Source organism: Barbatula barbatula, assembly GCF_947034865.1.
Source record: "Barbatula barbatula genome assembly, chromosome: 23".
NCBI classification, from domain to species: Eukaryota; Metazoa; Chordata; class Actinopteri; order Cypriniformes; family Nemacheilidae; genus Barbatula; species Barbatula barbatula.
In genome coordinates this window covers 5230878-5302966 of record NC_136786.1, presented here as the reverse complement: position 1 = coordinate 5302966, position 72089 = coordinate 5230878, and the positions used below count along the sequence as shown (strand labels likewise).

The window sequence follows — 72089 nt, the reverse complement described above, 5'->3', positions numbered from 1 at the left end:
TCAATACTATTGAAGATAATGTGAACCTAAAAATTTCTTACCCAAATCCAGATTATTTTACCCTTACAATCTAATTTCTCATTCATTTATGTTTTTATTTCTCCTATGCATTTTAGTAGAAAGTTGAAAGAGACAGTTCACCCCAAAATAATATAATTATTTCAACATTTGCACTCTGTCTAGTTACTAACATCTTCCAAATATATTGTGTTGTGTTCAACAGGTTTATACAGGTCTGAGGGTGCCTGAGGGTGAGATAATGATGACAGAATTTTCATTTTTGGGTGAGCTGTCCCTTTATACGAGGCACAACTGAAGAGCTCCATCAAATCTCCTGTTACCTCTGAGCCATATCATTGTCTTCTGGCAATGTACAAATCCTTGAATAAGAGTTAATGACAGGATTTTAATAACAAGGCCGATTTGCTTTTCACTCCTCAGCTTGACAGCATCTGCCCCCATTTATTTCTCACAGAGTGAAAATGAGCAAAACAAACATTCTGTCTTGTGTGTCCCGCTGAAGAAGACTGTGAATTTCCAAGTAAATGAGATTTTCATTTACGCGCTCTTGCAAAATGAAACATTTTCATAGTTGGCTAACCCTTTAAACCTCGCTCCAGTCCTTGATTTAGCCGTTTCTGTGAAATCGCACCTGCGTTATCTTCTTATGTTATTTCTCTCTAAAACTGCGATCTTACCATGTTTACATCTCACATTCTCACACCTGCAGAGATCTCTACCTACACCTACAGGCAATACCATTATCGCTAAACCACTGTTCCTCTGCCTGCGAATGCTCTTGATAAGGACCAGAAATCTACTTTGCGGCTTAATGAAAATGTCAAAGAACAAAAGGTCTTTAGTGAAAAGTGTGTGTGTACGTGTGACCTAGTTTCACCTTGGTATCATTGTATATTTCCCAAGCACTGAACAAAATGACCTTAGTTTTCGAGTTACTTCAAGGACAACAAACGGCACGCTCTTTCACGCTAAAGGGAATATCCATGGCAACCAGAAGGTTTGCTGTGAGGTGTATTGTGTGTGTGTGTGTATGTAGTGATAATTCATTTAATGAAAATCAATGAAGGTATTACAGGGAACAGTGTAGGCTCGGCTCATGTTCTCAGATTAGAAGCGTCAGTCTCTAAACAGACTATTAGTTTTTAATGAAATCTCATCAGTAAATCAGAAGTAAAGGTTTCGCTTTACGCCGTCTCAAATGAGCTCAATTAAATCAGGGCTTTTAGGTCTATTACAAACAGTGTCAGCAGACGCTACCTAAATAGCTTTTGGCTACAGTAAAGAATTACACTCAGTGTAACACATTTTATGGAAATGCTGAGGAGACTGCTGTCTACAAATTGCCCGTAATCTGTCTTTAGGCTTTCTGGGAAGCAAAAATAGCCTCTAAGATCAGGGAATCGCAGCAAAAAGTGTATTGATGTTGACACATCAACCACAACTGCGAAGAAACTGCATGAAAAAGCAGATATTTAGCTCGTATGAGTAATGCGTTTCCTTCGGATGAGCAATGATTTTTACAGTCTGTCTTCTGGTTGGAAAAGATTTGTTCGTGTGAGAGGGGCAGCACTTCCAGATGAATACTCTTAAAAATAAAGTCGCTTCATGATGCCATTGTAGAACCATTTGCTTCCATAAAGAACCTTTCATATTGAAGTATTTTGTTTAGGGCTGTCAAACGATTCATCGTGATATGTATTTTGCATTTATAAACACATACATGTATACTGTATATATTTAAGAAATACTATATGTATTTATATCTAACCATCATTAAAATGATTTTTGTGTTAATTGATTTGATATACTATATTTTTTTAATATACAGTATGCATGTACGTGTGTAATGTTTTTATAGCCACAATAGTAATATGCACAGTACACATATACTGTATTATGTAAACACAAACTTTTATTCTGGATGCGATTAACATCCATTAATCATTTGAAAGCCTTCATTCTGTTTCTTTGTAGTGAAGACATTTTCTCCAACCTATGTGTAAGATAAAATCATCCAGATGGATACTTGTTGGATATAATAAGTTTATTAGTAGCTGAAAACAGCTTCAAACTTTAAACTTTTAAACTTTTTCTAAACAGAAATCGTCTGCCAAAACCTCACTCAATGTTTCTAGGCAGCGCTCTGCTGCAATGTAAACCAGGACACGTTGAGTGTACTTAAACATTTTGAGGAAACCGATTACCTTAAAACTGTGTATTTGATATTTGAGTAAAGTAAACTTAGAATTTAGTGCAATGCCCTTTTATATGTTGGATGAGTTGAACATTTTAAGTCGACTTAACTTACAACAGTTAGTAACATCAACCGTTCTGTCAAACTGTGAAATGTAATAAGTTGACTTTACTTTACGATTCATATTTTTATGTAAAGTAGCGTTTTAATATTAAGTTGATAGAACTCAATTATACTTGTTCAGACAACAATTATTATTAAGTACTGCTGAATCAAAATCACTACTTAAGTTTCATTTGACTAAAAACATATTAGGAAGTGATTAAGCCACCATTATGTTGATCGGCGTTTGCTTTAGTTGGGCTATTGACTCTTGGCTTCTGTTAAGTTCATTTCTCTGTCAGTGCTTGTGTGTGATTCGGAAATAACACTTGTGCATTGATTAAAAAAGAGATTAAAGTTGGAAAGGTCAAGTTGGAGTAAATTTCACAATAGATGTCAAGTTTTAATAAAGGAAAGAAGCCGTTTTAAATAGTAATGTGTTTACACTTTTTCTTGATGATGAAAATGTTTAAATTCTTAAATGCACGGAAGATTTCCTGATTCCTTTAGACATCAACACGCATCATACTAAAAAAAAATATCAGATACACATTTCAACCACAATGCGTGCTGTGAATCTGTTTTATTGATTTAATAGTTTTAGCATAATTCTGTTCCCTAACACTAATCTGTAATATCAAAGCACTTTACAAAGTAATAACACAACACACTCTTTATCAGCGACTCAGAAGATTGACTCACCAATTGAAAACAGCTACCAGATCTCTATGCTTTTCACCAAAGAAAAGGGTTTAAACACACTATTTCAATGGTTAAAGAGAATCTAAGAGTCTAGAGGCCAACTAAAGCAAACACTGGTAAAGTTTGAACCTTTTTAAAACTGAATTCAATGTTTGCTTGCTACAGTATCTGGGACACCTAAAAGTTTTAAGTTAACGGAACTGTTTCAGCTTTGAGGACAAACAAATTATAATATAGTCAGTAGACATCAAATGTTTTTAATGGAAACAAAAGTATGAAATAATTTTTGGTTAACATTTTCAGTTATTGAAATCGGATCAAAATGAATCTGACTCTATGCGCTTTTTTAAAGCTATGTGTCTATGCACTTTATGTGCACATCAAATTCACAGGGATCCAATTAAGTTCTCTTTTACATATTTTTGCACTTGAATATATTTACATAGGCAAAGCTTAAAAACACGCAAATGATAAACTTTCATGACGTTGCAGCACTCAGCCGACCAGTATAGTTCCGAGCCTCATTACTGTTCAGCTTCAACAGTAGCGGTTTTAGGCACGGGCGAATCGGCAGTCGCCCGGGGTGGCATTTTTCATGTCACATGGGGGGCGGCACCGGCACGAGCAGTAAAAAAAAAACCTCTGGGCCGCCGCGAAGCGGTTTCCTATTATCTGTCATTCATTCATTATGTGGGGAATCGGCAAATTGGCGCCCCTGCATGCCGAGAAGGTGCCGTGTGTGTGAAGGGGAAAGGGGCGAAAAAAAGGTACTTCTATGGCATGGCATCGCTGTGAAGAAACTTTTTTAGAGTCCGTTTAAGAGTTTCAATTCTATAAAGACATCATCCCAAATGCATTGCTTGTAACTTGTCTGTGGAAGACAAATACTTTTACTTTTTTTATGAGAATCTCCATAGTTCACGGTTAATAGTAGCCAGAAGCTTCCATGCCATAGCATATGTCATAGCTTGATAGATGTGGTCCCTATGAACTATGTTAAAGAATTACTCATGTGTATGAGAACGATATTTTAGCATATACATTTGGAACAAATATTTAGTTTTTGATGAACTACACTCAAAATGCACAACAAACTACACTTGTTTTTTCATCCCAATGATGGGTCAAAACAGGACAAACCCAACCATAGGTTAAAAACAACCCTGCATTTTTTCAGAGTATAATCCTTTAACTTGATCACTTGAGTACTGCATTTCCTGTTGATGATCTATGATTTTTCCTCTCTGTCCTCCAAAGTCTGGGTGTTAATTGTTCTTAGGCGTGCAGGGCCATGTATGTCAGATGTAGGCTTAACTTTTTAAAAGCTTGCAAAGTGCAAGGGCTAAAGGCGCCTGAGTCAGCACATGTGCGTTTAGACCCGGCGGTTCAGGGAGTGTGATCCGAGCCTGGAAAACACATCAGCACCTCCCCCTGCTCGATGACAAGGGCTATCCACACATTTTCCCTCATGTTCATGAATTTACATGAGGTCAGTCATCTCCCTGACAATTTTCAGGGGTAGCACGGAAATCATGTAGCGGGGCAAAAATGTTATGCGATGTAAATTGCTCTAAACGCACAGCTGAGAGAGTTGTTATTGGTGGCGAAATATTTCACTCTTCCGTAATGACGTTTGGCTTCGCGAGAGATACGGCGGAGGACGCCGCAAATAACAGACTTATGATAATTCTACAGAGCTCTGAGGGGTTTGGGCTTATTCACTCGCTGTGCCGCGCAGTGGGATAATTTCATGCAAACAAGCCAAAAAAAAACACTTACATGCCTCAGCAGTAGTTCATTGGCCATCTCCGAAGCAAACCAATTAACCGGCGACTCGGCATCTGTCAGGCTTAGAGAAAAATCTGTGGATTGGTAGGTGGTATTGTACAAGACCTCTGTATGGAGTAAAATGATGATGGCGTGTTTAAAAAAACATATTGCTGACATGGAAGACTTCCAAATGCTTACGAATGAGATATTTTGCGCACCAAGCCGCCTTAGTTTTCAAAGCCAATTCACAGTCAGATCTTTCAAAATCAGCTCTGAATAAAACAGAAAATTTCCCATTAGGAGTTACTAAGCAGGCGCTCTTTTTCCAAAGACTTGGTTAGGTGACCTGAGAAAGTGGGCAAGGAGATTTGGGCTAAAAATGTTTAGGTGTCAAACTCACTTCCCGTCTCCTCTCCAGGGAGTCAACGCAGTGTGCAGCATTACAATGGCTCCACAAAAGGAACCCTTAATTGGATGCTAATTAAGGGCACGAGAATGATAAATACCACAGTGAGAAAGCTTTTATCCACGGATGAAAATACAGAAACACTTTTCAACTGAAATAGTGCTGGAGCACTTCATGGTTTTAAACTGAAAACTTCTAACAGTAAAGCCTTGCGTTTCTGAAGACTTGAGCAAATTATGACACGAACTGACTGTTACCACATAACCTGCTCACTAACACTCAGTACATCAAATTTTTAATCTTCTGGTAACCCCTTCATAAAAGCAAAAGAACACTAAAATCCTTTGTTATATTGAGAATATTGTCTCGGCTGGAGGGGGGCATAATATTGCACAATGCTGCACATTAATGTCTCTTGCACCGTATTGCTTCAATACAAAACTCTTTAATCATTTGTTCACCAGCATGTCATTGCAAACCTGTATTTTTATCTTCTGCAGAACAAAAAAGAAGATCTTTTTGAAGAATGTTGATAGCCAAACAAAACCACTTAAAAATGTCTCAAAATATCTTCTTTTGTCTTCCACATTAGAAATATTTCTCTCTGTTTTGAAACACGTGCAGGTTATTAAAAACTGACATCTTTTTGGATAAAGGACCCCTGTAAACTCACCCTGCCCAGCAAGACCTCTGCCAAAAAACGCACCCCCCCAAGAAAAAAACCTTATATATCTATGTATCTCCGCAGCATCACTGTTGCTTTGTTGCCATGGAAACCCAAGGATGAAAAGAGTTACTCGTAGATTCAATGACATATTTGAAGTACAGCCGCCTCTCAAACAGACACACACACACACACACAAAGTCTAAGCTGTTTGAATAGTATTCCTCAAATTCACGCAGATAGCAACATTTTCACCCAGTCAGCCCTTGATGGGCTTTAGTCGCATTGATCAAACACTTCAATGTGTATCAATGTACGAACAAAGTCGCTGAATGCAGCATTTTTCGCCTGTTTATGATAGAGCTTTCAGTAACGTGTTTACGAAACTAAGTAATAAGAAGATGAAATATGATTTTCCTTCGAGCGGCGAGTGTGAGTAATGGAAGAGATCCAGTTGAGTCATTCGTCACAGACAAGGCCATATTTGTGTTTTCGCCAGGCTTTTTTGAAACGTTTCTGCAATACTTCCACAGTCTCTGCTGGATGAAAAGACAGATGACTGGATGACATCCGAAGCCTGTTCGCATGCCGCCGCTCTGTGTGTGCGCGTGTTTGTGTGCATGTCTCATTTACAGATGGCCGCTCGCTGAAGGAGATTAGCCTGGCTAACTTCCTCTATGATGGACACGGACAGAACATCCCAATTCCCGGAGGAATGGGCAACTAAGATTGCAGACATCCAAACTATCAGGCAGACACCTAAACTGTTTTCTAGTCCGTCTCAATTTGAGTCCACTGAGCAGCCCGTGTGGAGTGTAATTTATGGTGTGCTATGTCCACTGAATGAGGCCTAAGGAATCAGGGAATTAAAGTGTTTATGGAAGGCAACAATCCCAGGCTCACCACTTCATTATAGCACATTGAACCGCATGGGTTCTACAGAGGTGCTTGATTGTGAATGGACACGCCGGGTGAGATAATTTCAGCTACATAATTTGAAGAAAAATTTAAATAATTCCCATCATTACCAACGCAACTACCAAGAGCAACCAAAGATATTAAAGGTCCCATTCCCCGCGATTCAATTTTTCAACCTATAGTTCGTGTGTACTGTTGCTGTTAGAGCAAAAACAATACCTGCTAAATTATAAAGTTCAAAGTTCAGTGCCAAGCGAGATGTTGTCTTTAACAGAATTCACTTTTCAAGGACTACAGAGAACGTCTGGAATCGGACTACAGCCCTCTATTTCCCGGGTACATGATGTCACTATTCCGAGTGCTTTTAATAACCTCCACGCCAAAAGAAGGGGCGGGGCCTTCATTAGAGAAGAGGAAGAGCCGCTGGAGTAGTGTATGGTTATCAGAGATTGTAAACATTTGAGACATTGAGATACGAGCTAAACTACTCTCACTTTCATCACAGTCCTACAGCTGGTAATAAGAATTCAGCTACACACATTCAGTTTTGGTTGCAAATGTCTCCTGGTCAAGCTGCTTGTTTTATTATCCAACTCGGGTCCAATATAAAAAGGCAAAACTAACGCTTCTGTTATGAGTGTTATGCAACCGGTCTGACGCCATGTCATTTCCCTGACCAAAGTCGGAAAAAAATACGATCTCTGACAAAGATTGACATTTGCACATGCACTAGCAGACCTCTGTTACACTACGATCGATCCACATGTTTTAGCTGATAAAGTGAAGCTGGCCCCATTGTTACTGTTTATTGCCAAAATCTTGAGAGGGGCACCGACCAATCACAATATCCTGAGAAGCGGAAGCTCGCTGTTATGGTATTGGGTGGGACATCTTCACACACGTTATAAGCGGGGAACCAATCATGACAGAGCTGGTCAGCTTTACCAATCAGAGCGTTTCGGAAGGAGGGACTTTATATAGACTTGGTCAGAAGAGGGACAGCGGTGAACAATAGACTTGAAATATGTGAAATACAAAGCGTTGTTTTATTAGAAACATCAACATCCATTGTTAAACACCCATAAAACATAATCAAAGCCTCAAAAACAGCAAAATAATGGCTTCTTTAATATTAACAAGATGTGTCACTGCCATTTAAATGAATGGGAGTAATGCAACACTCAAAATGGCCGCCATAGCGAAGCTTTGCGCATGCGTAGTATCTAAAGCGACATGAAAATAAATATTTTAGCGAAATTTTATTATAGAAAACCAAAAAATTATTATTTATTGTTTTTAAATATGTCGTTTAGTTGGGAATTTATGTCTTGATTGAATTAATAACTGCCCTAACTGCCCGGAGGCACGTTGCAAAGATGGCCGCAGAGTGGCACAACTTCCCTAAACAGACTTTGGAGCGGATAGCCCAAATAACCGCAAATTAGCTGCATGATTCATTGAAATATTCTCCACCCATCAAGTTTGCGTCTGAAGAGGAAACTCTACCATATGTATATGCAATAAGTCGCAACATTGGATTCAATGTCTGCAAAAACAGCTGTGTCAACGCCTTTTCAGCGCTAATTTTCAATGCGTGTCTTTAGGAAATACTTAAGCCGTTTGCGCTGCTGCAAGCTGTTAGTAAATCTATCCCAATGTCCTGTATTTTAAAGACATTTAGTTTAAATAAGCTTTTAGTCTGTGACAAAAAACAGGTTTCTGTTTGCACAATTATATTTTGTCTCATATATAACAAATATTTAATCATTCACTTTCAAATCCATTAAAAGTATTGAAATGTTGTTACTTTCATATTGAGGTGTGTTAGGTTACTGATTGCTATACATTTCCTAGTAAGCAAGTAAATTGTACTTGAATACATTTTTTAAACACTTCCATCTCTATTAATAAATAACTCGATACCTAGAAAGTGAAGAAAATATTTCAGCCTTTCCCACCAGACTAAAGATTAACCACACCGCTATTGTGTGTTGGTCTATATACCTGTTCACCTTCCTTTCTCAAGACCCCATGGGTAAACAGGCAAGCACACATGCGCGAAGCACAACATGTCGTACGGTATCAGGCCTCGTAGTGATTACACATAATTCAACTTTAGCAGGTCCAAACTACAGAGCTGTCAAGATGGAGGTCAACGTGTGTAAATATCTCCACACTTATTAATGTGTCAGCGTTCTAATGTGGCCACAAACAGCCCACCGGGGACCTGTGGCGAAATAAAAATGGGTGGCTGGAACAAGGTTCGCCGTGCCGTTATTTTTACACGTCTTTACGACTCAATTTAGGCCGTGAGGAAATAAAAGAAGCCCACGTCAAAGACAAGAGTGCGGATGAATTACACTGGGCCTGGATTTGTGCTGCGACTCCAATAGCTCTGTGGGCGTGGGTGTCAGCGAGCAAAGTCTGCTAATGAATACTGTTTATTTTGATGAGTTTCTTTAACCTTGGTTAAGAGGCCTGGACGCACGGGTTCCGCCGGGGATCTGGTAAGGTGTCATGAATCACCCGGTCGCCGGCAGAAGGCTACAAGTCTCACACGAGTATAAGAAAAAGCTATTTCTCCTTCCTAATTATTCAAACAATCTCAATTAAAACTTACATTTTAAATGCAAATGAATGAGCTTTTATCAAATTTTTATCAGGCTTCATATTCCAGATGGACTCTCTGGCTAGGAATTGATTAGTTTTTTCCCCTTTTTTTACACCAAGGTGGTATAATGCAAGCTGGGCCGCCGGGTTTTTAATTGTCCTGATGCAGCTTTTAGAAGGAAGCCGGCTCGCGCGTCGGTAATGATGGTGACTTGCCTCGCGTCGGGCTCCGTTGTTTCAGGGTTGCTGGGGCGTACACGCGCCGAGGAGAGCGACAGTCAGTAATTAAAATTCTGTTCAGCATGACAACGCTGTTTCATGCCTCATTTTTCACACACTGGAGGAATACGCAATCCGCACCATGAACACAATGAGTAAATAACAAACCAACACTTACTGTCATAAGAGGCATGCAAATGAGTTGAGGGGCATGAAATCACAGTGGGCAGCGTTTACAGACACTCACAGTTTTACGCACAGAACGGTATGTTTACAGTCTACGCATGCATGGGGTTTTATTTACAGTTTAAATTCTATATGAAACCGTTTACAATATGCAGTGCCAATCCTAGACCTAACCTTGCAAGGGGCCTTGTACAAATAATTTAAATGAGATATAGGCCTAAACATAACTGAAAACTATAAGGGATAAAAAATTATAAATCAATTAACACACATGAATGAATAAAAACTGAAAGTAAAAAAAACACTAATCATTAAACTGGGGTTCATTTTATAACACGTGACTCTGGAACAATCTAGCTGTACAATAACTATAACAAACGATTTGTTTTTACTTCCAAATGAGTGATTTACTGAAACAAAAATAACCATGATAAGCATTCTCCAAAAAGCTAAGCATACATGGCAACAATCATGTATCCATATCAATAATTCTCTAAATGTGATGGCACAGACTGAAGCCTATCATGGCCAAACGAAATATAGTGGACAAATTCTGAATTTGTAAATCTGTACTGAAGAATTGTTTTGCAAGTAATTCCTCACATAATTTGGCAAAACTAAATAAGACTTTTTTTTCTCCGCCCAGACGAAAAGCGCCGTTTTAAAGCAATCGTCAAATGTAAAGACGCATAACAGCACATAATGCGCGTGTCATTGCCTGCCACCCACTGCATGATATCCTAATATGTAACAGTAATTAAATAAATTACATATCAAAAATTATTTTCCAAATGATTCCTCTGAAGTTGAATCTGCAATTTATACAAATAGTGTCTTGTTTACAATAGTGTTTTTATGTGGTACTCATTGGGGCCCCCTGGTGGTGCAGGGGCCCTACACTGTGTCTAGGAAGGATCAGGTCTGGCAATATTTTTGCTGGTGCGTGGCCGCATTAAAAAATCTGTGTGAATATTGAGATGATTTGAGTTTTGTATTTGGCCTTTACGTTTTCTAGTCATTAGATTAATTTCAAAAGCCCTGCTTGACTAGCGACAAAGTTATCATGACATTGCTGACGTCAATGAAAAACTAGTGGAACAGCATATTTCGTTTAGAATTATGAAATATATTTGTGTACATTTCACAGCTGTATGGAAAGATATCTTATTTAAGCTTGATTTATTTTAACATTAAAGTATTGTCTAACTTGCATTAAACATTTTGAATGTTTTTGGATGTAGTGAACAAATTGTTAATACTTTGGTTAAAAAAATATTGAATGAAAGTTCTCAGTCTTGTTAAATCTCAGATGTTTCTCCAAACAATTTTAGTCAAATAAGCGAGACAGTTTTTGAAATACACAAATAGTATGGTGGTGTAAAATGAATGTAGAATGTAGAGGAAAAAAGTGAGGTCATTCGAGGTCATATTGAGATCTAGACATCTTTTGCAGACTTAACAAATCTGAGCTCAGGTTGAGACACTGTTGAGATCTCTTCTAAAACACTAATCGAGACATTTGTGAGATTCCTTTTACGTTTCTCAAGAGAAATATCTGAGATGCAGGAGATTTATGCAAAACGTTTAATTTGCTCTTCATTCGATCTCATTTATGTCTTGTAGAATGTTTGGACATTCAAGAAATCTCATCGTGCTTTTTCATTCATATGTGCAGTGCTGGAAATGGCCAAGAATTACTTACTTTTTACTCTATTTGGGAAAGTGTTTTAATATTTTGAAACAATAAATGCAGAAAATGTGATTTTGTGCATGTATAAAATGTGCATAGCGTCTGGATGCTATTGCATGTCTAAACGATGGAAGCCCTTTACATTTTGAGGTGGAACTCCATCCCCCCTTGAAATTCACTCCCTGGACTCCTTCCCCGCGTCCCCTAATTCCAGCCCTTCTTATGAGTGTTTATATTGTATATTTGTGTCGCGTTTCAAATCCCATCCTTAATTTTTTCCCCGGTCCCATGAGCTAAAACGACGACCCCTTTTATATCACTAACAACTAAATTTACCTTCGGTCAGTCTTTTTGATTTGTAATAATGGACGTGTGTGGGCTTTTGTCGGCGGTGAATGCAGCGGCTGGTTAGAATGACTGAAGGCAGACGCGGTTGAGTCTCCAGAGATGTTGTCCACGCAGCTCGTCAATTTTGTCAGTCAGTTATCAGCGTTTCTCCCGCTATGTGCAGGTCTCGGTGGAGCAGAGGCCCAGAGTCTCAGCGGCTCCTCAGCATTTAACCTGACTCTCCACACTCTCGGCTCTTTCATCAAAAGCATCCTGCCTATTTTGTTTCCCAGCCACCGCTGAGAGTTATTGCTCATGACAACAACTGCAGAACTCTCTCTCTCTCTCTCTCTCTCTCTCTCTCTCTCTCCCTCTCTGCTTGCCACTTGCTGGGATTGTATTACCCTGTGATATTCTAGCGCTCTCTATTAAATATGCATGAACCCTAGAGATGAAATTAATTTTGGGAATGCTCACTTTCAAATGTTCAAATATGCCTTCATCTGCTTTTGTATCAAACCTTGAATGTGTGATTTCATTAACCACATAGGCTTTAGATGACAGTAGCACCATTTGGCCAGTGATCAATGAAAGACATAAAGAAAAACATCAATAAATATCAATACATTGTTTTTTCATTCCAAATATCTATGGACAGTTTTCTTGCTGGAGATATTCACACTATTTTGTTGAAGATAAAAAAAACATTATGCCAGAAAAATGACATTTCTGACATCATTTATTTACCCCACGGCTGTTTATGGGGTAAACTCAGGTTTAATGTAGTATAGCCCACTTATGAAACCTACGGGAAAGAGCCCCCCCAAAAACAAAACTTGGGAGGGGGTAATGTGGGAACGGAACTTACGTAATTTGGTTTGAAACAGCGTAAGCGGTTGATGACAGAATTTCATTTTTTTGGATGAGTTACTCCTTAGTTCACCTCCACGTGTCATAACTCTGTCCTTGTGGCTGTATGCTCCAGCTGTGAAGCCTTCTGTAAGTCACACACTGAACAATTCAGTATGGTTGACTTCCAGCATGAAGGCAAAGTGTGTGATCGCCTCTCTCTCTCTCTCTCTAACTACATCTGCATAATTACATTCTGCACCACAGAAAGTCTCTCTGGAGCCATATTGTTTGGAGACCAGTCAAATCCCCTCTCAGGGAGATAACCCAAAGGCTAAATTCATGCAGATTCGAGAAAGGCGTTTTTTTACCCTTCTTGCCTCGTGGTAATAATTGGAAATCCCGCTTACCATTTTTTATCGAAGCTGAGACTGTGAACCTAACTGCCACCTCGATTGGGGTGGGTCAATAACAGTTCGGGTTGGATGTTACGGGTCGCTCATATGCGACCCTTTGGTTCTTATCTAGTAAAGTGGTTTTTGATTAGTGTTAATGGGGATTGTAATGGCCTTTGGCTGTTACATGGACGGTCATGCTTCAAGTCGGGATGCACCGAGTTGTTTGTTATTGCTAACGCATGTGCATAATTGCTTCTCTCGAGGGCCCGTGCGTTAAGTTAATCTGTGTACGCTTAACCTATTTACTGCGTTTTGCAGCGGAGTAACGCACTCCGATGGCCGTGTAAGTCGGCTTTGGACAACCCACACCTCCAGTCATTCCAAAAAAATGCCCGTCCTCGCATGCTAATGCACGCTTAATATTATTCTCATGAACTGGCAGCGACTTCATATGTTAGCCAGCACTCTGTCAAATGAATGTCACTTCCATTAATGGCGCTGTCCATTTTCTCGCCCTCTCCCTTTCGCCGCTCAAAGTTTCTCTCCCGGCGCGGTCGCAGCGGGTTTCAGCCGCTCTGCAGAGATGAAAGGAGTGAATTAACGTCCAGGGTCATTTATCAAGAGCGGGACCCAAAAGTGCAGATGAAACGGTGACTATGAAAATCTGTCACTGAGATATTAAGTTTAATATATCAAATCATGGATCTTCCCAACAGTGCTGAGCAAACAACAGCTTGGCGACTCAAGCTGCGCGCGTTCGCCGCGGTCAGCAATCGTAATCTGGAGAAAGTGGTCAGAAAGTCACCGGTTGGCGTGTTAAAGGTGACGTGATGGATGAATGCAGATTTACGAAATCGGTCCTGCGATAAAACGTAAAAATCTACGCAAACTATCAGTACGGTATCTAACGCGTGAAGGATGAGTTTGCATCTAGCGACGGGCTGTGTAGTCGTGATCGATGTTCTGTTTTACGAAGCAACGTGGGGGACAGCAGCTGTGATTGTTTAGATGGCCTTAGGTTTGATAAATGCTGCCCACCTGCACGCTATTGCATTTCTTGCTGAATTTTGAAACTAAAAGCAGTTTGATGGGAGCTTGACAGCAAGATTGCCTGAAGCTAGGTTTGGGCCCATTTCCGACTCTCTTTTGAAGTTTCAGGGCTTTCTGGGTGATGTGTTGTAGACGTGTTCCTATTGGTCTCATGTGGGGTCCTTTGACTAGTAAAAATTAAACTACCGCAATGACCAAGCCAGCAGAAAAAAGCGCTTAGTGTTGAGATCTGCTGATGAATATAAAACACATTGTTCATTTTCTTCACCGTTTAAAAACCAAGCGCCTTAGAGACGATATAAGGCTCTTGATAACATCTCCAATACCAGACGAGAAAGTGGCGAAAGCGTACGGCCCTTAATCAATGAAACATCCAGCGTCAGATACTGTACATTGTACAGTACGCTTTACAGATTCGTTCAATTTGCCTGCAAGCAAGCATCAAAAAGTCCCACATTCATCATTCAGGTTTTATCGAGCCGCGAAAGCCGGAACATTGCGCCAGTTTATTTCTTCATGGATTTATTCATTCATAAATATTCATCCTCCACATGTCACGGGCACACGCACGATTTATTTGAAAGAGAAATATTGCTTTTCTAATATTACACGCCGAGATTTATTGTCTCTCATTACCATTGTTATCGCAGTAGCTTTCAAGTAATCTATTTTTACCACTATGGGCGTTCACTATTTACTGCACAGAAATATCATTCGGGATCATACATCTTTCTCCGGAAATCCATAAAAGTGCAGAATCAAAGACAGAAATCTGCAGCACAAAGCACTCCGGGACCCCACGGAGCTGAAATTAGGAGTCTCTTTAATGGAAGCGGCCTATTTGCCGGGGCATGGGAATGATCCGGGCCTGGAGTTTTAATTGAAGCGCCGTGTTTACGAGGAGTGATGTAGCCTACTGTATAAAATGAAGTTAAAGTCGGGGCGGTCGGTGCGTCGGACGGGTCGCCCGTCCAGGGCTTAATCAGTGCAATGAGATCAGATTCTGATTTAAGACGGAAAGAAATAACAAGGGGGAGATGAAATGGTAATTACTATTGATTACCTATGTGCATATGACCCCACAAGCCTTGCTTTGCATACTTAAATCAACCTAAATAATTGGATCTGCTGATATTTGAATGTGTGTGTGGCTTGGACTGTAAAATGCCTCCGTGATCACATTGAGAATAAATAAGCGATTGAAGAAATTAGTTACTTGGCTGATGTGATGAATTGGGGTAGTGTTTTTGAAGGTGCGCGTGGAGGTTTAGTGGAACTCCGGTCATTGTGCCGGGTTTAGCTTTAGCAGACACGAGATCATCATTTTCATTTGATTTTGGAATTGTTTTTGAGTCGGACTACTTTATAAACAAATGAACGCCATATATTTATATCCCGTGCACTTGCAGTATGATGTAGATGTAGCAGCGTGTCTGACGGAAGCGTGCTCGACCATGCTGCAGAACACGTGCGCATGTCTGCGAGTGTGATGGTGCATTGCTGCTCTCAGCTGGTTGAGCTGTGAATGACATCACTTCATGTTGGCATCAGGAATCATTTGCTGGGGTTTTCTAAGGTGAGCCAAACTGTGGCTTGTTTTGAAGGTTGATGGCTTTGAAAAAGAGTAAAAAACAAATGTACACTGTAAATGATTTCTGTAGATTTGACAGTATTGCTGGCAGCAATTTGCCAGTAACTTACTGTGGATTTACATTTATGTCATTTACTGGCAACAGTCCCACATTTCATCATTCAGGTTTTATCTTTGATCATTAAACATTAACAAGTCCGTATCCATACAGAAAAAAACTATATAATAAAAGCCTCATGCAAAGCATTCTGGGATCCAAAATTAGTAAACATCCATTATTTGGATTTCTGGTTCCCAGAATGCTTTGCGTGAGGCTGTTAATTTATAGTTTTTTCTGTAAAGATAAAGACCTGTTCATGTTTAATATTAATTTATCTTTGAACAAACTGTAGCCAATAAACTGGATAAATATACTGTAAATCTACAATAAGTTACAGGCAACTAGCTGCATAACTACAGCAAAAAGGTTTACAGTGTTTGTTTTAAATATGTGAATTATGTTGCTGTTACAAGTCAAGAACCTGCTAGTCGCTTCCATACAAATACTGTTATCAATACTCAAATACTAAATATCAGCAGTTTGCTATTAAAAGCATAACAATATATTTCAAACAGTAAGTAGTTTAAGGATTTGACGGTGTTCTGTGTAGTGTAGGATTTAATGATGTTCTGTCGTTTACCATATGCCGGATTACATCCATCAATAGAAGCCAACACATTACTAGTAGAGACCAACAGAAACAGAGTTTTAGATTTCCTTTAAAACCAATACAAAAGATCTTCACCAGAACCGTTATAATGGTAAAGGTTAAAGGTTCTATATGGCACCATACAGTCAAAAGGGATTCTTATATGGCAGGGGTTTTCAAACTGGGGTCAGAAGGTCCCTTTAGAAGAGGTCCACAAAGAGAAAAGCAAAAATTGTGAAAGTCTAGTAAACATTAAAACATAAGTGTTCTTATTTATTTATTAAATAAGTGTTTATTTTATGCACGCTATTTTATTATCTCTATTTTCTTTCTTTCTAGTAAAGTTTTTTTTAATACAGTTCCCTTTCTCACTCTTGCTATAGTTAATTTAACTCATTTAAGGAAGTATTCTTTGTAAGAACAAGACTTTGTGTGAAATGTCCTAAAGTTCAAATAAATTTGAATTGAAGATGTCTCTCCGTAAGTTTATAAATCCAATATCAGTTTAGCCAATGATTTAGTACGTTGTCTTTTAATATTACATTTATGATTTATCCAACATAGTTGAAATGTTTTTAATATATAAATATGCATTTTAGGAAGGCGTCCCTCACACAAGGTTTGACATGGGGGTCCTTGACATCCTAAATTGTATAGCACCTTTATTTTTCAGAGCATATGACAGTTAAAGCCATTATCATTTCTGTGATGTCTATGTGGTTTTTGCAATAAAACTAAAAACTGTCAAACATTTAACGCAATACTGAAGTTTTACATTTTGAGTGCTTTTCTTGTTAACTCAAGTTTCATTTTCCATCTTTTTTAAGTTACATGGAAAATTGTATTATTGCTAATTTAATGTTTAATTAAATCTGTGATGTTTTGTGATAAAAATGTGTTTGTGTCCCTTGTAGTTGTGTACAAAATGACAGAGTTAAATTGCACATAACGGTACATGTTTAACAAAATGTTTCAAAAAGCTGAAGTTGATAACTGTGCTGTTTGTTTATAATAAGTTTGAGAAAATGCAAAAACCCTTTTCCAATTTTATTTCAATTTTACAGCGTTTGTAAAGTATGATGTTTTTTCTATTATCCAACAAAGTACTGTCGGGGTAGCATGGTACAGAATGATTAAAAATAAATGATCACTGTTATCTTTATCTTTACACACTACTTTTAAGAGTACCATTGAATTACATTGCACACTTCCCAAAATATGTAAATATTTTATAATCAACAAACATTTGACACAGGCCTTCACACATAGTGACTGTGAACTTTATTGGTCAGGCAAATGTGAACACTAATAAAAGAATTCAAACATCAAACAGTGTTTTGGCAATGTGTATGTCGCCACATACAGCGCAAGACACCGGAGAGTGGAATCATTTCAGCGTTTTTCTCATAGGGAGAGCTTTGTGCACTGAAGCGTAACACTAAAGTGATGGGTGACAGCGGGGCCACCCCGGGGCACCAGAAGTGAAAGGACATAAAACACGTCAAACTATACAGCATTGCTTCATACACTCTCCTACGGTTCTAACATTGACTTCTGTAAAATAACAAAAGGTGACATTTTCCCATCAACAAAGAAGTGTCAGCGCGGGGAACAAAAGCGCCGGAGACGTCGTTTACAGGACAGACGCGCTGGTCTGAAGCGTGACCTTTGAATATCGCTGTTATTTTGAGGAGTTTAAATAGCGGCAATGGCCTCAGAAGCTTTGGGTCTGTTGAGGACCACGTGCTCCAGCTGTCCGGAGTCCGACACGTCGTAGCTGGTCTTGTACTTGGCCAAGATCTTCATGAGTGGACGTAGCTTCAGCCACCACTGTTCCTTGGGAATTCTGTGCCTGGAATATGCAAACCGCAAAATGTGTATTTACTACACATTCATCATGTTTTGAAATACTCATGTAGGAAATATGGCGTTGTACGTACACAAAGTCGGTCTCATCTTTTAGCTGAACCACAGGCTGGAAGACCATAGCACGACGCCGCATACCCAGCAAACAGGCAGAGTCCTCCGTGTTAGCAAACACTCTCCCTACACAACACGCACAAACAGAGCGAACAAACACGAGAATAAGATGTTAATAAAGATCTGATATGACTTTGATGTAATGTACTTTTAGTCTGCGTTAAAAAAATGTATCGTGTTAATTTTCCATAAAGCGTTAATTATAATTATAGCGTTAAATGCACAGCCCTACAAATATATGAATATCAATATAATTCACCATACGTTTACAAATTGAGTCCAAAGCTACATCATACTGCACTAATATTTCATTTGTCAATGTAATTGTATTTTTAAAGACCCCCTGTGGTTAAAATAAGTTGTAAATGTTGTTTATGTTTATGTGGTGTTTTTTAATGTGCAAATTTATTGTTTAAAACGATACATTTTCTTTAAATAACTGCAGTTTACCAAAGACTGTTTAAAAAGTGAGGTTTGAAACTGCTCCAGTTAATGACGTCATAAACCTGTAACCAATCACATCCACTCAAGTTTGAAGCATAAATATGAAAAGATATATATACCTATGTATATTTATATATATATAGCTTAAATCATCACTGCACTGTTGTGTCAGCTCTCAGTTTCACTTTCAGTTTTAGCAGCGTCTGGAACTGTCAAGTGCGATTGAGTGGAGGCGGGGCTTATTTGCATATTCACGTGCTGTGTCCGTGTATGCTTAATGAAGCTTAGGTGTAGAGTTACATTTAAGCTATTTTAAGGCCTGTTTTCACAGGAAAAAAAACTTTTAAATATGTCATTTTTATGGTCAAAGATTATTATAATAAATAATATTATATTTAAACTGATAAAATGATCGACCATAGGGGGACTTTAGAGCATCAATTTTACAACAGCATCATACATGTGCACCAAATAGCCCCACACAATCTGACTCAATATGGCAAATCTTTTAAAAAGGTCACTTATGCAAGTCAAATGCACTGTGGACAAAATAAACTTATGTGATTCAAATACAAACGTTTACCTTCATCTTTATTCAGCAACAGGCACAGCAAAAGAAGAAAAACACACACACACACACACAATTTAGCTGAAAACAATTATTGTACAGCACAGGCTAGAAAGAAGGTCAAGTAGTGATTCAGTTCTGTAGTCTGCTGTAAAAATGTGCTTGTCAAGTTGTCTTCAAGGCGAAAAAAAACTGTCACACTAACCTTGCCTGTAGCTCTCATTCAGTTTCTTGGTGATCCACTGCATGGCCTTAGCCGCGATTTTGGTCCCGAAATTACGGTCGAATGGAGACGGTGCACCCCCCTAGAGAAAAATATTCAATTAAAAATGTTTTTGCTACGTTTCCCAGTACAAATATCTTGACTTGAATCTATTGAATTGTGAATATTGAAAATAATTTGTCTTACACCTATTTAACAATTCCTAATTGTTCTTTTAGTTTTTGAAATGAGATTTTTTCGAGAAAAAAAACTATATCTTAGGTCGTTTTGCTCGATTAAAAAAGTCTATAAAAAAGAATATGTTTTATGGAAAACAAGATGAAACAATGCTAAGAAGTTAATTTGGTAAGATATTAAACGCATTTAGCAATTGGCCATCTCAGCTTGAAATTGCAAGTTATGTTACGTGCTTATCTTTGCGTGGGTTGAAAAGCAACTGACATTTCCAGCTAAAACCGACGGTTCAACTAAAGAAAACAAACAGCCGTTGCATTCATTAAATGGAACAGACAGCAGACTGACAGTTAAAGGGAAAGTGTTAACGGATGCTCGGATCAAGCCGTCTAACATACAGTACGTCATTTAAGATGGATAGTCACAACAGGCAGGAAGAGCATTTTCAGATTTTAACTGAAGTTTACGGGGGCACACACATTTTAAAAAGAGAATGACCCCATTGAGAAATTATTTACAATAAACGCTGCAATATTTCATGATTTCTTTTTTTATTTCACTGGGACTTTAAATGACGTAAATTAGACGGCTTGGGCGGTGCATCAGTTAACTCCTCTCTTCATCTGTCAGTTTGCTGCCAGTTTTATTATAAAATGCAATGGCTGTTCTAATTAAGCGTACTGCTGTGAATCGTGGTAAGGTAATAACACAGACTGTACGCAGCATCTGCTCCAGATGCTCGATAACTGATTTTAGTTTCTTTTTACCAAGAAAAGCTTTAAAGTTGATCAAAAAATATTGCATCTTTGAAACTAGCTGTGTGCATAAACACATTTCTTTGCGTACTATCCCAATTCTGTGCACTATATTTAAACCTGCCGAATCTCGATCTATTTAAACCAGTGGTTCTCTACGGGGGACCGGGGCCCACAAGGGGCCTCAAGATTACTAAAAAGAGACTAAATAAACATTGAAATTATTTTTTTTAAAACTAATATATTTCTTATTAATTCTTATTAAAGTTTTCTAGTTAATGACAAGCTTAGTGGGAGGGAGGCCTTTGAATATTGTTGAATACAATCGGGGGCCTCGAGTCGAAAAAGGTTGCGAACCCCTCAACAAGAACTGTGCTTGTTTTACAGTAATGGAGTATCTGAAAGAAACCGTGTCAATTGCAATAACAATCCCCAGATTGTTTCGCGCTTGAATTAGCAGGCTTGTCCGCCGCAGAAAATAGATTTATTAGATTCGAGTTAAATGGTGCCTATCAGCCCTTGTGCTTTATGATTCATAAATGCGACAGTACCTGCTGCATGTGTCCCAGAACATTCTTCCTGCAGTCAAACACACCCCTGCCCTCTTCTGAATAGAGCTGATAGATGAAATCGGTGGTGTAGTTCTCATTACTGTTCTCATTCCTGTATAAAAACACACACAAACCAGCCGTATGAGGGGAGGCTCTGACCCATAATACTCTTAATCTAAACTGGGACACACAGTTATACCTCAGAATAAGTCCTCTCTGAATGCTGGTCTTCATTTTTGCTGTCAAGTGCTCCACATTAGCCTGAAACCAAGAGGAAAATGAATTCCTTAATTTGAACAACAGATGGCGTTAGTGTGTCTTTAATGATCAGTTACGTAACCTTATGTTACAGCTATTTATGTATTGTTATATAATTTGTTTTTATTAACAAGCACAGCAGTGTGTGTGTGTGTGTGTGTGTAACCTGCAGGTCTCTGATGTCAAACGGTTCCTCGTAGATGTACGCAGCATCTGCTCCGGCTGCCAGACCACCAACACTGGCCAGATAACCACAGTATCCCCCCATCGTCTCAATGATGAAGACGCGACGCTTCGTACCGCTGGCTGACTGTTTGATGCGATCACATGTCTGAGACACACACAAAGGTTTGTCAGTAATGTGCAGGGTAAAACTGAAGTGCGTTTTCATTGCACACTGTCATGCCAGATTACATGCCGAGCATAAATAACTCACAGTCCTCCTTTCCCGCCAACTGTTATAGACATTAATGTGTGTTTATACAAGACATATTTACAGTAAGAGTAAATCACAGCCATTATAAATGATGTCCACTTGATGGAGAGCTTTGGAAACATAAACCAGATTAAATAGGAGCTTTCAGGAGTACTCGCATGACATTAAAAACCAACTTGTGCTAAATTTATGATGCTACAAACTGCATATTATACATGTTATGTTTAACTGTATTACAGGCTTAAGGATTGTATAAGATCATTGGGTCCTTTTTAAGGAAACATGCAATTTACAGGTACACAAACCCAACAGAATACACAATTATATTTAGTTTAATGTGTGATACAAAATCATTTTTAAAAATAAAACATTTTTTTAGCCAAGTTGCATTTGATACTGTTAGATTTAACAATTCAATTCAATTTATATTTTGATTTGTTTTTTATATATACAAAATGTTCTTTTTATTATTGGTTTAAAAAACTATTCTTTCCATTTTTTTCCAAAATGTTATAAAATTGTTCCCGTATAGTTTTTCTGACATCATATTACTATTAACTAGAGCACTTGTTCACTTGTACATATTGGTACATATATAGGATAACATGAACTAACAATAAGCAATATACAGTATTTTACCACAATTATTAATCCAATTTTTCACCCAAACATAAAAATGATTTCATCCTTTATTCACCCTCACGTCATTTCAAACCTGCATGACTTTCTTTCTTCTGCACAACACAAAAGAAGATATTTTGATGAATGTTGGTCACCGAACAACATTGACCCCCTTTGACTTCCATTATATCAGAATACTTTCGTTTTGTGTGCATGTACGGGTTTTGATCAACATGGGGACGAACAAATGATGACAACATTTGTATTTTCGTCTGAGCTATCCCATCTTATTGTAAAGAGTTACCGGTATCATAAACAGGAGGGTCATAGCTTCTTACCTCCACAATGGCATTGAGGGCCGTATCTGCCCCGATACTGAGGTCAGTGCCGGGCACATTGTTACTAATAGTGGCAGGCAGCATACACAGCGGGATGCAAAACTCCTCATAGTTGGAGCGAGCCTCATACAGCTGCAGCAGACACTCTATCGCCTTTCACATCACAGCACGGCAGGTACCACATGGGACGGGACAATTCACACGTTAGAACAGCAGGGGGAGCACTGGTGCAGGAGCGGACCCCGCGGATACAGACCGCCTGATGGTTGCCATGGCTTCCGGGTGGCAGAGATTGGGGAGGGATGGGGGTTGCGAATCTGATCGCCGCGTGCGCATGTGCGTTCACACACGGGTTGTCCGGTGCGAGAAGGAAGGGATCAGGCATGTTTTTACAGCCAAAGCAGCAGCACACAGTCCACACACAGCACGAGGACGACTGACCTTAACTAATCTAACATTTGGTACACGACATGGCTATGTTTACAACATCACACTGATATACGTCTCTGTTTTTGCAGCATGGTTGGACATTTTCTCTGCGCGGTTAATATTAAAATTGGCCAAACCGTTTACATTTGCCAAATGCGCTGTAGATAATAGAGCACGTTTGGTGGAATGCTGTATCCCACAATCCAATGCACTCAACATAAACCATTTGTCTTTAAATAACTGGCAATATCTTTAATTAACAGAAAGCAAAATACAACCACCTATGTTAAAGTGTCAACCAGAAACTGACACAAAATTATTTACGATATGATCATATGTGTAATATTGACATTAAATCAATCATCACGGTTATTGATGTCACACTTACTGTCAATGCCGGTGTAATGTGGCACCTCTTTTGCACAGAAAAGAGCAGTTTACTCATCTTGTATGTTTGCTTTGTGTTTCACAAAAAAAGATAATCGAAAAATTCAAGAAGGTATGTAAATGATGACAGAATTTGCAACTAGTCATGTAATACAGTTAGTGAGCAGTCCCTGCTTCTGATGCTTGTGCTGATTTGAACTGTTTGTATAAAGAAACACGGCAGACCAACTCTCGGTCAGGGTCACTGATCTGTTATGAAGAGTTAATTCAGTGTGATGACAGGCTCGGTCACATGACTGCCACAAAAAAGCTGGGGTTCAAAACATGCCACCATGAGTTCATCAGCACTTACCTGTTAGCCAACAGCTTGCCTTTGAGTTTACCAGCCGAATCAGTTAAGCTTCGTGATGTCAGAAATATTTCCATTGAACTTTGATGTTTTTTGAAAGTCAAAGTGGGCAGCTGATCAGAAATGTGCATATTCTTATTATTGTATGCAGGCTCTATACAATAAGCATTTTTGCTAGTATCGTAAGGCAACGTATTGCTTTAGGCGGTGCAAAGAAACAAATCCCAAGCAAAAACTATCCAACTATATCAATCCAATGTTTTTCAATCCAATGTGAACCGCTTTCACCTCATGTGCTGCAGGCGGAGCCCCTGATGCGATTGGCTGGTAAACCGAAGGCGTCTGATGCGATTGGCTGGTGGGTGGGTGTGATCCCCCAGCCTCACTTACATCAGTGATGGCGTTCAGAGCCGTGTCTGCGCCAATGCTGAGGTCTGAGCCGGGCACATTGTTGGAGACAGTGGCCGGAACCATGACCATTGGCACACACAGCTCTTCGTATGTCCCGCGGGCCGTTAACAACTCCATGATCCCCAGGTAGGCCTATAGGGCAGAGCCGGGGCTTTAGTCTAACACTGCCTGCGATGGGAACGGGGATGGAGCGATGGGAAAGAGACTGGGAGAAGGCCAAGTGGAAAGCCATGGCCATCACAACGGAGAGCATGAGGCGGGAGCCACTCCTTGCACACGCGTGGAGTAAAAACACTAGCATGAAACACAAACACATGAGCTCATCCATCCTTCAAACACCTTCACAGTCGCATCCTGATGAGCTGTATATAGAGAGATAGACGGCGGCATGAAATGACTCTGGTAAAGCGGGTGGAAATGAGGTGTTTTTTAATCTTAAGAACAGCCGGTTGTTCATGCTGTGTGAATGGGGATCTTTTTGATCCTTCATTCAGACAGCACAGATGGCGGATGAGCACCGGATAATGTCTGATGTGCTTTTGGACGCTTATTATGAAAAGAACAAGAGTACAGAAAGTTGAGAAAGCTTTAGGTGATGCTACATAGGAAAACATGATGGAGAGTGTAAGAAGGTTATAAAACGTCTTCGAGCAAACACTATTTATACAGACAGATGAATACAAAGTAAACTGAATTCCCTTCAAAAGTAGCATATCAATTTAATGTTTAAATAATACATAAAGGTTATCACGTGATTCACACCACTAACAACATTTTGAATGTAACACATACCTCGAATCCTCCAATGACTAACAGTGCGTTTATGTTATATTTCCGCATCTGTTCTGCAATTTCGCCAACGTGTTTCGCAGGAAGGGTTCTAGAACGAAGCACAGATATGAATTGAGCCAAACCAGACACCTTACTTTTCAAACTAATGCCAATCCATGACTCAGGAAATTAATACCGTTTAGTTCCCAAGAGAGATCCACCTTGGCCAGTCCAGCCACCAACATCTGCCCATTTGATCTCTTTGATCTGTAAACGACACACAGAGGAATATGTGTACAAGGACGTCTTCAGGGGTGATCTGAGAATATTCAAGTCTGAGAATATTCTTTATATGGTTTCTGAGTTAAGAGACATCACATGTTCTGTGCTGATATAGTGGAAAATCCTGCCGTGTTATATTTGATTATAATAATGATCATTATTATTATTGTCAATGTCAAATAAATCAATACTGACAATAAACAAATATAGATGCGCATAAATCATATGGATCCACGTATGGATATGTGCTATAATTGAGCTAAAGAGGTCTGCGGTTGATCACAACTCAACTTATAAATGATTATTATAAGCTTACCATGAATCAATCATGGCTCATATTATTTTTCCAAAAGTGTTTTTGTTTGTTCCTGAAGGTATTTATTGAATCATGTCATCAACAAACCCCATGAAACGTGATGAATGACTCTTATCTCTCTTCCAATTGCTGTCGGCTGTGGTCTAATGGGTTTTACACGTCGCCCCCTATCAGTTGAGATCAGCACTGCATTAAACAATGTCTACTGTTTTTAATGTTTACTGGGGCTCAATGTGTTATTGTGTACTTCCTGATCTTTAAATGCAAATATCACAGCAATACAATTGACACAATCAGAGTCATCCAGGTATTTAAAGATTCAACCCTTCATTTTTGTAACTAAGTGGCCTCTGTCAGAACTGCAACACAAGTCTCTTTAACAATCATTAAAACACTACTTAAAACTATTGCACTGAATCTAATGCATTAAACTATATTAATGCATAGGCTTGGTTCTAAAACCTAGTCCGTTGTCTTCCTGTGTACCACTTACATATATTTAGCTACCTTTTAAGTCAGCATCTTAAAAGGATAGTTCACACAAAAATGAAAATTCTGTCATCATTTACTCACCGTCGAGTTGTTACAAATCTGTAGAAATGTCTTTGATGAACACAAAAGAAAATATTTTAAGAATGCAGGAGTAGATCTGGAGCGCTTTTGACTACCATTGTATTTTTTCCTACTATGGAAGTCAATGGGGGGCAAAAGAAGTTTGGCTTCAAGCATTCTTCCAAATACCTTTCTGTGTTCATCACAACAAAGAAGTGTATAAAGATTTGGAGCAACTCGAAGGTGATGATGACGCAATTATCATTTTTGGGTGAAGTGTCCCTTTAACAGAAATACAACCTCATAAATAACCAACTTGAACGGTTCTTTTTTAGCAATATTTCATATATACAGTATTTTACATGATATATTCAAAGCAACAAACCTCCTGGATGGTTCTTAAATATGAGAGTGTCAAGGTATTGATTTACCTGTCCCTTATAGAATCCTTCAAAACCATCATTGACAGCAAACATTTTGTGTCCCTCAGAGATGCCCACTCTGATGGCAGAGCGCACGGCCGCGTTCATGCCCGCAGCGGGAGCTCCAACGTTCAACACAGCCACGTTAAAATTGCTCTGAAAGGGAGAAAAAAGCAAATCATACATCATATGTAGGTCTAAGTATTGACGTCAGTTATGTCACAGTTTGTAGGCTTCATTGGCGTTCAGTTGTCTGTAATGAATAAAATAACCGTTCACGTAATAATCCTGATGGATGTTTTTAAAATGTCACATTATTTTATTAAGGGCTAAAGATATTTATTCATTTATCGCAGGTATGTGTGTACATCTGGGGCTGTTCTCTTTCGGTCGTTCGCTGTGTTGCTGTGTTTAGCACTCAATGTCTATTAAGAATCTCCCAGCATTCGTCAATATGTTGTCCGTTTCATTCTGCACGGGGTAAACGGGCCTTTCAACCGAACAGCCCATAGCTACATTAAACAGTGATGGATTATTGATTAAACACTTCTGGGCAAGCTGCCCTTTGACTTTCTACCGGTATTATATAAATATGTAGAATGATTTAACAGCGATTCCCATGGCAGTATAAAATAAACAGGTAGGATGATTTTATAGCGCAAAACATTACGTAACAATTATGTGCGCATGTAATCTAATTTAATATTTCAACTACCCACATCCAACCCGACGCGTTTACCTCAGGGCTCAGGCGTCTTGAGAGTTTTCGTTTAAAAATTCACAAGGGATTTTGTGTTTTGTTGACTCTTCTTGTTATCGATAGGCCATACAGCTTGTCAATCATCCCTGCTTTCTGTTTGGTGGATGAACCCAGTGCTGTGATTGGACATATTCTACTTTTTAATGTTGCTTGTTTTGAGCACTGAGATCCTGGAAGAAATGCGTCCAGGAATTTTTCCCAGGATTATCCTGAATTAAATCACTCCGCTCGAATTAAAAACCTGTTAATAATGCATATTACGCGTAATGCTATAAAAACCATGCTTACATATTTGTCAATGCTTTTGTTGAGAAAAACAAGCACGTAAATGTTCGGGAATTAGTCTCTTAACAGTGTCTGCGCAGAAACTCGTGGGCTTCTCCGCAGCGCAGCACGAGCATGGCAGGTACACACAGACGTCGTGTTTTAAAAGGTTGGTAAGCTGTCAAGTTTATTGAGGCGCTGTGTATTTTTTGTTTTTAATAGTTTTGATAAAAGTAATTTCAAGTTTAAACTGCGTTTAGAAGCAGACAACGCTATTATTGCATCTGACCTCAAGTTTGGTGATTCGGCCTCTTGCATTTGTGTGATTTAGCTATTTTTGAGTTTTCGATTTACTAATGAACAATATAATTCGCTTAACTATATTTGTTTTCATAGCCAAATCATTTTTGATCCATCATAGATGTGTGTCATCACTTCACAGCTTTTACGGCATTGTTTCTGTTTTTTGTGTTCACATAGGGCCCTTAGCGGGACTGATTCCCTTAATGTTACTACATTAGGTCCCCTTCCTGAAATCACCTTTTGGATCAATCCGGGAGGCGTTTGGGGTATCACAGAAGGCACTCTGGCAATTTTGGGGCAATTTTCTGTGTGTAATTAGTTAAGTCACTTTATTGTCCACAAGTGGAAATTTGTCTTTGGCTTAAATACATTCAACATCATCATACAAATCACGTACATGACAACAAGTGACACAATCCCTACTACTCATTACTTAAAATTCTAGTATTTAGAAGTTGTTGTAGAAGGTAGATTTATGTCTCCCTTAGGAATTATGGGACACTGAGATAATAACAGACAAATTTACTAAAATGAGTTAAAATACTCAATTATCCACCAATGCCGTTGTTCGACTAAATGGTAGGATCCTGTCGGATCTTCCGGCGCGACACCAATTCGAACAAGCCTAATATTTAGGACATCTGTGTCACAGGTTTTGGTTTGTGTTGTTGTTTTGTGGTTATTGACACTTTCTAGTGTCTTCTTCTGATTGGTTTATAGTTCATTGTCGTCATGTGAGCCTTGTTTGTCTCTAGTCTATGTGTGTATACATAACACTGCGTTTCATGTGTCCGGTGTTGGTTATTGAATGTATGTATATGGGTTACCTAGTCGTGTTTGCTGGCTCTCGTTTCATGTTATGGGTTATTGTTCACGTTTGGGTTTATTAACCCTCCTGTTATGTTTAGGGTCAAATTGACCCAAAAGCTACTTTGACATTTGTATTAAATATGCTAAATATATTTTTTAAACTTGATTCTTTCTGACTTTTTCTCATTTCATTAAAATAATTCATAGACATGTTCATCTTAAGTTACAGAGTTTTCAGAATGTCTGTACACTTTTTTAACCCAATCGTAGATGTGTCACAATATTTTGACCCCAAGTTCTTTTTCTTATGCTAAATTTTTAGTTTTTGTTTTATTTAACTTTTTCCTAATGAATCTCTCTTGCCAACATAAGTAAGATATTAGTTCTAGTTTGTACTTATCGTATTAAACATTGCACACACGCGTACACACACACACAAATATAAACAAAATCTGCACAATAGATTGCCAGTCCAAAAAAGTACTAACTATTGTGAAATTGTATTTAGTAAACCTTTGAAGCTGTTGAATGTGTGTATATATAGCCTATATACAGAAGTGTTTCTGTAGCTCAGTTGTTAAAGCATTAGAAGTGCAAAGGGAACACATCCTGTGTATAAAACAATGTATACTGTAGATACGGTAAAAAATTATGTATAGCAAAAATATACCCTTTGTCGTTAATATTATCCTAAATATTCTATAAATTAATTTCACTCGTTCACACTTGCATATAATGGATATAAAAATATATACGTATTAGGCGAGTTGACCGAGGGGAGGGTGCCGAGTCCGGGATTTGGCCCGAGCCCGAGATTAGGCCAAGGCCCAAACCCAGAGCATCCCCCAAAGAAACGTAATCATCGGACAACCGCCAAACGATTTACCCCCAAATAGCAATGCGATTTGGCAGGCTGGTTTGGAAATGAGCCTGAAACTTTAACATAATAGGAGGGTTAAAGACTTTATGTGCACTTAGATCCTTCTCCAAGTTTCATGATTTGGGCAACAACATTACAACCTGCTGTTTATTAGGAGGTTGTGGATGACAGTCAATAAAATTGTTGTGTTGTTGAGGTGCAGTGAGAGAATATCGTAAAAAAAACACAACATGACACTTACGTGTGGCAGCTCAGACTCTGGTTTGCGATGAGCCAGAAGTTTATAAGTCTTCAAGTTGTTCTCAAAACTTCTGCAGTTAAACAATGACACATACAAATTCATGTGACTGTTGTATTTATAGTTTGGCTTAAAATCTCAAAAAGTCTCAAAATATTCACTATTGTCTCCGCTCATTTGGAAAAAGCTTGAGGGCCTGACACAATCTAACAGTTTCAACAAACACACCTGCCACGCAGCTGAACGGCCTCCTCAAATCTCTTCTCATCCATGGCCTTCTGCACCTCCTGAGTCTATGAGACGGACAAAAAAAAAAAGCGATGATAATGACACTTTAGAAAGACTGTGATTTGTTTGGGTGATTTTATAAATGTTTTGGTCACATTCTAACCCAAAATTCAAAGCAGGACCCATATAAAATATATAACAAAATATAAATATATTATTTTTGCACAAGTTGACCGGTGCAATTTACATGTATAACATTTAGGTTTACATTTTTAATATACAATATATGCCAGCATCATGTTTAATCATATTATAGTAAAACGTGTTAGCATCCACGTTTTGCCATTAGAAAGAACTTCCTACATCTAATTTTACCTTTTGGTAAAACAAGTCATGATCACCCTGTCTGGCGTTTATTCTACAATAGACGGCTGACTTCATACAGTAAATTATCCCTTACTTATTACACGGCTCTGTGGAATACTCGATTCTGATTGGTCAATCACAACATTTGATTATTTATTACCCCATATAACTTCTGAAATACACGGATCTACTGCTTATACTGTGTATCAACAAATCACTCCGTTTCTTTTTATTACAAATTAGCTACTAAAAAATAATAATTCATAATAATCATTCGTTACATTTATAAAGCGCTTTTCTGGGCATTAAAAGTGCTTTACATTGAAGGGGGAATCTCCTCAACCACCACCAATGTGCAGCGTCCACCTGGATGATGCGACGGCAGCCATGATTAGGAGGCCATGATGTATAGAGATGAATGGGCAAATTTGGCCAGGATGCCTCGGTTTAACGTCTCATCCAAAGGACGGGGACAACCAATCACTGATTAATCAGTTGTCATTCCTCTGCTGGACTGCATGACTGTGGATTTTTATTGCAGAGACGGAAAACTCAGTTTGGCATACGTCCAGTTCTTACCATCTGTACACACTCCATGAGCGGCAGCCGCACAGACTGGTTTCCACACAGAGACACTACACAAGCTGCTGTGTTTGCAGTGGTCTCAAGCAGTGCCAGAACAGCCTCCACACCCATGCGACTGGCCTAAGAACAAACACACCAATCTTCAGTTCAGTAAGCAAAGCTTTCAGAAAGTGATGTTGTCATTTTCTGTATAAAGATGTTTCCATCTAAACTGTTGTTCAAATTGACAAGCACTTTTGGATACTTTTTATTAGTTATTTATAGATATTTGCAAATCCAGTAAAAATAAAACATTAAAGGCCTGTCCAAACGATTCAAACATATTCACTCCCTGACATATATGGCGATTAATGGGATAACTTGACACTCGCTTGTCCTCTTCGTCAATGTGTGCTTGAGCGCCACCAACTCCTGTTTTACTGTAAATTCTGCAGCTCCAGGCACATGAACAAAAGCGCCAATCTCATTAGTCTATAGCATCAAACCATTATTGTCCCGGTGTGGACAAGCCATAGGGGTGACTAAAAATAATGATTTATGGCAAATAAAAATAACAAAATATAGAGATACAAAGTTTCAGAACGACAGCAGCGATATTTAGATTAACCCCAATCTCCTTTTGAACAATTTTCGGACATAAAAGCTGTACTTATTGTAAGCCCACCACCACCACTCTGTGTTTCCTGGGATTCTCAGGATCTCACCAAAATCCGGTCAAAAGCAGAGGGGGTCCCGCCTCTCTGGACGTGGCCCAAGATGGTCACACGCGTGTCAAAGCCCAGACGGCTTACCACCAGCTGGAAGGATAATAAAGAAGATTTAATCTTGAGGGAATCATGGGAATTAAAGGTTAGGTCACATTTTGTCAACAAAACCTCTTCATCCAAAAACAAGAGTTCCATATAAAGAAAAAGCCTAATAGTTATTTTATTTCACAGGTTTTATCACAATAACACTCATTTTTACAATACTTTATGGTCAGTTATAGCATAAGCAAGACAGGCAGGGCAGGAATCTCATATAATACTGCACGCATTTAGCAGAAAGATTGATAAAAAAGCTGTAATGCAGCATGCAGATGAAAGTTAGCAACAATTGGTGAAATCATAACAGCATTTCATGCTGGTCAGTAAACTTGAGCCCATTTTCAGACACTGTGCATGTTCAACTCCTGCAGGACCTGTTTAATAGAATCTGTTTCTGTTTACCAATGGCAACATAGCTAAAACATGATTTTTAGTCCTAAAGAAAATGCCTGTGCAAAGTTCTAAGTAGTTTCTCATATCACTACAATATTCTGGGGCTTGTGTGAATTACACAAGTAAATAAGGCTTGTTGTTACCACATGGCTTTGGAGCCAAGACAGTAATAAAGTTCCGCGTAAGGTGAGAGTTAACCCAAAAATTGAAATGCTGTCATCATTTACACAAAAGAAAATATTTTGAAGAAAGTTGGAAATCGAACAGCACTGCTACCCATTCACTTCTATTGCATAGACACAAAACCAATTCAAGTGAATGGAGACCAGTTAACAACATCTTCTTTTGTGTTCTGCGAAAGAAAGAAAGAAAGTCATTCAGGTTTGAAATGACAAGAGGGCGAGTAAATGATGACAGAATTTAGATTTTTGAGTGAACTATCACTTTAATCACTTTTACGTTGTACAAAGGTAACGTTGACGAAATAGTTTGATTAACTTCATAGTATCCAAGATAAAGGTTGTACACACTTTATCAATGTCTGAGGTTGTTTTGACTTACTTATCAAAACTGTCAGTTAGGGATGCATGAATAAATTATAGGCCATATCGGCCGATAAATAGTCATATTGAATTCTATCGGTGAATTTTATGTATATAGTATAGCCTTCCTCAGCTGCAAGCTGCTCACAGTCTAAATACTGTACAAGACTGTCTGTCTATTTTATATTAATATTAAGATACTGTATACCGGCCAATATATCGGTAATTGGCTTCCAATGTAAAATAATAATCGGTTAACTGTGCATCCCTACTGTCAGTATAATCCCTAAAAACAAAAACATCTCCTCAACAACCGTACAGAACAAAAACATGCCCCTGCTTTATAAAGTGTACAGAATGAATAATACTGTATGCACTGATGCAGCGTGGTAGTGGGTTAGGTTCAGAGGTGCCTTACCAGAAAAGGGTGTGTGTGTGTGTTTAAGCAAACCACACAGGACAAAGCCAGAGAGGGAGGACACGCAAGAAGTCAGAGAGGTTAAGGGTCAATGCAGGAGCTGGACTTGATTTGCCTGATGTACTTACATCCTTTATATGATCTGAGGTAATGGGCTGGTTGTTACGATCAATCGCACCTTCAGCTACTATTATGATATTCAGCCTTTTCATTCCTGCCCGTTTCTACGAGGGTAAGAGACACAAACTGATGATATAAAACTGTGGGAGAGATTCAAAAAGCTGGAGTCCAGACTCGAGAAGTGGCCCACGTGAATCTTGCACAATTCAAACCTGCGATCCAAACCACGCATAGTTAACACAACCCAGTTAACCCAATTTTGATGAGGCCTCTTCCGATTCCACAGTTTCCAGCGTTTTGCTCTCTTCCTTATGGAAGCATTCAGTACTCACATCCTTGACAATACTAGAGGTAATAGCTTTTCCATGTCTGTCAATGGATCCTTCAGCGACTATGATTATGTTCAACCTTGAACCTCTGGATCGAGTCTGGGGCGGTGAACATATTTGTTCCACAAAAAACATAAGCTTGTCACAAACAATAGAGTATATGTACAACTAAGCACAATGCATTTTGAAGCAAGTGGAGAACCATTCCATAGTGTTAATGGTATGTGAATAATCACCTTACATTATCTGCAAACAATAAACAAATACCCTAATTTGGAAATTGCTGAATTGTATAAATGAATAAATATAATTAAAAAAAAATAATTAAAATCCTTAAGTTACTTTAATATACTGATTTAGTTTTGTAACTACATACATGACCGTTACCTGCTTTATACAATAGGGTGGCTTGACTACTTTATCCAGATTTTAATTATTGTAAATCAATCTTAATGGATCTAACAGTAGCTTGTAGCAAGTAGGGTTGTCACGGTACCATAAACATATCGTACGATACTCTATACCTAATGAAATATCACGATAAAAAGTACTATTGTGCTGCTGCGTCATGTTCGTTTTTAAAAACTACAAAATAGACCAAAATTCCTTAATACACAGATCAAAATGAAACATGTTCTATTTAGTGAACTGTATTATACTGCACACTACAATATTTTTAGTATTAGCTGTAGTAATTGGGTAAGTTTTAGCAAATACTGTAGTATACTATAATATTTACTGTGGAAAGATAAAAAAAAACTTGCGTGTAGTGATTTTTTGCAACATTTACTGAAATGACTACGAAATAAAATGTTGCCTAATTCAATCAATGTGCGACAACTTACATTTTTTTGTAATTTTTTACCAAAATTAACAACATTTATAATTGTACATGAAAGTCGATTGAGACTGTTTTGCAGGCTGTGCGATGTATTCTGTCCCGTGGGCTCATGGGATATAAAATTATCTCGAGTATTCGTCACTGGGTGCTTCAGAATGTGGGCGTAACTACTAAGCAATCCAGGAATTTCAATGCTACCATAGCACCGGTACACCGTGCAACCCTTGCAGCAAGTTATACTATTCCCACCGTGTACATCCACAAGCTGTTTTACTACAATATAAAGTAAATAACAAAGAAATGTTACTATGAGCAGTTGAAAGAATATTAAATGTTTCCTCGCTGTCAAGGCTGTTTATTTCTTTTACCGCAGAGAGTTTCTGACACATTTTCTCTTCCCAGCCGTCCTCGGGGGGCATTTCAGGAATCAACACCCAGTCGGCTCCACATGCCAGTGCACTCACTAATGCTAGATAACTTCACAAACACACACACATACACAGATATTCATGTACTGAACTGAGGGTAAACAATATCTTTCACTATACAGTGTTATAGTCATGCAACTGGAATAAAATGATTTGATCCAAATAAAAATCTTACCCACAATGCCTGCCCATCACTTCCAGAACAAATGTCCTCTGGTGACTGTAATGCACAAATTAATGGTTGAATGTAAATACATTATTGTTAGCTATTAAACATTAAATATTTCCAATTTGCATATTCCAACTTTAAAGAAAACCTCTGAGCTGTTGTCATGATGGCATCCACCACTTCAATGATTCTGTGAAGAGCCGAGTCTGTGCCTATGGTCATGTCTGTGCCACAGAAGTCATTGTCGATGGAGCCCACCATCCCCACGATGTGAAGGGCCGAGTATATCTGAGCTGCATCTTCATCAATTAGACCTGAAACAAAAAAAAAGCAAGACTTTATAAATAGTTTGCAAATAGCTGCCATGTGCAAGATGAGTCATCAACATTGTTGTTTCGTTTTTACATGCAGAAAAACAATTCAAACATTTTTTGTTAAGGCCCATTGTACACTAACATAGACAACCGTTTATATAGAACAAATTTACAATGTTTCCTACAGAAATGATCTTTGAGACCTCATAGAAACCTTTGTTATGCAGCTTACCTGATGTAATCTAAAATCCATCATTTACACTAATAATCATCCATGAGGCCTTTGAATTAAACACAACGAAAACATTACACAAGTCCTTTATTATTATAATCTGCTGCACATACCCTGCTCAAAAAGTTCAGCCAGGAGGCCGCTCCACTCCTCTCTAAAGAGATTGGCCCCGGTCAAGCTCCCATCTCCACCAATCACGCACAGGTTAGTGATGCCCTTCTGCACCAGGTTATGAGCTGCTTTCAGACGGCCTTCATGTGTTCGAAACTCTTTGCACCGTGCGCTGCCGATAACGGTTCCACCCTGGGACGCAATCATGCATGATTTTTTCAGTTACATGTGATCCTTGGGATGGAACCCATGACCTCTGCACTGTTAACTCAAAGCTCTACATATCCCATTAATCTTTATTTGATTCATTCCTGTAGTTTCAAGATTCCTGAACATATGCATTAAAGGTCAGAGTGACCTGACAGAAGAACTAATGAGCTCCTTTGTTTCTCCAGGCTTGGTTACCGTAGTAACCGGTCACCTTGCTGCGGAGGAGCGGCGGTATGCATGAGGGCCCCTGGGGGACGTCTGTTTTTCGTAAACACTCACCACTTGTAGCATGCTGGACACACTCTCCCATTTCGCCTCCTCGATGTTGTCGCCCCCATCCACCATACCCTGATATCCCTGTGAGTCAAAACAAACACGCAATGAAAATCTATTCTTCTGTCCTTCGGTGACCTCGGGATTACCAGAAATGAATTCAGTTTTCCAGGCGATAGCATGAACCAGGACCAAGCTGTACGGCAAAAATAACTTTGTTTAAAGAAATTGTGAGTGGTGATTGCAGGGTTAATAAACAGTCACAGTACACACTTCCCCTTTAAGAATGAAGGTTGGTAGAAAATGGATGTGTGGGTTTTTTTCTGTACTGACGCAGTAATGTTAAAGTGGATGAAGATATGCAACTCAGAGTCCCTTTGGAGTGTAGACGCTATGTGATAATATTTATACAAATTAAGATTTATAGGCCTACAGTAATACTGTACCATGAGGGAAATAGATGTGCTATGTCAAGAAGTTTGAAATACACTTATATGACCTACACATCTATCAAAATGTTTATTCATATTAGTTCTGGAACAGCTAAACATGTTCTACATTAGAAATAACCAAGTAGTCAATAGGAATGAATAATAGGCACTATTTACAGCCTTTAGACCCATCGGTTAGCAAAATAATGTTCTGGATATATTTGTAGCTGTACATGAATACAAAACAGGAACATTTTCACTACATTTACTAGGGATGCACCGAAATGAAAATTCTTGGCCGAAACCGAAAAAGAGCAAACCAAGGCCGAAAACCTAAATAAATTATGCGCATTATTAGTACCATGGAATTTGTAGCTATGACCTTGTAGTAACTTTACTAAAATCAAGGCATTGCAATTGCATAAATTATTATTAAAGTTTCAAAGAATAAATCAATTACAAATTATGCAAATATTTATTTAGCTCATTGAAATAAAATTCAAACTTAAATGTTTAACTTGACCCTACTCATTAAATAATAATGTACAGCACTTCTGGGGACTTCAGACAGATAACCATCTAGCGGTTGAGCTTGTCATCTGCATGACATTTTAAAAAGATTTGAGCTAGTGTATAACATTTTTATCAAAAAATATGTATCTAGCAGAAATATGGCTACAATCTTATAGTCACATATATAGAAGCCTAAGAACAGAATAGACTACCTATTATTTGAGGCATTTTCTTGCAGGATTTCACTGAACAAATCAGACAACGAGGTGGCATGTCCCTCATCTGGTGCAAATTTTTCAAAGCCCAAATTTCACAGTGTCCAATAACCTCCAAAGGGCAAAACCAAGGACGTAAGGGTGCAGATTGCCATGCGTGGGTCGTCATCATTGATTTTGAAATATTTCCACACTGCTAATAGAGTGTTCACACCAAACTCGGTAAATCGCGCTATTCGCGTGTAGTTGGACGCTTGAACATTAAGAGTTTACTCGCTTCATTCACGAGTGAAATTCGCGTCATGGGAGGGGCTTCTGGCATGCGGCTCCAGTCTAATTGCGAAATGGCGGACATGGATTTTGTTGAGAGTGTTCCTGCGCATTATGTGCTATGGAAGGCTGAAGAGAGACATAGACTCGCAGGCTCCTGATTGGTTAACGCGGCGCGAATTTTCACCAAAGTTCAGATTTTTCAACTCGCGCAAATAACCCGAACGCTCAATTCGCGCGAATCGCACCGCAAGTAGGTCTATCGCGACTATGAGGCTTATATTGTGTCTTCTGCGGCTGGTGTCTCTGTGTCAGTTATACGTGACGTGAGGTATCGGTCCTTGGAATTTTTACGAGTACGAGTACATGAGCTTGGTTCAGGCCCGATACCGATAATGGTATCCCTATTGGGCATGCTTGCCAACACACAGAAGTTGAAATCATCATCCATGATGTATACATGGATGGGCTTGAAACAAGGTTCTTCAGTTGTTTCGCAGGCAATTCAGCTTTGTATCTTTGATATTTAGATCTGTTTTGACTATGGAACCCACAGAGAGTGATTATTCATAGCATTAAAAAGAAAAAAAAACACAACAATATTTACTTGAAAGACCCACCTCATGAATAAAATACACTTTGGCTCCAACATAGATCCCCATACGGACAACAGCCCGAACTGCAGCATTCATCCCTGGTCACACAAAAACAAGTCAAATCATATTGTAGCATGTCTATTGCTTAATAACAGAAAACAGGTTAAAACCGGTTTGTAAATTGCTAGGTTATTCGTTTCTTTTTGAAGCCATTCAGTGACACTGCAATGTTACTTTGTAGATATTTCAGTACCTCTGAACAACCAAGCACATAATAAGAACATTTGGCTCTCTCTGCAGGCCTTTTCTGGCATGTTTGGTCAAATGCTTTCAGTCTCCTCCCATAATTCTTTGGTCATAAAGCTGTCATGTTAGCCAGCAATACTGGGTTAAATTAAGATGAATGCATTCTCTTTATCGCAACATAATCCCTCTTTACCCTGAGGTGTTGTCTTTAAAAGGGAAACATACAAATTAAACCTGATTTAATTTCACTTACAGAATTGTCTAACACTGAGCTCAGCTTTACTTCTGTTGCTAGGCAACACATTTACAACATGACCGGAAAAGACTGAGTAAGAAATTGAGCTTGTCAATGGACATCACGACACGTTGCATGCTGGGGCGGCGCCATCTTCTGAGGTTTTTACTAGCAATTGTATTGTTTTGTTTTAAAACATTGCTTTTGCGTACAGATGTTTGAGGAGAAACTCAAAAATGATATTCCGTTGTCTAGTTTCTGGTCTTAATGACTGTGCGACTTGCTGTTGCAGTTTATAACACAGAACAACCGACCCACCATGTTTATGTCTTAGTCAAACAGAACAACATTGAACTGAACTCACTGGCAGAAAAGAGCCCATACCACCTACAAATATGTCCGCGACACCCAGCATGCAACACGGCGTGACATCAGTGCCACATTCTCAATAGCCAGTTATGAAAACGCAGAACATTATAAAAGAGATTAATAACGTCCCTCTGGAGAAAATAATGTTTTATGATTTATGATGATTCTCAAAGAAATCGTGCAGTGAGTCTGGTGGTCTAGGAACATAACTTTCACACGCATCTGATGGTCAGATAAACAGCACTCTTTGTTGTTAAAGATGGGGTAACACACGCAGTTTCTGCAAATCTCAAATTGACCTTTAGTACATATAGAGTAGTATTGCATACGTTGTATCTTCGAAGAGTATTTAGTTTGATCACATTTATAAAAGACAGGTACAGCGGTACGATTATTTCAGGAAAAACGGCGAGCTGTATGTAGGCAGGGGGCAGAACTACAACACAAGCACACTATACATCATCGCAGTATCCTTTCATGTTGTTTACATTATGCACGGCGATTGCCAAGAAAACACAGACATATGATTTCGTTATCCCGTGCAGTTCATGTCCGGCATCTTTTAACACTGGGACTGCGCCATCTATCAGTTTTGAACTATCTGCAAATCCAGCGTTATATCCACCATTTATATAACATCCATCATTGAAATGCCATGAACAAACAAACACACCTCAACTTCTCTTACTATCGCAAGAGTAACAAGCTGCAGCTGCAGGCCTAAAGCACAGCCAAATCGCATATTCTGACAGTACGTAGTTAATTTAAATAAGTACCTACCTATCGGCCGTTAAAACAGTACGTTCTTTATAGTATAGGGTGTTGTGTATGAATACATTTTGGATATACTGCATGTTTTTTGACCATGTTAAGCCAGCATGTTTAACAGTGTAAAGAAGTCAGAATGCATGAAATAGCATGCTACTCCATCTTTAAGATGAAACCGTCTATACTGCACATCAGTGCAGTTCTGTTGATATGGTTAGCACAAAATATTGGCCCTTCTACAAATACAATTCTACACGTTTGCAATCTTTTCATCCACCGAATTGATGCCTGATTGATTTATTTTCTTTAAATGATTCGGATAACAGTCCTCCTAAAACGGTATCCCTATGGGAATGCTTCAATTTGCTGTATTTTTATTTATTATTTTATTTACAATTTATTTGATATTCAAAGATATTAAAATATTAGTACCCTTCAATTTAGTTTTTTAGAGAAGAAAATTAAGAATTATTATTAAGTACTATTTTTCAAATTACATTGCTGTCTGATCCAGAAAAAAAGGTTTTGTTAGGCCTTTTTATTTTTTCCACACATATGTTGTTAATATGTTAGTTTTGGGTTGTCTGCCTAAATTTAAATGTACTTCATTTTTTTCAATTTTCACTAGTTCACTAGAGAAATATTATTTTGAGACGTATAATAACTTGTGGTTGTGTCAAAGCGGACTGCATTATGCCTAATTTATATTTGAAAGGCTCATTATAATGGTTTTGTATAGCTCTGCAATTTAGAACAATGTTAGCAATGTTACATTAAATATACTTACATGAAGGTTAAACCGTCATTAGATGTCCCCATTCCCATGTATATTGAAATATTTAAATTAATATCACACACGTGCGAATAGTCGACCAATGAAATCTTTGCACTCATCGATAATGCAATTCAGTGTAATCAAGATTGAGAGGTTACTGTTCTATAGGATTAGTTTTAAGCAGTGATATAATAAACACAAACACGGTCAATCTGAGTAAGATTTGATCAAATCCTTCATGCAATTCCTTCAGTGTTAGCAGCAATATTTACACATATACATCATTTAGCAGACGCTTTTATCCAAAGCGACTTACAAAGAGTTCAGGGAGCAATAAGCGATATGTCATAAAAGAGCAACAGTAAATACACTGTATGCCGGTCCTGTAAACTTGCCTCACAAGCCGAACTCTGTGGACGTATTTCCGAATAAAAACTTGTTTAATGAATAATCGTAACACAGCTTGAGCTGAACAGATGCAAAAAAAGAAGCAAGAATAACAGGAACGTGTCATAAATGTTGTTTAGCATGACTAAGTGGCGAACGTGACAACGAACTTGTCTAACTTTGACCGTGAATGACATGCGACGTAGCGCGGCAGTAAACGCGCACCGGCTCCTCACGTAGGCATCATCCATACGGACACGGTGCGGGTACGGACTCACGTCACAAACTTATTTTCTTACACAGCCCCGTACGGCGACTCAACAAACATGTCTTTAAAGCATCTGCACTTGTCCGATAAACACGATCGAGAAGAAGCACGCGGCGACTTCCTGGTTGAGCGAGACGCAAAACCCTCATATCGATAGATGACAGACAGAAACGCGCTTGTATCAACTGTAACGCGGTGATCTTGACTAATATTAGATATGTCGGTCGCACGCTGTCAGGTTGGATGAAGGTAAGAGAGTGATGACATGCTACGTGTAGTTCCGCAGAGGTGACACGAAGGGAAGGATGGATTCCGCAATGCAGTGTCGTGCTAGAATCCAGCTCAGTATTCCCCGTATTATGAGCGCAAAGGTAAAAGTTGTCAGATCTTTGCACGCATTATAACAGCTTCCAATGAATAGATCACTCTAGCGATGTGACGTTGTAGATATGGATGAGCTCTTTGGGTTGTGCGTGTGCGTGTGTGATGCACTTCTTAATCGCCATCATCAACCCAACATTTCTTCTGTTTTTCCCCCCATGAACAAACATGCAATTGTTGCTGTAAAGACAACACCAGTCCTTAACATCGGCTGCTCTGCACATCATACACACATCAAGCCGTGACCTTGTCAACCTGATGGAATCTGGTTGTTACGTAGTTACGTCAAAGGGCCCGGATTATCCATCCCAACGAGATGTAGCTTATCTATCAGATACAGTACAACCATCCCACATATGCCAAAGCAATATTACTGACAATAACATTAAATATACAACGTATCGTTCTCACGTGATCAATGTAACGTACGTCCTTAAACAGTTTTCGCGCTGATGACATTTCAGCACTGACAGCCAGACGTCACTAATATTCGCTGTATAGAAAATATAAGCAGATGTCGTCGATGCAATGTAAACGTAAACGTAACCACAGATAAGTTACAGCGCTGCCATGTACCTTGCGCATCTCCTCCGCTCGTCAGCACTGCTATGGATTTCCCAGCGCCTGTCAGGTTCTCGAAGAATTTCTTATTGTCTGGCCGAGACATCTTTCTTCTATTCACGATATATCAAACCCAAAAATGAATAAATTAAATAAAGTAATAGTAAATAAATACTATAAACAGGTGCCGGTCTGGGTACGCGGTCTGCCCCTCTTCTCTCCAGCGGTTTCTCCTCCTGCACGTCCTCTATTTCCCCTCCTAAACTCGCATTAACTTGAGAGTGACTGACTGTTTCCTCAACCAATGGACGGTCAGATCACGCGTCTCGTCAGAAGTTTGACCAATAGAAAACGTTATCGGCAACGTTTCCGCGTAGGAAGGTGAAGTAGGCGGGACTACAATTTGACATATGGTCCGTCAAATATATCCGGCAGCTTTAAGATGTAATCAACGATTGCTTTCAAAGATGAACGTAGTCATCCACATATTAGCATTTACAAATATGTTTTACAATTACGTACCAAATACGGTGGTTTAACTATAATGTTACTCTTGGGGTCATTTGTGAAGTTTTGCTATACTGTAGGTATTTTAATAACTTGATAACGCCTCCTGTCGGTTTATTTGAGGAATTGGCTTTGGATGAGCGTGTCCTGTATGCTGTAATTTTCATGCAATATGTTTTTGCTTACAAAATAGTGGTAACTTCAGTTATATAAGGACTGAATCACACACTATAAGGGTACTGTGTTTTATTGCTTTACTTTTCAGAGCATCCTACAACAACGTAACACTTCTTCCCCCGGTCCACACACACCTCCTGGACAACTGCACCTCTTGTGGTGTGGAAGGGAAGTGCAAAAGTATAACTTAAATATCAGGGTACCACAAAAATGACGAAGGCTGTTAGGGATTTGTACACTTTTTAAGGTATTAAGGTTACTGTCACGTGTGCCTGATGCATTTTGTCTAGACAAATGGTTTCTTTCGTGCCAGTGAATGTTGACAAACTGCGTAATCTTTGGGAATGAAAAAGTCACTTTGTTGACATTTAATACAGTAATATATTTTTCTTTCAAAACATACAACATCACATACGCAACATTTCATTTTAATTTATAATGCAAATATGCCAACGATGTAGGTTTTAAAAAAATCTTTATTATGTTTGTTCAAGAGCATTTTGTTACATTAGGTATGGGTTGAAATTCAAGACATCAGATATATTAAAAAAAGCACTCATGTGTGATTATAAATCAAAGTATAACACATATTAATAACACATAATCAAAAACAAACAATCTTATACAGTACACCAATCTCTTTATGGCTCAATAAATTGTAAACTGTAAACTGTATTTTGCAAAGTGTTATAACAATATAATAATACATATCATTAATATTCATATAAAATATACATCCAAAAAGTATCCATCAAGCTTAAAAAAAACTTTTTACACATGTGCCTTTAAGCATTCAAGTTCCATGTATGAAGACTTAATAGAGTTTCTAGCGTCTTCCTCTGACAGAACGCTTCTCCAGCCTCTGAAGAATCTCCTTCACTTTAGAGTTAATGATTTCCCAGGCACAATGTGAGTGGGACTGTAAGAAATGGTAATGCACATAGATTGAAATATATCTGTAGAAAGTCAGACATAGATACAAAGACTAAAACATACTGTAGATCTTACCTTTTTCTGAAGAAAACCTTGTAATTGGTTGAAACATGTGGTCACGTGCTTATTTTCTACATTCTGAGAGCCATGAATCTACATCCAAAATCAAGAGAGCAGGATTATCATGATGACAATATGCGTTATATACATTTCACCTTAATGAAACACTTTTGTGGTTCTTACACAGGGACTGATGCTATGGAGAGAGTGATGCAGGACCTCGATAAACTTCTGTGGGTTTGGATTCTCGCTGTACAGTTTTTCTGCCTTCTTGATAACGTAGACCAGAAGGTTTGTATTATGATTGACCTGAGGACAGCAGAATGTTAGTCTTTGCTTTTTATGTGACTTACACAATAAATGTTAAACAGCTATATTAGTTAGTACATGTAAATATATACAAACCATGTTAATCAGATGACGTGGATTACACAGATTGCTGTCTTCATAGTCAAACGCACAGTCATGAGATATCGCAGTGCCCTATGAACACACAAAGTACATACGCGTTTCATTAAATTGCATCAAGGTTATGGAAGATGTGTTTGCGTGTAATAGCAGTTGTTTCGTGTTAAGATCATTTACCATTGAATTCAAAGACTTAGTGAGATGTTCCCATTTCACATGTGCCGTGCACTCTTTGTGAGCTTGCAGCAGACACATTAAGATGCAGATGACGACGATTCTGATCCAGATCATTTTTCTGAAAGCGTAGAATATATATTTATCAGCATGATATACAGTTAGACTCAAAACTGGACAGCTTAACCAACAAATGTATGTCTCTTTTCATCTCTATTACTTAATAATAATGTAATATTCAATTGAATAATGCAATAATTCATGTGAAACTCAATTCAATGTTCTGCTCTCACCTTCTCTAGTTTTCCACTGTTTTCCTGTCGGAGTAGATACGTTGCTGTAGGATGCTGACATGATGTGATGTGCAGGGCCTTTTATACTTTTAAAAAAGTTTTACCTGGCATACCACACCTGTCAGGGTGGATGAAAATGAAACCGGCCACAAGGGCTGAGCACACCTATCAGGTAGGGTAAAAATGAAACAGGACGTCTGTTTTGGGATGCCCACATTCTACATTGCCTCTCAATGGAAAGTGTGGGGGTGTTTCTGAGACTGTGGGTGGCTGCTTAACAACATAACTGTTAACTGCTATGTGTTTTCCCACTGCTTAAATATTATAACATGTTGAAGTTTTCTTGATGGTATTTATGAAAGTGTGTAATACAATGTAAAACATAGTATTGCAGTCCAAAAGGTCGGGTTCGGTGTACAGTAAACTGTATCTGTCAACATTAGTTCATGCATTAAGTAACATGAACTAACAATAAGCAATATTGTTTTTCAGCATTTATTCATCTTTCTTAAATGGATTGTTCACCCAAAAATGAATATGTTGTTATCATTTACTCACTCTCATGTCATTTCAAACCTGTATGCCTTCCTTTCTTCAGAAGAACACAAAATAAGATATTTTGAAGAATGTTGGTAAAAGATCAGTGCTGGAACCCGTTCACTTCTAAGTGCAGTTGCTGTTCGGTTGACAACATTCTTGACAAAATATCTTCTTTCGTATTCTCTAGAAGAAAGTCATAAGGGTTTGAAATGACATGAGAAATGATGACAAATTTTTCATTTTCGGGTGAACTTTATTGTTAATGTGCAATGTTCGTGTTAGTTCACGGCGCATTAACTAATGTTAACAGTTACAACATTATAAAAACATATTAGGCTTTATAAATGCATATTAATGCTTAAATTAACATAAACTAAGATGATTAATTGCTGTAGAAGTATTGTTCATTGTTAGATCATTTTAGATAAAGAATTAACTAATGTTAACAAATGCAACCTTATTCTAAAGTGTTGTGGGTTTGATTCCCAGGGAACACATATACTGATAAAATGGATAACTTAAATAAACTGTACGTCCATTTGGATCCAAATAATTGACTAAATATAATATTTATGCATAAATATAAATGTAATATTTGCATCAATTTTCATGTGCATCATAATTGACAAGTTTGGATTTTCAAATATTGGTCTATTAATACAACATCAATTTTAACTTTGCTCTGCATGATCGGAATCTGATTCAAACTATTGGGAAATAGATTACATCACGCGAGTAATGAGTAATTACAAGAAACATCACTCAGCTGCAACGGTAAAGCCTTTGTGTTATTTTGTCAGAAGATTTGCAGTGTTCTATTATGGTATACGTAATTGGATTTCCCTTTAAGGTACACATGTCAGGAAAGCCCCGTGACGTGGTGCTTTGGTGAAGCTTCTCCACTAGAAATGAAAGTAAATGTGTTCAGACTGCTAATGCTGACTTAGGAACTAAACTGCAGCATATACAGCATATTTTTACTTAAGTCGCCCGAGCCGAGGTTCTTTATCATGCACCATATGAAACATGCACAGGACTGGAAATAGCTTTCATGATGTGTTGTAGAAACATTTTGGAATGCCGTGGTCACAGAAACATGCATGCATATGCATGATTTGTGTTCATGTTTTTATTTACGCAACTGTTTGCATGATAACATTTTGTGATAATGTGATGCCACACTATAAATTATTGGAAAAGAAAACTGAACCCATTAGGGCCGTCAGTCGAGGATAACAGGCTCTTCCACAAAACACTATATCACCATATGTAGTAACCTGTCTCAACATGCACCTCAAAGAACCTTTCTCAGAAACTAGCAAATATTTTCACTGCTCTTACATCAACACTGATGATGTAATTTTGTCTGTACAGTTTAGCTTAACGTTTGTATTTCAAATTCATACATATATGTATCTTTATTATTTATTTTACATATTTAGAGTATTCATTTTATACCGGTCATTTCACTTCAGCGCATTATAGAAAATTCTTAATCATTTCTGTTTAACATTGTGTGCAACATTGAAAGTCACATTGCTTTACATGAGTTCAGTGCTAAAAATCATGCTTCACGTGATGTAAAACACTGAAGGTAAAAAAGTCATTTTAGAAACATGTAACCATTAGCATTACAGAAGCTTTTAAATAAAGTAATGAACCAAATGGCCAGTGTACTTTCATTTTGCAAAAGCAATTGATTCAATAGGAAGCTAATAAAACATTAGTTTGGAACCGAACTGGTTTCACATTTTTACGTCCAAGCAAACATTGTATTTGTTTTCTTTTTCTTGTTTATAATTGGTGATGTTTAAAATCTTAAAAAATCGAATCTTGCCACCAACAAAAGTTAAGTGCAGTAAATAATACAATATCCTATTTTATCGACTTATTTGATAAAATAACTTATTTATTTGATTTAGAAAATGTTAAATCAATTCTAAACAGTATGCATGATATTCCCAAGATGTTTAAACTGTCTAAATAATACAATATTATTGAGCACCGTTCATATCCTGTCTTTTAGGAAAAGCCTGGAGTTGTAGTTTCGTTACTGATCTAGTGGTTGAAGACAATTCAAAACAGTTCTACAGGTACGGTAGTGACGTCACTGTCTCAGGAAAGAACAGTTAATGTTAATCCCAAAACCCGTTGAGGCAGAAAACAATGTACTTATCATGTCACAAACAGATCAGTCTAAAGTGACATTATGTTATTGATTCAGGTACACATGCAATAAATGCATTTTTATAAATATGCATGAATTCTGTAAGCTTCTATTAGGCCTGCATGGAATTTATGTTCTTTCTAAGAATTCAGAATTCTGTGAAATTAATTAGTCAAGTGTATTTTTTTCACAGCCAATCAGAAGATTTTTTATGGCTTGGACAAGTCTTTCCTCTTAAAGAAAATGTTTGATAGTGGCCCAAAACCATATTAAAGGGACAGTTCACCCAAAAAAAATAAATTCGGTGTCCATTTACATACTCTCAATGTTTTGTTAAATCTGTATAATATTATTTGGAAGAATGCTTGTAACCAAAAAGTTCTTGGCCACCATTGACCTTTGACAAAATGCTATATAAATTACTTTGTTCTGTTGAACGCAAAAGAAGATATTTTGAACAATGTAGCAAAGCAAACAGTTCAAACAGGGCACTTTTGACTACCGTTGTCATTTGCCTACTATGGTAGTCAACGGTGGCCAAGAACTGTTTGCAGCCTGATCACAGCCATGCTGATATAAGAGCACTGTCACACAACTACGCATTAAACAGACATGCAGCGGGTAGGAGTGTGCCAAGTTGATGTGTGTTTTAGAAACTAGCAGTTACTTTGGCTGATTAAAAGTCCTTTAGAATTTTGAGTTTCACATTCCACTGTTAGGATTGCCAACTAAAGAAGAGGAAATACAATGACAGTCTCACTTTCTTTTTTAAGAAAAAGAGATTTCCTCCACCTAAACTTTTCCTAATACCACACATTCCATGTGGGATTGTAAACCTTTAGTGGCAGTTGATACCTGTATTTGTGCTGTACAGTAAACCACAATTAAATCATATTTGTACAGTTGGGTGTAAATAATAAATAAATGTATAGATTTAAAAATGTGTATCTTACAGGAATAATGAAATATGTTTACATGTATCAAATGTTGGAAAAATTACATTCAAATAACTTTAAGGCTAAATTTGAACATATAACAAAAATATAAAAAGCAAGCAAATAAATGAAACTAGAAACAGATAGTCTATTAAAGGTCCAGTCAGTGAAATCTAGCGGCAAGGTTGCAAATTTCTCAACTCCATTCGAAACAATACCCCGGCTGACAGAACATGGCGAATTACATCCTAGGGGACCCGCGGTGTGTGTAGATTGAAATAACTTATTCTAAGGTAATAAAAACATTAAGCTTCATTGTGTAAGCTCTTTATACACATCTGAAGGCATAGCTATGTATGTTATATTGCGTTTCTATCAATAGATTATGCCAAGATGACACACTGGACCTTTAATCTTCACTGATCCTCTCCTTATACTCATCTTCACTCCACCGACAGAGATATCCAGGCTCGTCTTGTTGCATGCCGCAGGTCTTGTGGAATGCCTCCTCCAAAATGATGGCAGCACACAACAAGAGAGACTCCGCTTGACTGTTTGGTAATACTGGCAGACAAGAATGGCAAAGCTCGGCTCAGCTAGCTCAGTAGGTAGAGCATCAGACTTTTAACCACAGTACGTGTGTCTAACTCGAAGGGGTTACACGGAACAGTGTCGCTAGTTGCAAGCGCTTACCAACGAAATTACATCTGGAAAGACAACGATCCATTTAAAGAATGTTTTCTAAGCTCGCAAACAACCTCTCGATGAAACAGCTAAAAAAAACACAGACTAGAAAGACTCATCACACGGGAGTTCAGGCTTTCCATGTCGAACTCGCAGGGGTAGAAAACATATGTTGTGTCAAGACTGACAGAATGGGGTTTGTCTTGAAAAGCTATCATCTCCGATTATACTTTTGAAGAGGCATGATGGACACAACGTCTCGTTCCCTCCATCAGGGAACTGCGGTTACATACGTAACCAAGACGTTCCCTTTCTGTCTATACTTCGTTGAAATAGCGCACTCACTCACCTGAAGAGGGGAGAAGGTGCTTTGCAGTTGTACGTCCAACCGACCATAGGTCTTGCTCAAGACTGAGGCAGTGCCCACGAGAAGGCTGTGGGGTCAGCTGTGGACTAGTGGTAAGGGCTTGTGATCAGAAGGTTGCCGGTTCAAATCTCAGTGCCAGAAGGTCATGACTGAAGTGCCCTTGAGCAAGACACCTTACCTCAAATATGCTCCTTCCTCCAAAGGAATGAGATTAATGAAGATTTCCAGTCTGGATTTAGAGCACATCACAGTACAGAGACTGCTCTGATTAGAGTTACAAATGATCTGCTTATGGCGTCCGACCGAGGTTGTATCTCCTTATTGGTGCTGCTAGATCTTAGTGCTGCATTCGACACCATTGACCACAGCATGCTCCTACATAGACTCGAAAATGATGTCGGTATTAAGGAAATAGCTTTGGAATGGCTTAGATCTTATTTATGCGACCGTTTTCAATATGTAGCAATAAACAATGAGGTATCACACAAATCGAAAGTCCAGTAGGGTGTACCACAGGGCTCAGTCTTAGGGCCTATGCTCTTCGCATTATACATGCTACCTCTAGGAGATATAATAAAGCGACACGGAGTAAGCTTTCACTGTTATGCTGATGATACGCAACTTTATATTTCCCCGAAGCCTCATGAAACACAGCAATTCCATCGAATAGTGGAATGCATAGTCGATATAAAAAAGTGGATGAGTAGCAATTTTTTATTACTGAACTCGGACAAAACTGAAGTGTTACTTATCGGACCGAAAACCGCCCTACGTAACAACCAAGAATACTGCTTAACTATTGATGGATGTTCCATAAAACCCTCATCTTTAGCTAAGAATCTTGGCTTTATATTCGATAGTACTCTGTCATTTGAGAACCAGGTCGCCAACACCTGTAAAATTGCATTTTTCCATTTTAAAAATATATCTAAACTACGTCATATGCTGTCACCATCGGATGCAGAGAAGCTTATACATGCCTTTATGACATCAAGACTAGATTACTGTAATGCGCTATTAGGTGGTTGCCCTGCAGGCCTATTACAAAAACTCCAACTGGTCCAAAATGCGGCAGCTCGAGTTCTTACGCGTACAAAAAAGTATGAGCATATTAGCCCGGTTCTGTCAACCTTGCACTGGTTACCTGTAAAGCATCGCATAAACTTTAAAATCTTGCTTTTTACCTATAAAGCCTTGCATGGTTTAGCTCCTCACTACTTGAGAAAACTTCTAACGTATTATAGTCCATCACGTGCACTACGCTCTCAGGTGTCAGGTCAGTTGGTAATACCTAGAATTTCAAAATCAAGTGCAGGCGGCAGATCCTTTTCCTATCTAGCGCCTAAACTTTGGAACAGTCTTCCCTGCACTGTCCGGGAGGCAGACACACTCTGTCAGTTTAAATCTAGACTAAAGACGCATCTTTTTAATCTTGCATACACTACACCATCATAACATATATATTTCAAAGATCTAGGCTGCACTAGTTAGATCAACCGGAACCAGTGACACTTCCAATAACAACTGATGCATTTGTTGCATCAAAGAGTGCAGAACAGTACTCTACTCTCAGCCAGTCTTGTCTCATTGTTCCAAGGTTACCAGAGCGGGCAGGACGCAGTCCAAGGTTACCGGAGCGGGCAGGGCGCAATCCATTCCCAGACCTGACAAATGCTGGACGAAGGACGTGGAGACTCTACAAAACTTCAGTCGCTATTAGATTATTAATGATAATTTTAAATCTAAATTTGTTTTTTATTTTGCCTTGTTGTGCAAGCACTGTCGAGCTTGTGCAGAGGCAGGAGTTTTTACCAGAGGGGAACTGGAATCCCCTGGTTAGGCCTGGTCTCCCTCTGAGGTTTTTTTTCTCCTCCAATGGATGGGGTTCCTCGCCACCGTTTGCATACTCCTCCAATGTTTTGGGTTCCTCGCCACCGTTTGCATACTGTTTTGCACTGTTTGCCTGGCCGGGGGGGGGGCTGCTAGAATTTGATAGTCTTATTTAATTAACTCTGCATATAGGAATTTATTGTGTGTCTGATATTTGACCTGTGTTTTGACTTCCATAACCTTTTATGTTTTACTTATAGTCAATGTTTTCTTGTAGGCCTACAGCTGCTTTGTAACAATGAAAATTGTAAAAAGCGCTATATAAATAAAGCTGACTTGACTTGACTTACCCCTGATCGCTCTACAGTAATGTGACACTGTAAAAAACTACTTGTAAGTCGCTTTGGATAAAAGCGTCTGCCAAATGAATAAATGTAAAAATGTAAATGTACACCCCAGTGGAGTGAGTCATCACTAATAGTGGGCAGGGCCTGGGAGCGATGGGCCAAAGTGATAGCATCCGCAATCATGTGCTTGGAGACAGCCTCCCCGCTCTGTGTCCGGTCCAACAGAGGTGCAAGGTGCGTGCTGGACACGATACATGAGGGTTATGTCTGCAAGTTCCCCACCTTGTCCCTGAAGAGAGTGGTGGGGTCCGGGCACACGGCCAGGCTGGGGACTTGCCCCCAGGCACTTGCTGGACACAGAGGGCGCGTGCAGATTCCCCACCCTCCCTGGGGTTGAGCCCCATTAGGAGAACCATCTTCATCGTGAAGAGGAAGGTGGGGTCCTCCGAGGGGCTCGACAGCGTCTTTACGCTGGCCCACCAGGACCACTTAAGGCACGAGTGTGCGGCATGGACTGGGGTGATTACCCCCCCTGCCCCTAAGGAATCGCTGGTCGGGTCGTGGCGTCCATGACACTTACCAGAGGGGACAGCGCGACATTGACCGCACGCTCTGTGGGTCTTCCCAGCCGGAAGCGCACCGGGCCGAGAAGAGGCTCCACTTAAGCGTACAGTCTCTAAATGGTTAGCTCTATATTTTCTACCCCGGCAAGTTCAACGTGGAAAGACTGAACTCCCTTGTATTTTCTAGCCGTTTCATCGAGAGGTTGTTTGCGAGCATAGAAAACATACTTTAAACGAATGTTGTCTTTTCAGATGTAATTTCGTTGGTAACACTTGCGACTAGTGACACTGTTCCAACCCCTTCGAGTTTGACACGCATGCTGTGGTTTTAGTGGAGCAGAGAGTGCAACAGGATGACCAATTTAAATTAATTTAACCATTAAAAACACAAGTTTGAAACAAAGGTCAATTAATGTTTAAGTGTAGACATACGTGGACAATCTATAAAAATAAGTTTGCTTGTGTTTCAGGTGGCAAGAAGGTAATGCATTGGAAGTGTAAGTACTGTTCTTTTTTAACTGTGAAAAAAGATTTGCAGCTATTTAAACATTATAGACTGAAACATGTTAGTTATGCTAGAAATTAGCCATTTCCATGTTTGCATCAGGAATGTCTATGCACTTTTAAATAATGACAGTGCCAAACTAATTCTATTTATACATTACAAGTACTGGTTGTTAAACTGCCATAAATGTGGCCTGGCTGCTAACATTTGTCCTTTTTTCATGTATGACTTGGTATTTTCGCGGAGAATATATGATATGGTGATTGATTTCATTGTTGTACAGTACAATCTGAGTTGAAAACATAGAATTATTCAACTGGCATGACCTTGTGAATCTGTTTGTCTTTTTAGGATGTCAACGATGAGGACTCGTACCACCAAATTCCAGTAGGAATCCTTTGCGTTGATGCAAAAAGTCCACAGCTAAACCCTTCCAGAGTGTGTATCATCTTGGAGGGGAATTTAGCGATGGAACCAGACAACTTGCCTCAGGCCTGCTGTCTTCTGTTTGGACTCATTTATGCCCTACACTTGGACTATCCAAAGACTATGAAAAACACTTTCTATTTTATCCAGCAGGTATTTCTTAACCTTGGCAAGGTTGAGCTTGCACCCAAAATTCAATCCCTGAAAAATCAGCTTGCAGTGTAAAAGGGTTTTCTCCACAAAACATCTGAATGACGTTTACATTTATTTTTATTCATTTATTTACATTTATTAACTTATTTCTTACTATACTTTGGGGGAAAAGGCCATGGTCCGATTTTGTTCAATAGATAAGAGCTTTTTTATTAGTAAATATTTGGTCCCTTGTATTTTTTTTTAGAGACTAAAAGCAGGTTAATAGGACCAACAACCAAATGATTGAAATACTGCATGGAAATTGTTAACTTTCTTTCTTTGATGTCAACAATGCTGGTATCGTTCTTACAAAGTTTGGTTATCCAAATTTAAATTTTTTTTTTGATCCATTGTTCTGTCTCATAAGGAGAGAAACATTACAGTGTAATTGTCTAATGGCAATAACAGAACTAAGTCACACAATGCCAAGAAAACATGTTATACATTTGTTATATTTGTATAGACAATATAGTATGTCATGTGCTTAAGTGAAAATGTTAAACCAAGCTTTCATGTTATTAAGGGATTATTGTCATGATTCTGCCGCATCATGTCATGTTTCTCTTGGTTTATTGGCAGAATCATGAAAGAGTCTCATGTTTTGTGTGGAGAGAGGCAGTTATGGCCTTCCATACACTCTCTCCGGTCTTGTCTCTGTTCCCATCCTGTGCTGGTACATTGTGATGTGGTTGGTGAGTTCACGTCTTGTCAGTGTAGTTATTTGTAGTTCATGTCAAAAGTTTAAGTGTAGTAAGTTTTAGTCATTGTTATTATATTCTCATGTTTTGTTCTGTTACTCCCTCGTGGGTTTTTGTTTTCTATTTACTTATTAAAATATATATGAGGGCAAATTTGTTTAAAAAGTTTTCAATAAAAGAACGAGAAAAATATTTTTGTTGTTTGATTGCTTTTGTATATATTTGAATGCAAGTAAAAAGATAAGTGGAACAATTGGACAGACATTTTAAACATTAAGTGATTTCAACTTAAAATAGTTATTAGAACAGTTTATATGTTTAAGTTGACGTCACTCAAGTGGTTAAGTTATTAGGTTTTTAATAGAAATTCCCAAGAACTGTGTCAAGTAAATTTGACTAATCCTTTGATTTAAAAATGTATTTAAATAATAAATATTTCTTTACAAGAGTACTAGTTATCTTTTCCTCAGTAGTCTTTACATGTTTGTTTTTTGTAAATATTATGTGAAATCATGTATGAGGTATTTATATGTGTTAAGTAAAACGTATCTGAACACCAAAACGCTGACAGGCATTTCACAAATATACTTTCATTCAAAAACAGAGAAATAAAAAAGGTAATCAAATAAAACAATTCAGATCCATTAAACCACCTTCAGTTTTCCTCTGGCATCAGTTAAAAATGCTTCATGCCTTGGGCAGACGCTTCAGTGAGAATGGTGAGTCCATACTAATAACTTTACCTGTGGAACAGATGAACATGGATGTTAATGTCATGATTCTCAAGTGGTGAGACACGGAGAGAGGACCCAGGTGCAGACAGCGGGTGAAGGGTTAACATATATTCAATAAATAATAAAACAAAGACCCACGTGGGGGTAACATAACAAAACATGGCAATATAATGACAAGACAGAACAGGACTAAAACTAACTACACATAAACAAGACTTGAATAAACTCTTGACACAAACTACAAATAACTAACACAACACAGGAACTCACCACACAAACCAGCACAAGACAGAAGACACAACAAGGGCATTAAATAAGGGAGCAAATCAAGAGGGAAACAGGTGAAGGGCATGAAGAAATAACGAGGGTAACGAGAGGATGGGAACAAAGACGCGACAGGAGAGAGAGTATGGAAGGCCATTAGAACAATAATTGCCTCTCTCCACACAAAACATGAGGTTCTGTCGTGATCCTGCCACTACACTAAGATAAACACGACATGATGCAGCAGAATCATGACAGTTAATGCCACAATTAGATTATTTGTCATTTATAATTCAAATGAACTCATTGACCTTAATGCATTGAACATAGCTAACTTTACCCATTTTAATTGTTACAACAAATTAGTTCAAGATCCACCATTCTATGTGTAACAACAACGCCAGTTCAAAGCTAGCTACTGAAGAGTTAGCCGCAGGCTACTGCAAGTTTATCGATATCATATTGGTTATGGAGCATAAACTCGATTGAACTTGATGAATATGCATATGGTTAAGTTATTTGTAAGTTGCGTAATGTTAGACATACGAGACTTGGCACTACGTTTAGCAAACTGAACACTGTCGACATATTAATGGCTTCATTTAGCATCACGTTTATTCTATTATCCATATGCATAATAAAAAAACAACCGTGTTTGCAAACGTTGTCCGGAAATGTTTGCAACAGTGACACTCAATAACAAGAACTTGAACTCCAACAAACCGAATATTAAGTTCATTAACGTTGCACTATGCTGCAAACGTTACTTTATAATTATTAAGGAAACATTTAATGACTTATCATAGTTGAATCTCTCAGGCGCTGGAAAAATTTTCTGTTGTCCGAGCTTTCCTTAGGCTCTGCGCGCCAATTGTAATGTCCGAAGTGCGCATGCGCAGCTATCATTTGGCCGCGTGGAGTATATTTTACTTGCGTTCATTAGTTTTATACATCGCTTAATTTAATGACAAATATTATATGGCATTTTCATTTATTAGAGCACAAATAATCACAAAGGAATCTCAAGTGACACATGGAAACAAACGCCCGAAAACAACTCAAGCCCAGGGGCCCCCTTGATCCTCCTCCCCTTGATCATCAATTTCATCCCTCCTTTAGTGATAAAATGTGCTAAATATTTCTCTGAGATTAATCTACCTTTACCAGTGTGTTTCAATGCAATAGCATCACAAAACATGTGCAGCATTCTTGTATCATAGTTTACCAGAAAATTAAAATGATTGTACATTCATTAGTTCCCATGTCTCGTAATGAAATAACATAACTAGTCAGTAGACATGCCAAACCAATGAGATATGAAATCAATAACTTGCCGCCATATTTACATTTAGCATGAATGCGTTTATATTTATTTGACTAAATAATCCTATATTATGATTTGATATGAAATGTATCAGTTTAGTAACCCATGTTAGTCAATTGTGCTTTATTGAGCGTCAACATTTTAGGCAAGGCAAGGCAAGTTTATTTGTATAGCACATTTCATACACAATGGCAATTCAAAGTGCTTTACATAGAAGAAATTAAAAATATCCATTTGATAAAACTGAAAATAAAAATTAACTAGTTAAGAATAAAATAAAATATAGTTTAGAATAGATAATAAATAAAATAAAGTACAGCACAAACAGTCAGACGGTCAGAGGCACAGTGCACTTTAATTAAATGCAAAGTTAAACAGATGTGTTTTGAGTCTGGATTTGAATGTGACTACTGTAGGAGGACATCTGATCTCTTCTGGAAGCTGGTTCCAGCTGCCGCTCGCAAAATAGCTAAATGCAGACTCTCCTTGCTTGGAGAGAACCCTTGGTATTTCTAGCTGATGCGATCCTAATGACCGGAGTGTTCTTTTGGGTCTGTATTCAATGAGCATGTCTGCAATGTATTGAGGTCCTAGGCCATTGAACGATTTATATACCAGTAATAAAACTTTAAAATCTATCCTATATGTAACTGGTAGCCAGTGTAAAGACCTGAGGACTTGTGTGATATGATCATATTTTCTGGTTCTGCTCAGAATCCTTGCTGCCACGTCTGTATGAGCTGCATCTGTCTTATGGTCTTTTTGGGGAGGCCAGTAAGGAGTCCATTACAATAATCTACCCTGCTGGTGATGAAAGCATGCACAAGTTTCTCTAAGTCTTGCCTGAAAACAAAGCATCTAATTCTTGTAATATTTTTTAGATGATAGTATGCTGATTTAGTTATTGCTTTGACATGACTACTGAAGCTAAGGTCTGACTCTAAAGACACACCGAGATTCCTGACTTGAGTTTTTGTTGTTTGACCTTTAGAGTGAAGGTAGGCGTTCACCTTGAGAACTTCATCTTTATTTCCGAACGCAATGACTTCAGTTTTGTCTTTGTTTAACTGAAGAAAGTTTTGGCACATCCAACTATTTATTTCATCAATGCATTTGAGCAGGGAGTCGATGGGGCTGTAATCATTAGGCAATAGGGCTAAGTATATCTGTGTGTCGTCTGCATAGCTGTGGTAAGCAATTTGGTTATTTCTCATTATTTGGCTCATTGGGAGCATGTACAGGTTGAATAGGAGAGGCGCAAGAATTGAGCCTTGAGGGACTCCGCATGTTATGGATGTCTACTCAGACTTATGGTCACCTATACTCACATAATAACCTTTTGCTTCTAGGTATGACCTGAACCATTTTAGGACAATCCCAGAAAGCCCCACCCAGTTTTCCAGCCTGTCTATAAGTATGTTGTGATCGACCGTGTCAAATGCAGCACTGAGGTCAAGTAGGACCAGCGCGGATAATTTGCCTGAATCAGTACTTAAGGGAATGTCGTTTACTATCTTAATGAGTGCTGTCTCTGTGCTGTGATGCGGGCGGAACCCAGATTGAAAATTGTCAAAGTATCCGTTTGAGCTTAAGAATTTGTTCATCTGGTTGAAGACAACTTTTTCCATGATCTTACCTATGAAGGGAAGATTTGAGATCGGTCTATAGTTGTTTAAAATGGTCTTATCCAGATTGCTCTTTTTCAGGAGGGGTTTGACAACAGCAGTTTTCAGGGAGTTTGGGAAACTTCCAGAGAGAAGCGAGGCATTTACCACATCTATGAGATCTGCTTCTAAACAGTTTAACACACTTTTGAAAAAAGATGTGGGAAGCGCGTCAAGGGTTGAACGGTTTCAATTTTTGCCATCAATTTCTTCAAAATCAGACATTGTAACTACTTTCTCAGATTGTGGTGTGATCTGGTGTTGTTTAAGTTGCTGTTTATAATATTTGAGAAGAAAGTCTGTCTAGCTTTGCCTAGTTCCATATTGAAAGTAAGGATGGTGTCTTTGTAGATGTTCTAATGGACTACAAGTTTTGTCTTCCGCCACAAGCGCTCTGCTTTTCTGCATTGTCTTTTCATATTTTGCACTGCTGTTGAGTTTTTCCAAGGTGCTTTTTTTCTACCACTCTTCCTGACTTTCACATGAGCAATATCATCAATTACACTTTTAACCTTCGAGTTAAAAGAATCAAGGAGAGAATCAACAGAGTCAGCAGATATGCTTGGTGTTAAAGATATGGCCTTCATAAATAGTACACTAGTGTTCTCATTTAAGCATCTCTTCTTGACAGACACAGATCATTATATAAAAAAAATACAGAAATGATCAGATAGTGCTACATCCTTAATAACAATAGATGGAATGTTTAGACCCTTACTGAGTAAATCTAGAGTGTGTCCACGATTGTGTGTGGGTCCATGTACATGCTGAGTCAGGTCAAAAGTTTTTAAAACCGTTTTGATTTCTTTTGCTATATTGTTTTCTGCATTATCTATGTGAATGTTAAAATCTCAGTCAAACTCTGAGGAAATTGTTGATAACAGTTCTGTAAAGTCCTCAGCAAAGGATGAAGAGTATTTTGGAGGCCTGTAAATAGTGATAAGTAGAATGCGAGGAGCACCTTTTAGCACAATACCCAGATATTCAAAAGACGTGTTATTTCCAAATTATATTTGCTTACATTGATAGACATCTTTAAAAAGAGCAGCTACTACCCCACCTCTCCTAACTGATCTTCAGACACTCATAAAAGTAAAGTTAGGAGGGGATGCTTCATTGAGGACTGTTGCACTGCAGCTGTCTTCTAGCCAGGTTTCATTTAGAAACAAAATCCAGGTTGTATGTGGTTATTAAGTCGTTGACTAGAAGTGATTTGTTTTTAAGTGAGCGGATGTTTAAAAGTGCTAACTTAACAGTCTTGCTTTTTGCCCCCATAGCAATCTTGGTTTGATGTGCAATGGGCACCAGATTAGTCTGGTTTGATGTACGACTATTGAAGGCCTTAGACTTTCTGTCATGTGATAGCACAGCAATAGAAAAAGATACAGGCACACTGGATTCCCGCTTGTTCTGTAAACAAAGTTACTGTTATCATAGCGGGGACCCGACACATATCACTTAGAGCTGGTATCAGTTGTTTTTGGTTGACCTCGGCCTCTGCCCTGGCGTTGTGGCAGAGGCCGAAGAGCTCTCACAGGAGGAGGGCGAAGGCGAGCTGGGTCCGCAGGCTTTGGTGGCCGTGGGGCTTGTCGTTTTTTGGTCGATATCTGGGGGCTTCCAGCAAGTTTGGTTCCAGCATACACCAGTTTTTCCATTTTCTCTGAGAAGCACAGAAGTGGAGATGCTAGGGAGAGAGATAAAATGCCTGGTGAGAGGGGCTGTATCTCTGGTGTTATCAGAGGCTGTAATCTTGGAGCAGTTCTAATATGTCACAGTCTGTCTGTGTTGAGCTCGATGGGCAGGGCTCAGCTAAGATGGTGTCCATGAACTGAGGGGTGTTATCATTGTGTGACGTGTCAGCCGCATGTCCAACCAGGTGCTGAGGTGAAGACATGTGGTCATTCACACTGTGTTCGGGTGTGTGTGTGCCATTCTGGTTGAGTGGATTGGCAGAAGGATGACTGAGGGAGAAGTAGATATTGTCCTTAAGCACTCTTGAACCCAGTTTGTTTGGCTGGTGGCCATTTTGTTGAAACAGTTGCCTCTGACTCCAGAAAATATTGAAGTTGTCAATGAAGTTCGCTCCTTTTATATTGCAGGTTTTTTGCAGCCATGCATTAAGCCCAAGCAAACGTGAAAACCTGTTTGTTCCTCTTGCTGGGGTTGGTCCACTGATGAATGTTTGAACATTCAGTCTCTTTTTAGTGTTTCAAAGAGTTCATTGAAGTCCTTCTTAAGAAGTTCTGACTGTTCTTAATGAATATCATTTTTCCCCACATGAATGATGAGTCCATTTGCAGTCTTATGTTTCATCAGAATGTTCTGAAGTTCCCTGTTTACATCAGAAGTTGTTGCTTGTGGAAGGCAGCACGTAGTTGTATCCCTGCTACTAATGTTTCTGATTATGGAGTCACCCACTATCAGAGTCCTGGGCTCAGCTGCGCTTTGAGCTGAGTGCCGCTGTCTGTTCGACCTTGAGCGCCTGTTCAAATCAGAGTTAGCTGCTGGCTGATTTAGTCTGTGTTCGGACACATTCATCAAGTTTGAGGATTCCTAATTGAATAATACTTCAAATCTGTTCTCAAGATGTATAGGCGGTGTTCGGAGACCAGTGTTGCAATCCTTGTAGCCGTATTTGGGGTAGAGGATGCTGCTGCGGCAATATGTGATACTCGTGACAGTCTGAGTGCCTTTAGGTCTCGCTCCCTGTTTATGCCATCGATTTGTAAGTCGATCGGCTTGTTTCTCTTCACTCAGAAAGGCCGGTCGAGGAGTACTAGATTTATGGGACTCACAGGCTGTGTGCTGAGGGCGTCCATGACGGAGCTCTGAGTTGTGTTCTGTCTGGTTTGGTGGTCCCACAAGTAACTTTGTTTCAAGAACTGCAATCCTTTGTAAAAGTTTGTGGCAGTTTATGCAGCAAGTAGATTCCAGAGAAGGCATTTTCTCTTATCCTTATGAGTGTAGACGGTTGTGTTTTCTCTTCCCCAGAATGTAAGCTTTCAGTGGGAGGCTTGTCAAATAAGATAATTCAGATTTTTGTAGTAATACAAGCGTTTGAGCACTGTGCTGATTTGCTGAAGTTAAAATTAGGTGATAAAAGGAGATAAAATGTAAAAGTATAAAAGCGACAGAGTAAAGCGCGGAGAAGTAAGCAGGAGCGTCCGACTGCGACTTGACTCCTCCTCAGATTTTAAGTCCCATGTACGGGGTAAGACGACATTGAGTAAATCATGAAAGAATTTTCCTTTTTAGATGAACTAGTCATGTAATGGCATGTCTCATGCATGTTCTGTTGTTCATGCCTTCACTGCAGAGACCATGACCGTGTGTTTTCTGCATTCTCTCCCTTTCCCATATTAGTGATAAGTGATAGCATCAACAGAAAGCACATGATGTACAGTGTAGTTGTTTAGTCAAATTAGATCACCCTTCAGCGAGTATGTGTATTTTATGATGCGGTGTAATTCTGCATTTGTTTGGCTAATGAGCAGTGCCCCCATTGACCAGCCATCCGCAGGAACTTACAGGCCCATTAAATAAACTATTAGTCCATGATAATAAGAATCATATTACTGCAGCGTGGGTGTCTGATAGCAAGACAATGAGCTGGTTATTTTCTCATCGAGAGCTCGCTTACAGTATTGAGCTTAGGGTGGAAAACAGGCAATAGAGTTCCAGCATTGTGTGGGGGAGATTTATTCATAATTGTGTTTTAATGACAGATTCTGTTATTTGTTTGATTCACTTAACTATTAATGGATTATGAAATGGAATTGAATAATGTAAAAGAATAAAAGACAACAAACAACAAATGAATACATGGTAAGCACATTGTAACATTGTTCAATATGATGAAACATAATTCATTCCCAATTTGTTTCTCAAAGTGTAGATCAATGATACTGGCAGGTAAACTATTTCATTTTTATTTTTAAAAACACATATAATCATATTAATATGTTTTTTTATTGCTTAATAAACATAGTTACCATTTAAAACGAAAAACATTACCTGTACTGAATATAGCTTTTTGCCAAAAACATTTTTGTTTGTGACTACTGTGTTATTTTAGGGAAACCTTTAGTTTAAAGTCATTCATAAAATTGGTCAGGAAGCTGAAGTTAGTCGTGGGGTTCGTTTGCAGATGTTGCATGACTTAAAATACAGAACACTTTTCAAACGTTTTGTCTAAATACATTTTAGGGCCACGGAAAATTCCAGTATGCGATGATATGGACTGGGAAAATTGTGATATGTCATGTTCTACTATGACCAGCAGAGGGCAGAAATGACACACAAAATGAGCGCTGCTTTCACAGTTTCAACAGTGGCATTAAAAATACAGTGTCATGGGAGTTCATAAATAGCTGAATGTTCTCTAAGACACCTCTGCAAAGAAGTCAACAATGGTGAAAGAAACGAATAAAGAAACATATTTTATGAGTTTTATATTTCCTTCAGAGGTAATGAAATTGTTAGAGAAAACAAGCAAACATGTAACATACCCATTTTATGACTCGTACATTTACAGGCTGCTCATCTCTTAACAAGTAAAGGATTTCATATGGATGACTATTTTTATATATATATATATATATATATATATATACATAAGTTTTTTGCACCAGGTGACTGTATCAAATGTTGGTGTGTAGAATGTAATCAATAGGATAAGGGAAATGAATGTGTAAATATTGCAAATAGTTTAATTGTGTTAAAAACATATAAGCACAAAATAAAATTACCATGTTGTTATGCAATTCAAATAACCCGCAAATAGATTTTATGTTTGATCGTAACATTTTTAAGCACAGTTCTCTGCAGGTGAAATCCCCCTTCTTCGAAAGGCAATAAATGGACTTACGGTTAGAGGAAAAGCACATGGCATTAGTCAATAAATGAGTAAGAAATCACCATACTGAGTTTTTCTCAGAAGCACAGTCGGCGTTGATGAGTGTTAGCTCAATGATTTTATTGATGTAGACGTTCATACTTTAAGTAATAAGGTGCTTTAGAACAAGAACTGCTTCAAGAAGGGAGAAAGGTTTCAAATAGGTTTTGTTCAACAAATGGTTTTATTGTTTTAATTAAAGGAATGTACAGTTTAATCAAACAGCATTACACATTTTGACATTCATCCCAATCAACCAAAAGGAGAACTGGAATTACTTGTATAAATCTCATACAACTTCAATGCAATATTTCTGAAATTTTCTAATAAAATGTAGTTGCATTTCTCTTCAAAAAATGACATTCATCAGGCTTCATGTTTTCATGCTTGTGTATAACAAACATCACTGGCATGCCAAAAAGAATCAGTGTGCTTTTGTATTTAAAATATGACCCTTGCTTTGGTTGAGCACCTGCTGACGATTTTTGGATGTGCATCATTTGAATATTTGCACTGTTTAAATAAAATACGTTGCAGTGAATCCGCTTAAACATAACTTAGTCTCTTCTTAAAGTGTTTTTTAATCAGTGAATACATCATATTTTCCAATCTTTATATAATATTACATGTATGCTCTTTTTGAAAGCTTTATTAACACAAGTGATACACACAAGAAAATGTGTAAACATGCTTTAGTTACAGTATGTCATCAAAAATATGATTTAATATACCACCTCAACATTATATTTATAAGATTACAAATAAAGATCTTAGAAAGACGCTTGTCTGTCTTATCTGCCGTTTTAGAAAAACTGTTAGAAAATCTCAAGTTCAAAAGTCTGCAATCTGAATGTAGAGGTCTCAAGACTTCATGGGGCCCTAAGCAGAATTGTATTCTGTGTACTATTGTCAATGCTTGATTATTCACTTCAGATATGCTGTAAATCTAGCACACCCGTTATCAATCTATTAGTTGTACAGTAGCTGTGTTTGGGATGTAGGAATGTTTTTAAAAAGGACACATATATAAAGTATAACAAGTGATTTGTGATTTTCAAACCATTTGATAACAATTTCAGTACTTTCAATTTGAGGTGAACTGTCCCTTTAAATTGTAGTAAGGGTAACAGTAAGGGTATCATGCCGTTTTTTTCTCATCCGAAATTCCGCAGTTTAAGTTAAAGACATAGAAGGACAATAAGCAATTTGAAGTTTTGAATGAGGATTGGAGATTCACACTATGAAAACACGTCGTACATGATACAGTATAAACGGTTGCAGACACACGTAACACCGTTGGAATTAAATAGATATAATAAAAATGTACAAAAAGTATAGAAGCTCGAGTAAGTACTTTCCGCTTTAACTTTCAATCTGAGACTGTTACAGAGATGTCTTTCTTTAACCCTAACAAAAATCTTTGAGCACAAAATCTTCTTTTGTGTAATCACACACCATCAAATGTCTGTATAATTGAGAACATCTATTGAGCTGAATTATGAGTCATGTGACCGTAACTGTATCACGATAAGCTTGTGAAGTCGAAAGGAAGCAACTTGACTGATGTGCAATAGTGACTATGTTTGGGCCCACTGGCACTGTCTAGCATCAAAATATAGCTGTTAGTGGCAAAGAAATAATCACATTGTCATTTGGCTTAAAGCTCAGACCTCAGTAACAGGCAAGAGATCCAGCAGAGAGAGCAGCCAGAGGCCCAAAGGCAAACCACAGCTCCAGAACACAGAAGGGCTCGGCCCGGGGACCACAGAGACCACACTTGTGCCACTAGACAAATAATAAAGTGAGGAAAACAAGGACAATGTCCAGATGGAGTGTTTCATTTTGTGTGTCCAAGGTTGCATATGTTCAGTACTTTTCTTTACAGGTTTCAGTACACGAACCCACTTTTTTATAGTGAAATCCAAAGTGTCTGTAAAATGTTTAACACATAATTTTAATGGTTTCATGCTTTGAAGTCCACATTTAGTTTCATTGTGTATTTACTAGTGCTGTCAATCGATAGAAAATGATGTAATTGATCACACATGTTTTTGGTAATAGATGATTTTTTCCGCACATAACATTAATGTTTTTAAATATTCTTTTTCATTCTAATAAATTTCACATTTAATCTCCAAATGAATGTAAAAACAACAGATTTCTTTAACAGCATTGTTTTATGAATGGGTCAGTTGTGGCCTGGTGGTTAGATCGTTGGGCTTGTGATCAGAAGGTTGCCTGTTCTAATCTCAGTGCCAGCAGGTCATGACTGAAGTGCCCTTGAGCAAGGTACTTACCCCTAATTGCTCTGCAGTAATGTGCCACTGTAAGAAAACTACTTGTAAGTCGCTTTGGATAAAAGCGTCTGCCAAATGAATAAATGTAAATGTAAATGTAAATGAATGAAAGCCAAAATTCTGGTATTAGTACTGCAACTGATGTCTCTATTAAATTGATTCTTTTTTAGATTGATTTTAACATGAATTATAGTCTTGCAACACTATAATTGAGAGCTATCATGTCCTACAGATAGGAAATATTCAGAAATGGAAAAAGTTCTCGAACACTTTACAGTCTTTAATGCTAAATTCTAAAATAAATGCAGGATAATTCTCATTAAAGCTACAAAACACATTGACTTCATCTTTTCTTTTGCTCTTTGAGTAACATTAGCGACGGGAGTCACAGCAGCCGTGACGCAACTCCCATTTTCACAACTCTTTGTATTTCATGCTCACTTTATTTAACACGTCGAAGTATGCGTTTACAAACATGCTTGACAAAATTGGCTTTCTTGTGTAGTGAACTTACTGGTGCGCTGTCTGAGACCTTTAGAATCAGACTGGACCGCTGTCGCGTTGCGTTTTGCCGTGTCCCACAGCTAGAAGCTGTCTATCCATACTGTACGCGTCAAAGCTACTGTATCAAATCGCGCTTAAATGGTTTGAAAGACTTTACACGAATAAGGGCGTTATTATGTAATGGGATTTTGCTGCGTTAAATATTTTTAACATGTTAATCTGAAAAGATTTACGTTGACAGCCCTAGTATTTGCTCACCAATGTGCAACATTGCTTGGCAACTGTAAACAACTACACCTTCTGCATGTCATACATGCCCTACCACATCAAAACTAAATTGCTTGCAAATTAAATGGGTTTGTTTGCATCTCAGTTTGAAAGGTGCATTATAGTTTTCTGCTTAGCTGCAGATTATCACCACCAATCACACCATGGTCAACAGTATAGTATCCCATTCTTCCATACCATTGGCTAACAGACAGTTTGAAAAAAGGAAATGTTGAAATTGAATCATGATTCTGCCTTGTCTTGTCTTGATTTTCTGGTCTAGGGGCAGAATCATGGAGAGAAACATATTATTGTCAATCAGGACATAATATGCGTTCTCTCCAGTCTCGTCATTTGGCCCCGCCCCTCTCGTTTCTAGTATAGCTTTCCTCCTGTGTCTCATTACCCACACCTGCCCATCGTCATCTCCTTTGTTAGTCTCCCAATTTAATGCCCTCTTGTCTATTGTCTTGTGCTGGTTTGTTGTATTTGTTACCCCGTCCTAGAAGCCTTGTCGTGGCAAATACTTTAAAGTCTAGTTTTTGAGTGTTCATGTTAGTCTTAGTGTTTTATAGTTGAGTTCTTGTTGAGTCTTTAGTTTTCAGTTTATTGTATATATATATATATATATATATATATATATATATATATATATATATATATATATATATTAAAGTCCCTGTGTTAACCCCTTCATCCCCGTATTGCTGCCTGCACTTGGGTTCTCCTACCACGTTCCTGACAACATCGTACATGGATATGAAATGTATCCTTCGCCATAACATCCTCTTTAACATACTGCCATGTATAATCACTATCTCTAACCAAGTTTGCCTCCTTTCAACCATTCTGCCTGAAAACCTAATTTCAGCCAAAAAGAACCATGTATCACTTTCAATATTAAAGGTGCAGAAGTGGAAAGGTGTTATCCCATATAGCACGTCATGCTCCTGTAGCTCACCAGCCATGCATACGCCAACGCTAATGAGCGCAACTATCACGAAACCTAATTCCACCCGATATTTTCTGGCCCAAATGGATTATTTTGGCCTAGACGGGCACAGATTCAGTAGTCTAACAGTGATTCATCTTACTATTAATAAAGTCAGAATTTTTTGGCTCTCCAAATAAGATAATGATGAATTGGCGCAGGGAAGCTAGCCAGGCCCGCTAATGCTGTTTATATCGGCGCAAAAAGTTCTGTCAGGCCTGATAAATCTGATTCTGGAAATAGTTTATAAAGTAGCGAATTGACGTGTCGGGGTCAGCAGAGGTGGCGAATTAATGTCACGAAATGGGCTTCGGTACCTGGGATTTGATGAAAGCTGGAGGAAAGTCTTTTATATAAATTGTCTGTGTGGGGAGGAGGAGTAAATGGGAAGAGGGAAGACACGGGGAGAGATAATGGTCAACGAGGCGTGGGTCAGCCTCTGAGAGAGAGTGGGGGGGGGGGGGGGTGAGAGAGTTCTAGATGGTAGCTGTGCCCTGATCATTCATAATGGCAGCGCTGAGCCTGGCCTGTAAAGAAGAAAAATGAAAACTATTAAGGGGGCCCCGTGTGCAATGTTGGCTTTGGCGTGTCAGCAATTATTACCCAGGGACACACTTCAGATTCAGAGACAAAAAACTGAGACCGTGCGAAAGAGGCAAATGAAATGGAGATTTAGAGAAGAGGAATACACTGTGCGCTAGCATTTTAAGTTTACACTCTCAGTTTTTGACAAGCGTGTTATTCGTGGTTTATGTCTACGAGGGAAACAAATATACAGTATATGAAACTGAAACCTAGAGGTACAAAGACAAATGGGATATACAATGTACAAATGCTTTGTTCTCATTACTTGTAAAATGTGCTGCACTAAGAAAAGAACAAGTAAGTGAAATGCTAATATTATGTTGCTGCACTGACTTTATCATGTTTATAACGTAATAATAACCATGTTGTAACTATAATGTTATATCTGATGTATGTATTTATACTAAACACTTGGCGAAACTGCCAAGACTGACGTACTGACCCAGAAAAGCAGTAAAGAAAATAAAAATGTTGCGCTATGCAATGCAGGCAAAATTATTATATACCAGGTTTTGCTTTTATTGTGTAGCAAAACTTTGTGCCATTGAAAAGAGTCATGAAAATGGTTCATATATACACAAGGCCCAAAACTGATCTGAGAATATAATCATAAGTGTGCTTTGTTCCTTCTTACACGTACAGTATGTGCATTGAATCCGATCTGTGCCACATTGTAAGAAAATAAAATTGGGTCACTTAAACCATGCCGTGTAAATGTGTGGTATAAGTAACAGATTCTTGAAAGTATTATAAACATCCCACAACATTTGTTTTAAACAATTATCAGTCATATAGTATTTCATCCTTGAAAAATCTTGAAGTATACAATGTGAGTATCATTTCTAACAAAAAGTACTGCGGTACAATGGTGCCATAGTACGGCCATTATTGTACTGTACCATGGTAATAGTTTTGGTAACGTTTCAGTCTCCACTAAATTGGGTCATTAACATGACCGTCCAGAAAGAAACCAAAAAAGCACCAGAGATTAATATCCCTGGCTCACAGTTTATACAGGGGCATTTGGAAAGGTCCAGATGGAGAGAGATGTTAGCCAAGCACTGTTCTAAAATAGCTTATTGCCTAAGGATAAGTATTTATTCACATACACCTGACACTTGTCCCTATTCACATACACTTGGGGCATTTAAAACAGGTCTGTTTTTGACTAAATATATAAAATAGGTGTAACAGGGAAGCATTTAAGGATTTTGTTGTTTTGTAGAGGTCAATCCCATGTAAATGTACTTCACTGTAATCTATATAGGACAACAAATGAATAAGCATCGGTGACTGGTAAGTGTATATTACTCCTGACCACATGGTTGTGTGATGGTAACAGCATCTATCTCGAAGATGAATGTAGAAAGCAGTGGTGGCCTTTTTTAATGTAATGTAAATGCATGTTTCCTTAAAGGTTTTATGGTTTCAAGATTAAAGACATAAGGAACACTAGTATAACACGAATGATGTACAATGCACCGTTCAAAGACAAATACATTAAAAACAAATGCATGAGCTAACTACAAATGTTGTGTGAAATGTACATGCTGTTCATATTTTTGTTACTGAGCAAATACTGCAAATACTTTAAAATACTGCAATACTGCCATAAATGTACAGTATGTAAATAAACTTGCAGATGTGTACTTTATGTGGTTACAAGCAAAACAGACAACATATATGATTAATCCTCTGTTATGAAAAAGATGCTGTTTATTCTTTATGCAAACAATTCTTTATATTTGTATTTAATTTTATGAACAATACAAATATAAATATACATGTCGATATAAATATACATGTCTAAAAGAAACAATATATTGTAAGATTTTAGTAAAATATATAAATCTCATCATTTTTAGTTCTCATTGCAAAGAGGTCTCATGGATCCAAACACCACAAAAGGTTTAATTTTTCTCTTTAAAATTATTTTTTTCATAAATAAAGCAATATCGCTCAAGGAATGGTGCTGTTATACTTTGTATCATCACAGATGTGATAATCGACACCCTTTTGTGCCAATACAAAAATATAGCCCTGCTGATACAATTTATGTAAGACAAAGTCACATCAAAGCCTCCAGGTGTTACTTTAAAAGAATGCTTCACAAGCGATTTCATTTCATAATTCTGAATATTTGTCATGTGTTATATCTGAACCGAACTGTCAATTTTAGAGCTTGTCAAGATTTTGGAGGTGACAATGCTGATGAAACAAAGAGTTTTTTTCTTCTGCAATAGCAAAGGTTTCAATGCAAAATGTATGTCATGCGTTGTGGAGGGGAGTTTTTGCATGGCCAAAAGCGTCCATTGAGACGTTATCACATACCTTCAGCATCAGATATGCTCCTGTACCTTATCAGAGGACTGGAGGAAAAAGAAGAATGGGGAAAAAAATCACGCCAGTCACGCACAGCAAGAATAAAAGTGAGTAATTCATGATTGTAATCAACAGCCAGACTTCCACAGAGCCAAGCGAAGAAATGGAGAGCGAGAGAAAGGGACTGAATAGTGAGATAGAGTTGTGAATAAGAAAAAAAGGAATATAAAAAATAACAAAGCAAGGAGAAAACAACACTCTTGGAAAGTTTGTTAACTGATAAGGTAGACGGCACAAAACCTTTCTAGAAAGTAAAATTTTCAGTTTTTAAAGCAAGGTCATCCTCATTAATGAATTACTTAGTCTTTCTCTTAATTTAAAGGGGTCGTTTCATGAAAATCTAACTTAAATCCAGAGCTATAATCGGCTCTCTGATGCATTTACCAACTCAGAAAAAGTGAAAATTGACAATCCAATAACTTTGTTTACGTAAGCCTACGTATCCCTTCTGACGTAGGTGGGTGTTCTTATTATAATATTACCACCCCTTTATCTGAACATGTCCACCCATGGCGCTGCTGCCATTTTGTTTTCGCAAGCGACGTGCGGTTATTAGTTCTGACACCATGGCAAAAGTAGGCAAAGTAGAGCAAAGCAGGCAAACTGTTCTGTTGTTGGCTGCACGGAACAGCACATAACACTTTTCCCAGCCTCGAAGGAGACAAGAGAGCAATGTATTTTCAATGGAAATCCTCCAGACTGAAAGAGGCCAAGCAGCTCAAGATACAGACATTGTAAGTACCAGTATTTTTTAAGTTATGGGTATGGGGTCGATTTCCCACCAAAACTATTGAGTGCGTATTTAAAAAGTCAGAACTTTAAACACATTTATATTGCACATTAATTAATACATAAAGACAAAGTTGTCCAAATCGCACACCAAATTATGTTTTCCTTGGATGTTTTACTAATTTTTTGAGTTCTCTGATATGTTCTGCTTATATTTAAAAAGAAATCACGCATACGTTATTTTTTTCCATCGCTTGTTTTTCCACTTTCTGCACTTGCTTTTCCAAAAGCTGCAGTTTGAGTTTGATGGTAATTAAGACGGGCTTTAGCATCACCATTGGTCCACTAGTTCTAGATTGACAGCTCCTCCTAGCCAATCAGTCGAAGACAGTGTTAACGTCACTCGCGACCCGCAGCATACTCTTGAAGGTGGATTCTTACCTTCACCTTCAAATCCATTGTCACAAGTAATTGAACATAATTATATTCTTACTGAGTGTCAGATACACTTCTTAGAACATATCTGTTATGAGTTTTCTCTGCCAGGTTTATAAAGTAATTTGTTTTCCGATTCCACCATAGAGCCCGTTACGTTAACATACATGTGTCATGTTCCTGCCTCTCTTTGTCATGAGTTTCTGGTTTTGAGGCAGGTTCATGACAACATGCCATGTATCATGTTACTTGTTTATTGATAAAGTTTAAGTGTTTTCACGTCTGCTGCCTGTGCTTGGGATCTTTGTACAATTGGTCTCACCGAACAAAACAAATTTCAACCATACAGTCATTGGCTCTGCCAACACAATGTCGGCCATCTTGGATTTAATATGACAATTTTGACAATGTGAATTGACAATTGCATGTGGCTTTATACACTCCTAATTAGGGATTTGTGAAACTGTCACTAGGTCAACACTGAAGATGGTAAATTGGAGACATATTTTGATATATAGTATGATGTTGCTGTAACGATGGAATAAATGTATAGTAAAAAAGTGAGAAATTGTCTCAAATCATCTGCTTGCAGTGATCTGAATTGGCTTTGTTTATTTATAGGGTCTGATTGCATGAATGTGACTATTGTGGGTCACAGTCATAGCACCACCAACTGGCAGCAGGAATTGTGTGACGTTTCAGTCACTCATATTTATCTAAATGCACATGCCCACGCCCACCATTCATTGTTTTTTGAGCGAGGTGGCGCAGTAGTGCTTGAGCCCATCATGACTGCTTGCAGCTACATTTTATATTGTCATGTTTTGGTGAGGTATGGATTGATGCAGATGTCTTTGAGCATTCATTATCAGTACCTTCATCACTTTTCATAATCATTAGATTTTCTGGTAAATATTTGTTA

The 72089-nt window shown here is 38.3% G+C and overlaps 1 protein-coding gene across 10 annotated transcripts; it reads right to left on the bottom strand.

The window, feature by feature from the left end:
• Positions 1-17413: 17413 nt before the first annotated feature.
• On the bottom strand, positions 17414-42594 carry pfkpa (phosphofructokinase, platelet a). Of its 10 annotated transcripts, XM_079447623.1 has the most exons (23): positions 42304-42557; positions 38323-38396; positions 36280-36357; positions 35793-35982; positions 35282-35447; positions 35140-35184; positions 34905-35013; positions 33375-33470; positions 31792-31884; positions 31082-31207; positions 30137-30201; positions 29912-29981; positions 26663-26809; positions 25278-25348; positions 25103-25190; positions 24290-24442; positions 22735-22887; positions 21506-21670; positions 21281-21342; positions 21082-21193; positions 19584-19683; positions 18327-18432; positions 17427-18238 (listed from the first exon to the last, which is right to left on the bottom strand). In XM_079447623.1, exons 1-23 carry the CDS (start codon positions 42392-42394, stop codon positions 18082-18084), a joined length of 2517 nt encoding a protein of 838 aa, XP_079303749.1. In that variant the 5' UTR covers positions 42395-42557; the 3' UTR covers positions 17427-18081. The 10 variants fall into 10 exon arrangements, 5 of the variants coding, with proteins under 5 accessions (XP_079303748.1, XP_079303750.1, XP_079303751.1 ...); XM_079447622.1 differs by lacking the exons at positions 24290-24442; positions 33375-33470 and adding an exon at positions 33699-33794 and having other exon boundaries at positions 17414-18238; positions 42304-42564; XM_079447624.1 differs by lacking the exon at positions 24290-24442 and having other exon boundaries at positions 17414-18238.
• Positions 42595-72089: the final 29495 nt, after the last annotated feature.

Bases quoted from the DNA above. Each gene is read 5' to 3' on its own strand.
- pfkpa (XM_079447623.1), bottom strand. From the start codon at position 42,394: ATGTCTCGGCCAGACAATAAGAAATTCTTCGAGAACCTGACAGGCGCT. The intron at 33,471-34,904 runs GTAAAAGAAATA...TTACCCTCGTAG, and splicing joins TGTGTCAGAAACTCTCTGCG to AAACGGGCAGGAATGAAAAG. The intron at 25,191-25,277 runs GTATTAATTTCC...GCTTCGTTCTAG, and splicing joins TCTCTCTTGGGAACTAAACG to AACCCTTCCTGCGAAACACG.